Source organism: Perna viridis, chromosome 4 (genome assembly GCF_037379345.1).
Source record: "Perna viridis isolate PV_CMFRI_1.1 ecotype Kerala chromosome 4, ASM3737934v1, whole genome shotgun sequence".
Classification (NCBI taxonomy): domain Eukaryota; kingdom Metazoa; phylum Mollusca; class Bivalvia; order Mytilida; family Mytilidae; genus Perna; species Perna viridis.
The window spans coordinates 32471019-32543107 of record NC_142448.1 but is presented as its reverse complement, the minus strand read 5'-3'; the positions used below and the strand labels follow the sequence as shown (position 1 = coordinate 32543107).

At 33.6% G+C, this 72089-nt stretch overlaps 5 protein-coding genes across 10 annotated transcripts in view; 4 read left to right on the top strand and 1 right to left on the bottom strand.

Annotated features, from left to right (window-relative positions):
• The window catches only part of LOC148619791 (uncharacterized), a 5906-nt gene extending 4235 nt beyond the window's left edge, over window positions 1-1671 (top strand). The window contains exon 4 of the mRNA XM_088580063.1: window positions 1-1671. This exon is cut by the window's left edge and continues 306 nt beyond it. Coding sequence (XP_088436189.1) covers window positions 1-789 — 789 coding nt within the window. The 3' untranslated portion in view covers window positions 790-1671.
• A 1051-nt stretch (window positions 1672-2722) lies between these two features.
• LOC148619790 (UPF0489 protein C5orf22 homolog) lies at window positions 2723-16341 on the top strand. The gene is made up of 4 exons (XM_088580060.1): window positions 2723-4306; window positions 5364-5425; window positions 9121-9246; window positions 11563-16341. Exons 1-4 carry the CDS (start codon window positions 3997-3999, stop codon window positions 12706-12708), a joined length of 1644 nt encoding a protein of 547 aa, XP_088436186.1. The 5' UTR covers window positions 2723-3996; the 3' UTR covers window positions 12709-16341.
• Window positions 16342-19463: 3122 nt separating this feature from the next.
• LOC148619789 (UPF0193 protein EVG1-like) lies at window positions 19464-28019 on the bottom strand. The gene is made up of 7 exons (XM_088580062.1): window positions 27875-28019; window positions 25857-25919; window positions 24960-25056; window positions 24398-24486; window positions 23476-23616; window positions 22516-22616; window positions 19464-21213 (listed from the first exon to the last, which is right to left on the bottom strand). The coding sequence occupies exons 1-7, from the start codon at window positions 27969-27971 to the stop codon at window positions 21121-21123; spliced, it is 681 nt and encodes a 226-aa protein (XP_088436188.1). The 5' UTR covers window positions 27972-28019; the 3' UTR covers window positions 19464-21120.
• Window positions 28020-40852: 12833 nt separating this feature from the next.
• On the top strand, window positions 40853-52547 carry LOC148619788 (acyl-CoA desaturase-like). Of its 5 annotated transcripts, none has more exons than XM_088580057.1 (5): window positions 40853-40973; window positions 47197-47427; window positions 48240-48370; window positions 49626-49831; window positions 51317-52547. In XM_088580057.1, exons 2-5 carry the CDS (start codon window positions 47199-47201, stop codon window positions 51735-51737), a joined length of 987 nt encoding a protein of 328 aa, XP_088436183.1. In that variant the 5' UTR covers window positions 40853-40973; window positions 47197-47198; the 3' UTR covers window positions 51738-52547. The 5 variants fall into 5 exon arrangements, with proteins under 5 accessions (XP_088436183.1, XP_088436181.1, XP_088436182.1 ...); XM_088580055.1 differs by lacking the exon at window positions 40853-40973 and adding an exon at window positions 41075-41097; XM_088580056.1 differs by lacking the exon at window positions 40853-40973 and adding an exon at window positions 43108-43350.
• Window positions 52548-56471: 3924 nt separating this feature from the next.
• LOC148619787 (spermine oxidase-like) lies at window positions 56472-69523 on the top strand. 2 transcript variants are annotated; one of them, XM_088580054.1, is made up of 4 exons: window positions 56472-56649; window positions 58007-58132; window positions 59102-59251; window positions 62715-64721. In XM_088580054.1, the coding sequence occupies exons 2-4, from the start codon at window positions 58014-58016 to the stop codon at window positions 63832-63834; spliced, it is 1389 nt and encodes a 462-aa protein (XP_088436180.1). In that variant the 5' UTR covers window positions 56472-56649; window positions 58007-58013; the 3' UTR covers window positions 63835-64721. The 2 variants fall into 2 exon arrangements, with proteins under 2 accessions (XP_088436180.1, XP_088436179.1); XM_088580053.1 differs by lacking the exon at window positions 62715-64721 and adding an exon at window positions 68386-69523 and having other exon boundaries at window positions 56494-56649.
• Window positions 69524-72089: the final 2566 nt, after the last annotated feature.

Below are 72089 nucleotides of genomic sequence, written 5' to 3'. Positions count from 1 at the left end.
TCGTATTTCGGTTACATTTCACCGACAGCCATGTTGCAAAGATCCATTCCTGACGATAAGGGAAAAGTGCTCCTGAAAATCGACAACATCACTAAAAAAGTGTTATGTCCAAAATCCATCCCGGATGAAATATACTTGGACAGACTCTTGCTGAAAGCTATTGAATACTCGCAAACAGAAAAGCTGTGCAGACGGAATTTGACGACTAAGATCAAAACGGGGCCTTTTGCGAATTGTAAAGGCAGAATTAAATCTCCAAAATTCAAAATGGAAGATGAAATCTATAAATTTCTACGACGCAAGCTTGAAAATACCAATTATTTATGCGACAAGTATACGTCATTTCTAGATTTCTTAATAAAAGAATTATCATCGATACTGAACAAGAGAAAAGAGTCACAGTTAGCTAGCCTTAAACTGTACGGGTTTTGTCTTACCACTACGGTCAAATCCGGAGGAAAATTTGGTATTTGTCAAGGATCAAAATCTTTCGGTGAGGAACACAAGTTTGTACGGTCTCACCAAACGACACCAAAAGAAGTTCGCACAAAAATCGGGATTATAGATCAATTCATCAAACAATTATTCCTCAAAAGTGTGAAAACTATAACGTATTGTCGGAGCGTTAGACACGGCAATGCGCCGAGATTCTTAGCATCAAAAATAGAAGCAAAAATTTTAAATGCTCTGTACTCGTTCAATCCACGACTTATACTGAACTACGATCGACACATATTGGGACATAAGAATGGGTGGTACAATAGGTCATACTTGAAAGACACTTTGTGATATTGGTTCAGTATGTTCTCAATATATAGATTGTTCAGTACATTTTTATTTGATATTCAGGTATATCTGACTAAACGGGTAATTGGTGCAAACCAATTCCAATTCAAAAGTTTGGTCACTCCAGTTTCTATATTTACTCATCTACTTTTTCTAAACGAAAAGCCTGTTTACTGTTAAAACAAATAGTATTATTTCATACAGGTACAGTAGTTGTTTTGACTTAACAATTCGCATGTAATTCTCTTTTCATATAATTAAATACCATTTCCATTCTAGATAGTGTACGCGCGTGAACCATGCTACCTTCGCATTTTCGATCATAAGAGTCTCAGTTAAAATATAACAAAATTCCAGCTGTGATGAAATGCTTAAAAAAAGACTAAAAATTCGAAATACAAAAAGGCAACTTTCTTTTTAAAAAATATAGAAAAACAGAGAACTGATGAAGCCCTATTTTAGGCATGGTCCTAGTTCTAAGATTTTAAAGGGGGATAACTGTCTACGATACATGCTGTTTTCACTTACAATTCTGCATCCGTGTGTATTTCATATGTGTAGTTATTTTGGTATCTACAGTGGCAGATCCAGAGGGGTACAGGGGTTGGCACCCCCTTTTTAATAGAAATTTGTCATTTCCATGTGTAAAATTGACAAAATATGGCAAATAATATCCTAGCATCCCCTTTTCCGAGGACCCTCGGCTGGCAACTCCCCCTTTTCAAAGTGTCTGGATCCGGCCCTGAACTAGGTGATTTAAGGTCATTTTGGCCACACATAATTTATTTCTCGTTTGTCGAACAACCATAGAAAAAGTGTGATAGCGATCGAGCAACTACTCTACACTCAATGTACTTGTGTAGTTTAAAAAGAAAAAAAAAACAACTTCCATTGATTATAGCAAAATTATTCCATTCTTTTATGTTTTAGTTTAACTCTTAAATGCTTGAATTATTATGAATACAGATACTATATGCATTTCAGGGCGAAAATGATCCTTGCTTTATACTAGTCCTACACGTTCAGTGGCGGATCTTGAGTGGTTGCAGGGGGTTTGCACCCCCTTTTTATTGGAAAAATTTGTCATTTTCATGTGTAAAATTGATTAAAAAATGGCAAATTATGTTCTAGCACCCCCTTTTACTGAGGAACCTCGGCTGGCACCTTCTTTTCAAAGTTCCTGGGTCCTGCCCTGACGCTGTTCGAGAGTGGATAAGAATTGCCGCCAAAATTTGTTCACCATTTTACATTAGTCTATAACCAGGCAAAAGTTATCCTATAATTCAAGGTATTTCTATACTCGGCGTCACATAAATAACATACTGTTAAAATTTGAATAAAAATATTTTCTACGACTTTATTGACACCAACCGTCGTTTAAATTGTCTTAAATGACTTGCTCATTCGTTTAGCCATACAGCTTCTCAAAAACAAGTCGCTTATTAGCTTAAATCATGCGTAACAAATCCTTACGGGAAAATCCCATACTAATATCCGCCATGTTGGTTTTTACGGGACGATTTGTTTACAAACGAAGTTCGTAAGTTCCCGTCGAACTCCAGTGACAATCGTCTGCTTGATCAACTTCTCGGTATTGTACGTTGTTCGCGTAAAATAAATCCGAGATATCCGAAATAACGCCGAAGTGCATTCTGGGTTCTTCGGTTTTTGGACAAACCATTTAAACGTAAACAACATCTCCTAGCAACCCGATCACTGTAAACATGGCCGACTTTTTACAATGTAAATATTGGCACCTAGAATTAAAATCTGACCGGAATTTAACGATTCAATGTGTAGGGAGAAGCCGTTTGGCTAAACGAATGAGCAAGTCATTTAAGACAATTTAAACGATGGTAGGTGTCAATAAAGTCGTAGAAAATATTTTTATTCAAATTTTAACAGTATGTTATTTATGTGACGCCGAGTATAGTGTAACAAACGTCCCAGGGAATATATAAAAATATTTATTTGATTTATGCTTTAATATCATGCACTGAATATGTTCCAAATCACACGGTTTATACTAACATGTATGTATCACTAATCAATTGAAAGAACGTTTATTTTGAATCATGCAGTATATCCCCTATTTCTGTGTCTAAAAATCTGACAAAATGTGTACAAGGTGTTGCACATACTAAAAAAAAAAACAAAATAAAAATAATGTAGAGGTCTTATTGCATTATCCAAGCAAGTACTTATACACCATAACCTCCAAAAAATAACCACCAAAATGTTTGTAAAGTTTGCCTTTTTAAGATGTTGATACCTCAAAAATTTAATTGTAATGTCCAAGGTTTTTTTTTTTAATTTTTAAAGTAGATTACTATGAAAATCCATGTAATGTTTCAGTAAGAAAAAAATGGCTGTTCCCTATACATGTATATGCAATCAATAAATATCTAAGGATACATTTAAATTGCTCATTTTTGTTGTTTTCTAGATGTATTGAATATATTTTACTTTGAGGAGAGAAAAGCCAAAATGAGAATAATGAGGTGTTACTCAAGTTCTCGGCCTATTCTTAGGCACCGACCATTATCATACTGATAGAGGGTTCGGGGCTTGTATTATTTTGAAATAAAAACAAAACTAAGTTATTCCGAATTTGAGCAAAAATTTGTTTGAATTTTTTTTACTCAGCAATGGACAGAAAAAAATATGATTCAATATTTCCCCCTTACTTAGCAATGTAGATTTTCAAATTATTTTACTCCGGCTGTTACTCAAAATATTTTCACGCTCACGTAAACATAAAACTGCAGCCCCTCTCCCTCCTCGAGTAGCATGTGCCTTACACAAAATAAAACATAAATCATCAAATTGTAATGATGTTTGTAACCGTTGGCTGTGGCAAAACCAATGTTAAACACATACTTTATCGATGGGGGAACAGCTGTCGGTTTAATTGAAAACGGATTTGCAAGTAAAAAGTTTCTCCGGAGATTCATGATTCTATCTTATTTTTGTCGTTGAGACGCTTGTGAATTTCTATTCATCACCAAGCTTGCCGAGATAATTTGGTAAACTGAAGACCCTCAAATAGTATGAGGGAGATAACTCCAATTTCTCGATTACTTCCGGTATGGTTTTTGACATGTCAATTTTGACGAACACCTGAGGAATATTGGAAGGTTTTTGTCATTTTGGACTCTGGTTTGCCGAACAGCAAATCATGTTGGTGCGTAGCTGTTTCAAACTAAGTAAATGTCTATCCGCAAGATGAAAGTTGTACTTAAAAGAGCTATTCTTGGAAATATTTTTGCCGTGTCAGTTTGCGGATCTCTTATCTTGCTTTACTTCTGTTTACTGCGTTATAATACGACCAAAACTTATTTTGATATTCGTCCTCATGAAATAAGGAAGAGATATATAAGAGGGGTACCGCTGCAAATCAAAGTTCCGTGGAAAAAATTACTCCATGCCAATGTATACAGAGCGAAGGGAGGTAACTGGACCAGACGACCTGGACCTAATATACCTCTCAGTTTGTTTGTTGTTGAGGAACACCATGAAGGTTTGTTAACAATATTTTGAGTCCTGCATTGCTATTGAAAGTGCCCTCCTTTCACTATTTATGTCCTATTGTCAATGCCAGGGCTTCCAAGCATTCAATTTCAAGACACAAATGTGTGAGATTTGGCAAAAGATGGGGAGATCAAAGGAAAATTTCACCTTATCAGTTTCAAAATATGTTAGTCTCACACAGAATGCATGACAGTTAGCACTGTTGCAATGTCAGCAATTTTCATCACAGCTAAACCTCTACAAAACCCTTTTAGGATTCGGTGCTGGAGATATTTTATGTTTTGACCGAATGCCAAAAGGGATTAAACCTGTACATACTTTGAATTAAAGTGGGTCTGTTTGCCCTTTATATATTTTTAGGTCAATGATTCAAGTATAAAAACTAGTAGTGAGAGTTATATGTTATCCATTACATACCTGTTAACTGACCCTTTATAGGAGGGGGACTCTTTTTGGGTCAATCTCCCTCATTGAGAAAGTCTCCAAAGTGGGAGAGACAAATCTCCCTCTTTCTGAAATCCCCCCCCCCAAAAAAAAAATAAAATAAAAAAATAAATAAATAAAATAAAATAATCTTCTCTAACTAGTAGAAATATTGTACAAATTATGTTCTAAATGGCTGTTATCAAATTGATATAAATACAATGTTTATAAGAAATAATAATCATTGAGAAACAAATACAGTAAGTAATCCTTTTGTTGTACTAATTAATCAAGTTTTGATTAGAAACCCTTAGTAGATTAATGAGTTTATCATAGATTTTATTTAGATTTTTTGGCAAAATTTTTTTTTCTATGAACAAAGTCATCATTCTAAATCTCCCTCTTAGAAAAGCGGAAAAGAGGGAGATCTCACTCTTTAATGAGCATTCAAAAGGTCAACAGGTATGCCATAAAGTTGAATACAAGCTACAAGTACATGTAGCAGCAGAACTTGTCACTATAATTTCCATATGTTTTTTTTTTTTTTAATTGTACATTGTTGTGTGACTGGAAACCTTACATTATTCTGGTTGTTTTTTAAAATTTCTTATCATTGCTTTCAGTAATTCCATATTGGTTTGACGCAGCAAATGCGAGGGCAATATCTCGAAGTGGTAACACTCTGGTAAGTATTTTCTTCAAATTCTTTGCATTTTGATCAAATTAAAATGTCCTTTTAGTTTTTTTTTTTTTGAAACTTTACTTTCAACATGTTCCAGTTACCATTTCTGATTTGTGGAACTCTGTTGAGTGAAAGGATTTTAGGGAAAACCTGGAAAAGTAACATGAGATTTCTTTTAATGATATTTTGTCCCCTTAAAAACATATTACATGTACCTGCAGGAAGTATAGACATTCCCTGCTGTATTATTTCTACTCCTCTCACTTATAGTAAATCACCCTTTTCCTTATGTACACATGTGCACGTACATTTGTATATCATTTTGTTGACATGTTTTGAGGATATTAATTGTTTAAGAATAAACACTAAATAGTTCTAATTTTTTTTTTAGATTTAACATCAGTCTCAGAAAGACAGGATTTTTTTTTAAATGAAATTGGAGATTGTCTAGTTAACTTTGAATTTATGTGAATACTTTGGGTTAATCAATATTCAGTTCTGTTTTCCCATTGGTAGCTCAATTTGATCTAAATGGTCAGTATTGTAATTTGTCTCATCTCAGTGATTCCCATGCATCTAGCAGATTCACCTAAGGATCTCAAATTACGTTTTCTTAATTTGAAAGGACAATGTGACACTGCTAATGAACAAAGTATTTTCTAAAAACAATTAAAAAGCAGTGGTCATTGCATAAAATATGCATTTCTGTCCAGAAAACTTAATTTTTAAAAAATCACAATAAGATTTTCTTTAAAAAAAAAAACAGTAAATCAGTATTATTTCATGTATTTAATACAAGTTTAATACATTATGATGATTTGAAACCCAATAAATGTTTTGGTTCACTGAAACTTATTTTTTTCATGTTTCATGTACAATCTGTACTACACTGTATGTACAATGAAGATTGTGAAATGTGACATGTACCATAAATCGAAGGAATTTTGTGACTTTATAATACATTCACTTTGAATTAACTTTTTTTTTTCAATTGAGTTTGAAGATCAGAATTGGTAATCATATAGCAGCCACCAGAGTCTATAGATTTGTAAAGCCTGTTAGCATCTGAAACTATATCTTACAATGCAGCAGGAAAATAGTTCCATTGACATACAAATACTAACACTGAAGTCATATTAAAATATTAAATGTAATTCCATGTTACAGTACAGGTCCCAGCAATGTGTGGCATACCTCATACCTGGCATCCAATGCCTGGTATTTATTGCTTAATGTCCCCTTATTAACAGGACCCCATCCCCAGCATCACCTGTAGTTCCAATATACAGAAGGAAGTGACTAATTTACTGTACAGGTAAAACCTTTCTTGGTACAGCAGATGACTCCCCCGCGTATTAATAGGTGTCACTTATAAAATAGTTTCAGATCAGTGTTACATTTGGGTCTTACAAAATTGTGGAAAATTTTTTTTTTAAATAAATGCAGTTAATATTTAGCATATACAAGTATATGCTGATATACATTTTAGTATTATATATGAAGTTTGCATGTAAGTAGAAATTAAAGTGTCTTTTATTAGATTGATTCCATAATTATTGAAATTATTTTGAATTTTAAAATTCTGTTAAAACTATTTTTAATGTTTTAATTTCTATTTTGGCCATTATGATTACATGTTCAGATTTACAATTTATTTTCCTTTTTTTGGATAAAACCCATGGGTAGGAGGACGAAAAGAAAATCAACCTCTGTTGATTTTCTATTTCAATACCAACCTTTTAAGATAAAAAATAGTTTCACTTAGAAATCATCTAACAATGTAGCAATTGTAACATTTTTTTATCTTGACAACAATTGAATTTGTAAAAAAATTTGCAAAACTTACTTTATCAAAAATAGCATAAATTCAGATTCTTTAATGCAGTTATGCATGAATTTTTTTTCTGCGTGAGCAATACTGGGTTAGAGGAATAAAAAATGATTCAAAATTTTCATATTTTTTTCCAATTTGGTCAAATTAATGGTAGGTGGGTTAGTGAAAAAAAAACTGAGGCTGTTAATATAATATTTATCTGTAAAGCATTCAATGGATTTAAAAGAACTGTTTTAAGTGTATAGAATTTTAGATACATGTAGTATATTTCCAAAATGTGACCAAAATTTTAAGTGGCACTCAGCTAAGGATCATGCAAAATGTGATTCATGGGTAAAAAGCCTACATATTTTTATTTTTGATATTTTGTTTGAAATGTCATAGTAAACAGAGATGAACATGTGGTTTTTCATATAACCCGTGTTCTTAGGAGATTAAAATTATATAGAATGCACTGTATATTTCAAAATTAAGGGAGATAACTCTGTAAATGACACTCAAATACACTAGAATCTACTGGATTTTCAATGGTTGATTATCTCCTAAGAGCTGGCAGATTCAAATGAATAATTACACATTTCATAATATAGACCCATAAAACAACTGAATTACAAAAATAAAAATATGTAGCCTTTTTTGGGGTGTATCACATTTTTCAGATTTTGCATGATTCTTACAAAGACAGCAACTTAAGATTTTTTTAAGTTTTGCTCATTAAATTTTATGAATTGACAGTGCAATAAGAAGAAATCATGTGTAATAACTATTACCCAAAGTTATGACTGTCATATTTATTTTGATATGTTGTAACAGATTAAAGACTTTTTCTTACCAGTTTCATTGCAATAAAATAAAATATTAAAATTTTAAATATAGAATTAAAAGTTAATGATTGAGATTTTCTGAAAATTCAGATTATGTCTTTAATTGTAACACATCATACATTGTCAAAAACTGTCAAAATTTCATGAAGCGAAAAGATACACAAAACCAAGAGAACTATTGATACAAGTCTTAAAGCTGCTAGTAAAGCTTATAAAGTGGAGATGGGAAGAGATCAAGAGCATCAACATAAACACAAACAAGAGATACCCAATTCTGACCGGAGACAACTGTGGCATATTTTCGGTAATATAGATAAAAAAGTCACTACTGGTACACGTATACTGATCGATGAATGACATGATTATTTTAAAAATCTGAATGGCGACAATGAATGGTGTCAACCTAGAGTTGGCTAAATTGAATTTTGACATGAAAATTTAGAAACTGGAAACAGCCAACTAATTGTTTGCAGTTATGCAGGATATTGTGTTTATTCTTCTAGGTGTTCAATGAAACTGAATATTACGCAAACTGATGCACTGCTAGGATGCCATGTGAATTTTTGTGTGATATTTTAAAGATGAATGGAATGTCATTTGTAGTCAGAATGGTGAATTTAAACCAAAAAGTTCAATATGAACAGTTTACAACAAGCTTGAATTTGATACATTTAAGCCTTTTCTGGGTCTTGCCTTTTATCTCATCCTTATTTATGAAATTTAATTATTTTTCAGAGGTAAAAATTAAAACAATATGAATTGATTCAGTACATGAGTACTTTGATATGTTGCTGGAATCTATAATGGCAACTTTTTAGCTGTACTAGTGTATAATGTTGTTTTGGGGCCAGCTGCAGCCTGCCCTGTGATGTGAGGGTCCTTTACGTTCTTTGAAGACTCATTGATGGTCTCAAGCTAACATTTTTCATCCCAGTGGGATTATTACATGTACATGTATCTCTTTGCCATATTCACCAAATCTATTCTTATTATATGTATATGATCATAACTAGATGAAATTGTAGAACATGTATTTGTAGTTACATATTGATGGACATGGAGATATGGCTGTGCCAAACCACTTTCCTGATTATCCAACATTTAGATGGCCAAAGACAAGACAAGATTTCAAGTTACTGATGCAGAGAAATGATGTCTTTATAATTGTATGTATATATTTACCAATTTAGTAAACTAGTTTTTATATCACAGGGACCCAAGCTCTTGTAATGATGTTGTTTGAGGTACAATGAAACCTTTTTCTAAAACAAAATTCACCAAGATATGTCACATCATAAGTACATTTGATTCAGCAAAATAATACATGTAAGTAATAAGGCCAAAAATAGTCTAGTTTCCTGCTACACAAAAGGAAGGTAGGTAATCCATTGCAGGAAATCATTTTAAAAAAATGATTTGAAATTGATTTCTGCTTTGTGTGATTACTGTCCATCTCAGTAGATATGTAAAATAGTTATTTTTCAAAAACATTTTACATTGAGTTAATGGGGAAACAATCTAGACTTTAACAGTGCGTAAGCAAAAATGGCCATAAAATGTTTGGGGTAGGCACAAAAATAGGATAGGTAGGGTAGCAGGCTATAGATATAATATTTGTTTTGCCTAAGATTGCCACAAGAGTGATATGTCCCCCTGCCGTTAAATCCAATGCCATAAACTTTATGCTTTATATCCAAGAGTTCCCATCAAATTTGTCAAATCAAAATTTTGGTCTAAAATTATCCACTATGTACATGTACAAAATTGTGTGTGTTACATGCATATGTAACTTAACAAAATATCAGCAAAATATGATGGCTGATCTCAGAACAGTTGTCTTCACAAAGTATGTGTGTATGTGAGATGGATAGCTACAGTGTCATCTGTCATTGATTAAATTTGAAATTTATATGTACAGTACAAAATAATCAAATAAAGTTTTTTTTAATTGAACTATCAAGTGTACAAAATCACTATAGATTGGTTTGTTTCATTGCTCTGAAGTCCACAATATATTCTATTGTCTCTGACCACAATGATTATCTTGGAAATGCCTTTCATATCAAAATTGATTTCCTTTATTACGTGGTAACATATTGAAATAATCATGATGAATTATTCATCACAACAAGGAAGTTACTTTCTCTGATTTGTAATTATTACGCTGTGTTCTAGGATTCTACTTTTCCATCTGTAACTCAGGGGAAGTGCCACTTTTGGTGTGGGAAAATTGATAATTATCACCCTCTTTCTCTTTGGCAAGTAGAGAGTTTGAATTTTTTAAGGGATTTGTTAAGTTTGGAAAGTAAGTGTGGTAAAGTTAATCTTAATTTTGAGTAAGAAAATCTAAAATTTCTTAAAAATCTTAGAAAACTGCTGATAATGATAGTATGCATATACAGATACATTTTCACTTGTGAAAGACATGCATGGATTAAATAAATATACAAGGGAGATAACTACATAACTATTAAAAAGGCAAATATGTAAATACATATGAAAGGGAGATAACTTTTCAAATAAGTCGCTGAAATTTGATAAAAGAATTAACAAAACAAAACAAAAAAAAAACAAAAAAACAAAAGAAAACAGGCCAGTCAAGTCTCACACATTTTAAAGCTGATTTGGCAACATTTTCCTTTGATCTGTTGTTTTTAGCCTTTGAATTTGATCCCTCAAACTATTGCCAAATCTCACGCATTTGTGTCTTGAAAGCTTGGCAGCCCTGAAAAAATGTAACTTGACTTTATAACTAAAATGCTGGCATCTCAACACTTTCTTAAGGGGAATGTAAAAGTACTTTTTTCATGAAACATAGTGTCCCTACCTCCTTTTTCTCTTACCATATTAAGAAAACACTTAGGAAACTCTTAAATGTTTGTAAACAAGAAGTTTTTAGTTCATACTACAGTAACAGATATTTGGGGTGTGCACATGAAAGGTTATATTTCTGTGTACACCTTATGCTTTTTTAATATTGGAAAATGAAAAATAAAGGGTTCTTGAATGGTATAAATCTAAGATGAATCATGTTAAATATTCGAACAATCAAGTGTGGGTATTTGTAAAAACCAGGCAGCGTTGATTCATGGTAAAAAAGGTGAGGAAATCAAAAAAATTTTCGTTATATATATGCATTATGAAATGGGACTTGACTCTTGAAATCATGATAGAAAGTATTAAAATATGAAAAAAAAACTTCACACTTTTTACAGAACAATGAGAAGAATATTTTAGGACCCCAAAACATCTTAGATAATTTATTAACTGAATTACTGCTTTTATTGAACCTGTCTGGTTTTTAGAAAGAGATTTACTTTTGATGTCTAAAAATTTGGAAAGAATAAAGTGCAAATAAAAATGGTGATATTTGACAACAACAAAAAAACATCTTGTTTTTAATCTTAGCTCATGAAGCCTACAGAAATTAGGGCTTTTTTATACAAGTGTACATCTTATGCATTTGATTGTCCTTTTTATAGGAAGCAATTATATCTGGACTGATTAGAAGAGTTGTTTGGATTTGGCCTGTCTGGGACCAGAAAAGCCATGGCAATTTAACCTATGAACTTTTTATGAGCCAAATAGGGATTGCAAATGTTAAGGATAAAGATGGAGAATTTTTTCAAGTATTTTGTTTGTGTGAATTAAACCCAAAGCCATCAAAAATATGTGAATATGTAGATTATGACTCAGATGATTTAAATTTTATTGAAATACCAAGAGGTAGATGTAATGTGAAGAGGACTTACACAGTTGAGAACATTCGAGAAGATGTTGCTTTAGAATATTTGCATAATTCAAAATGGCTACCAATAAAGGATGAATTAATATTAGATATTGATGAAGATTATTATGGGTGTGTTTATGCTTCACAACCTTTACTGGATTCAGGAGTCAAAGACATAGAGTTGGAGCACATCAGTAAATATCTAAAGAAACTAATATGCCCTAAATCTCTTGCTCAAGAAAAATATGCAGACAGTATTTTAGTGACAGCTTTAGATTATTTTAAGAATATGTATTCATGCCAAAATCCTAAAGTGCCTGCAACAAAAGGGAACAAATGTCCTTCACATTCCAAAACCAGTTCAGATGTGAATGTATTTCTTCAAAAGAAACTCTGGGGAAATAAAAAGATTCATTTATGCTCAAAGCAACTCCATGCTGTGAAGTATGCAATAAGTGAGTTAGTACATTCATTTCAAAAACTCAGTTCCAAGCAGGTGAAAATAATGCAGAGAGTTGGCTTTTGCCTGTGTACATCGCCTAAGACTTTTAAGTTGACATTTCCTAGTGCCTTTGGTCTTTGCATAGGGAATAACAAGGAGTCAGAATCTGATGTTCTTGTACATAATCCTTCAAAAAAAGATATTTCAGAGCGAACCAAAATTTTGCAGAATATTTTGTACTCTATGAAATCTAAATCTGTAAAATTAGTAACAATTTGTAGGTCTTCCCGTGATGGTTATACTCCAAGAAGGTACATGAAACAAATAGAATCTGATATTATTTCATCGTTGAATAAGACTTTTGATCATAGTTGTGTTGTACATTATGACAATGGTCTTTTAGGTGGGATAAATGGATGGCTCTCCAGACCGAAACCAGTAATGAAACATTTGTAGGGGAATAAATGGTTTGAATAACATTGGGGTAATTTTATCCAGGGATTATCTACATCTTTGTTACAATTAGGAAACAGTGAATGATTATATTAAAATTCTGTTGAAAAAATGTAAGTATAAAATTGATGATGAAAAAAAATATGACTGTTCCTTTTAAAATCTGTTTTATTTATGTCTTGTGAAACTTATATGTAATTCTAAATTAGTTTCATTATTTTTAAGTAATACATTTAACAGGTGTGGTAAGTCTTTGGCTATTATGAGTATAGCATGGCCATTTATCAATTATTTTACTAGCTCTGTTTTCTGCATCAAATGGTTATACATTGTATTTATACTTTCATTTGAGTACAGTGAGAATATTTTAATGAAATCATTATTTTGTTTTAATTTCTACTGAAAACTGATTTGTATATAGTTTGCTAAAGGTACATCAGTATGATACATACTATACAATTATGGCAGCTTACTGCATTTGATACATGTATCATGTTTCATGGAACACTTAAAAGAGATATTGACCGAGGTTGATATTTCTTAAGTGTTCCATAAAACATGATATCAAATGCACAAAGCTGACATAATTGCTTATTACATTTCTCTATAGAAATTTTAAGAATTTCCCAATGAGTGAGTTCACTTCATCACAATTTTAAAAAAAATGGTATACATTTTGTTTTGAGTCATTGTTTGTATTTGTTTTTGGATGCCCCTTTTTAAAGTGAGCAGATTTAGGCAAATGCTATTAGATGTACACTGTATTTGACCAATTGATATTCGCTCTGATAATTTTGCTATATTATAAAACACCTTTATCATGAATGTAAACAGCAGATATCAGCTGTGCAATATTACTTGTAATCAAAACGCAAAGTGTGCAATATCACAAAATATGGATGTGTCAGAAATACACTGATTTAATGGAAACTAAAAAATATGAAATGTAAACAATGTAGTTATCTATTTTGTGTTATTAACAAACTTATTATACTTGTTAAAATAGTTAATCATCATTTTTAGCTCACCTGGCCAAAGGCCATGTGAGCTACTGCCATCACTTGGCGTCCGTCATCGTCCTTAACAATTATACAAAACTCTTCTCCTCTGAAACTACTCGACTAATTAGAACCAAACTTTGTATTAATGTTCCTTCGGGTATCCTGCATAGAACTGATGTGGGGATTTTTGATTTGTCGAAAAACATGGCCACCGTTACTAAAAATAGAACATAGGGGTCAGTTTTTCAAATATATCTCCTAAACTGTTAGGTTTAGCTGAATTCTGACGGGGTAAAAGTGTTCAGCATGATGAGATCTATCTCTGGTCAAATTGTGGTTTTATTCCGTTTAGCCATGTTGGAGTTATTGCCCCTTTTCAACGATTTTTGCTATTTTTAATATTATTTCTTTCAAAAATCTTCTCCTCTGACACTGCTTGACCAATTGAAACCAAACTTGGTATGAATGTTTCTTGGGGTATACTGCATAGAACTGATGTGGGGATTTTTGATTTGTCGAAAAACATGGCTGCAGTTACTAAAAATAGAACATAGGGGTCAGACAGTAGTTTTTCACATACATCTTAAAAACCGTTAGGTTTATCCAAATTCTTTCAATAGCTGAAATGATCCATATTATTAGGAGTACAAAAGTCTTCAGACTCCTTGTAAGAGTTATTGCCCTTGAAAGGGGAAAAATGACTTTTTTTTATATAGTTTTCAGTCAATATCTTGAAAACTATGATAGATTAAAAGAAACTTTCAATGGTTGAAAAGATCTTGTGACAAGTCCCACCAAAGACTTCTTGAGTCAGAATTGTTGGACAATTTCTTGTTTTAATTTATTGCCTTTGAAAGCAAAATTCAACAAGGTGAGTGATTCAGGCTCCTTGGAGCCTTTTGTTTCATCATCATATTTATGTAAAAGAGATTTTCATTGATTTTGTGGTCTTGACTCTATGAAAAACCAGCTACTATTTATAGCTTTTGAATGGGAGTTTTGGACCCATGATCATATATACACAAGCTCATACAATGACAACACTTACATTGTACAATCCAATGGGTAAATGAGATTAATCTGATATGGCTGAAAATAAATATGTTTCCTATTACTTCTATGAAAAAAATGAGGTAGCAGGGTTTGACACTAACTTTTCTAGCAAGGTAGCCCAAAGGACTTTTTGATCGATAAATTAGGTAGTCCTCAATATTTAATCTTGCGACCCACTTTAGGTATAGGAAAATTTAAAAGAATTGCAGTAATTAAGGTAGCCCAAAGGACTTCCCATTAAAATTTCTAAGTAGTCCTCTCGCAAATTAGGGTGGCACAGGAGTACCGGACTACTGTAAGTGTTGAACCTTGGGTAGTAGGGAGTATTTTATTTCAATTTCCTTTTTATTCATTGAGTCTATAGGAAAAACATTCTGACTTTAAGAGTGCTTATTGAAAAATGACAATACAAAAAACCTTAGGGTAAACTATTTTTAGCTGAAACAATATTTGGGGTGAGTAGAAAGACACACATTTTTTTTTAACTGGGCCCAAGGTTACCTCTACTATGTACTTACTAAGGAGCAGATTGGTCCAAAACTTATATTAAGAGCTTTGGTTTTGACGGGTTTCAATGTAATTTTTCATTATTTATCATTTTTATTTACACTCCATAACAATTAAACAGTGTCCTGAATTCAATTCATTTACATGTAGAATTGTATCTACAATTTGGTAGTTCATTGTAATTTTGTATCATATACTATATATGGTATCTTCTAATGACTTTGTTTTAATAACTTTGAAATGTAGACTAGGTTTGTTTCACATAAGTCAGGAGTTGAACTTACCTGTTTGTTTTTTTTTTAAGTTTTTATTTTAAGAGTGAATAAATTTGGTTCCTACTTACCATTGTAAAACACTAAATGCCTCAAATATTGATTTAGTGTCCTGAACATGTGTTCATTGTGTATATATATATTTAGTGTATTGTATCATACAAATTTTAGCAGAATTTTTTAGCATTGTCATGACAGTATAGAAATGTACTTACTGGATAAGATCTGTTTCAATCAATATTACAGTATATGTATGTCTCCAGAACAATGTATTTTTATCAGTCATCACAATATACTAATGTACATGTAATTTGAAAGTATACTTAATATATTTAACAGCACCATTCACTTACTGCATGTAGGGTCTAACAACACTCAATTCTGTTTTCTGTTCAGAAGATATTTTTGATCAACCAATCAAATTTCAGCTTTCTTAATTGTGACAGAATTATGTAAATGGGGTGAACCCAAGGATTCTGAAAAAGTAATCTGAACAGAAAGGTAATTGAAATGTTGTTTAGACCCTACATTGATTTACTTATTGAAACAATTAGTAGGTCTAATTTATGGATAAGATAATTTTAGTGGTTAATTTAAAATGTTTTTGTATGACTCCAGAACAACTCATTTTTAACAGCCATGACATTATACTTAATACTTAGTGGATAGCTGTATCAGCGAAGACTCTCCACACCAGCACCATCTTTTTAAACAAAGCAATATATATGTTCATGTACTTAATGGTCAATACCCCGAGGATTATTTTCTTTAAAATTAAAATTTATTTATATAACCTTGTCAAATCTGTTTTATCCATTACTATGTAAGCATTATAATTGTAGAAAACTGGATTTTGTGGAAGCTGAAGATATAAAATCATTGAGTTTAGTTCTTTTTAAAATATCTGTATATAGACAATCACTGTGCACTGACTTGACATTAAGTGATATATGGATGGGCTCAAGAGCGTGGGAAATGCAAGGTTGTGCTGAGCATTTTCCCTGAATGGAGCCGAATTGGTATATCAAAGTTTTTGCCAAGTCTGTGCACTGTTATTGTCTTTCTACTGCAACAAGATGTTTAAAGAAAAATGTCATTTCAAGCAAGTCATTGTTCTAGGATTTTTCAGAAATTGAGGTTTCCTCGGGGGAAAATCCATATAAAATCAACTTTCCCACAGTCAATGACTGCTTTCCTAACAAAACAAATCCTTGATAAAAATGTGACTTAGTTGTACATTATTTGGTATCATTTAAACTTGAATTGTCATGCTGATGACTAAATTAAATGTACATACTTATGGTGACTTAGTTTCAGTATTGTAAAAAAAAAGTGCTGACATTGTGTAACAGTCTGGAAGAATCAGGCACTGAGTGAAAAAAAAACATATAAAAAATGGTGTGAAAAACCCAATATTTTGAATGCTTAATTTGACAATTTGCACCATCAGAATCAAGGAAAACAGACAGATCTTTCTATATCATTTTGGTAAATTGAGTAATAATTTCATTGAAATGCACTGAAATAAATATTTTTGGGGCAGATAACTCTGTCACAAACCTCTACCATTCGATTGAAATATTTCCGTGCAAATACAGTGATACAGAAATTAAATTATGTCCTTTACAAATAATGAAAGCATCCTTGAGTGAAATCATATTGTCAAATTGGTGGGGTTTTGACATGCATGTTTCTGATTTTTCTCATTTTGCTGATTTTATTGGTCAGATCACATTTATTGACCATGCAATGAGATATCAAATCAGATACTGTTCATGTAATTCTGAATATCAGGAAAAAATCACTGATATTATCAGGACTACCGTTTATAAATAAATCAAAAGTTTTTAGACACAAATTTTAAAAAGTTACATGACATTTAATGGACGGATACAATGTACAATAATTATAAATAAACATCCAATACAAATTCAAACTAAAAACTTTAATATCTTTACAGAGTAATAAAGAATCTACACCTCCTGACATAGTTATATTTCCAATCCTATACACTCAATAGCCCTTCTCACAGTGCTAGGTGGTGGTGTGTAATGCATGATCCCCAACTTAATTTTAAACATCAAGTTTTGATTATAAAAGTGATAAAAGGGAAATGATAGAATACTTTTTCTGAAAAAAATAAAGCATCAAGAAAAATAATATTTCCTAAAAAATGAAGTCACACAATGCAAAATACCCAATTGAACACATAAACACTGACACATTGCAAGCACTCAATACTAACAAAAAAGGAATCTTCAGAGTTTAAGGAGATAGACCTAGGATAAGGGACACAACTCTTAAAAATCATTGGAATGTTTGTATTCACCATCATATGTCCTTTGCAAATAATGAAAGCATCCTTGAGTGAAATCATATTGTCAGATTAGTGGGGTTTTGACATGCATGTTTCTGATTTTTCTCATTTTGCCTGATACTTACAAAACTTACTCTTAATGATATAACTTCAGCAATAATGCATGTGATTGTTCTCTAAACATCCTGGTACAGTAATTGAAACTACAATTGAAGACCTATATGTCAGATAAGTATATTTTGATATTGTTCAGTTAGTATGACTTGACTATGAAGTGGCACATCAGTGTCAAATTAATACATGTCATTGTAACTTGGTATTATTTAAAGCATTTGAAATTTTACCTCAGACATTTTTCTAGAATTGTAAGTGTTAAATTTTTATTTAAATCAAAATATCAACAACAAAAAAAGATGATTTATGAATTTACATCACTGTATAGACATGTTTTGGTACATATAATTTTCTTGCATTCCATCGCAAGAAAAAGGAATATAGAGTATTCAGATTTGATTTGCCAATTTATTTAGAACTATTTCATGTATTTTTAAAGACTGACATGATATTTGTTATATTTTTACATGAAGCATTTCTGTATATTTTCATCTAATAAAATGTCCTTAAAACACAAGTTTATATCTTTTTCTTCCACAGGCATTATATTAAGTTAATACAATAAGGAATTTCATTAAGACCTAATACCTAGATTACTTATATATATATATATATATCCCTCTATAGTTTTGTATATGGTTTTTATATCACAACATTGGTCTTATGATGTTGTATGGTTGTCATCATTGTCAAGTTGTATATCTTTATAAGACCAGAACTGTTGTGATCATTTAAGTAGCACTCCAGCTAAGGATCATGCAAAATGTGATTCATGGGTAAAAAGCTACATATTTTTATTTTTGATATTTTGTTTAAAATGTGATAGTAAACAGAAATTAACATGTGGTTTTTCATATAGCCCATGCTCTTAGGAGATAAAAATTATACAGAATGCACTGCAGATTTCAAAATGAAGGGAGATAACTCTGTAAATGACGCTCAAATACAATAGAATCTACTGGATTTTCAATGTTGATTATCTCCTATGAGCAGGAAGATTTGAATGAATAATTACACATTTCATAGTATAAACCCATAAAACAACTTCATTACAAAAATAAAAAATATGTAGCCTTTTTTTTGGGTGTATCACATTTTTCAGATTCTGCATGATTCTTACACAGACAGCTACTTCATGGTATGGCAACGTCATCATGATCATGAACAAACATAGACACTTGGTCAAGGTTGAGAATGATGGGGTCATAAACCTCACAAATTTTGTTGTTTACAAAACTTCTCTTAAAATTTAATTTATACAAACAAAAAACAAACAAAAATGCATTTTGCAGAAAATTATGATTTCATTGGTCAGATCACATTTATTGACCATGCAATGAGATATCAAATCAGATACTGTTCATGTAAATCACTGATATTATCAGGACTACCGTTAATAAATAAATCAAAAGTTTTTAGACACAAATTAAAAAAAGTTACATGACATTTAATGGACGGATACAATGTACAATAATTATAAATAAACATCCAATACAAATTCAAACTAAAAACTTTAATATCTTTACAGAGTAATAAAGAATCTACACCTCCTGACATAGTTATATTTCCAATCCTATACACTCAATAGCCCTTCTCACAGTGCTAGGTGGTGGTGTGTAATGCATGATCCCCAACTTAATTTTAAACATCAAGTTTTGATTATAAAAGTGATAAAAGGGAAATGATAGAATACTTTTTCTGAAAAAAAATAAAGCATCAAGAAAAATAATATTTCCTAAAAAATGAAGTCACACAATGCAAAATACCCAATTGAACACATAAACACTGACACATTGCAAGCACTCAATACTAACAAAAAAGGAATCTTCAGAGTTTAAGGAGATAGACCTAGGATAAGGGACACAACACTTAAAAATCATTGGAATGTTTGTATTCACCATCATACAACAATCTTATGTAAGCATCTAATTAACTTGGATTCATTTGATTCTTACACCTTCAAATGAAAGCTTGAGAGGCTATGGTAAAATTGAGTATGATGCAAACATATCACTGATTTTATGAGTTATGTCCATTACCTTAGGTCTACCTCCTTAATGATGTTTGCTGCTATTTTTGATAATAAATAGGGTTTTGGGGTTTTTGATTTATCAAAAAATACCTTATTGTTGCTGGTTCGTGCCTGGAATTTCCCTTCTGTTTCTTAACACTACACAAAAATAAAGTCCAAATGTAATTCCTTTTATATCATTTCATACATCTTTTAAAACCTGTAAATATGTTTCTGGCATTAATTCAGCTCAATAATATTCTATTATTTCTGCAAATAAATTAAGATCTAGTCTTCAAATGAACTGAAGATTTGAGAGGCTCCATTTTGGATGTTTAGTAATAAATAAGCATTTAAATAGGGAATTAAGTTTTGGGGATAAAAGCTTTTGAAAATTTGGCAGAAAATAGTATTCTCTAGATTTTTCAATGGTATTGCCTCAGCCCTGTTTCTTTCTAAAAACATGTGAAGAAATAAATAGGATTTTATGAGAACTTCTGAAGTTGCACTTAAAGATGTATTTTATGAAAATGAGAAGAGAAAAGTGGGAATCATTAGGCAAAAAATTGTTAACGCCTTGAAATGGATAAATCCTAAGTTAGAAAATCTTTAAAAAATACCAAACGTGATCAGCAAGGCATCCTTAACATGCTTAAGGTGGTGTATATCAAACATTTATTTTCTAAGAAATGCAGGAAACTTCAAGAAAAACTTGACTGCCGCATGCATACATATGTACATGTATATAATTAATACTGTAGTGGTAGAATTTTTTATGATGTACTTATGTTCACTATACACTGACAAATTAGTGAAAATAGTACCTAGCATATTACACTATAAAACACTAATTACTTTTAAAAACTCTGAAATTAATACCCACAAATATATTTATTTGATAGAATCTGTGATTAGAAAATTAGCAATTGTAAAAAATTGATACCGTCCACAGTAGTTCCAACAGCAAAAATAATTTACTTGTTGGTAAATATGTATAAATTTGAAAGGTTGTCCAAAATTATTTCACCACTGTCCAGCAATATTATAGAAATAAATGGCCTTTGACAGTGTACACAAGGAGGTAGGTTAACAGTCCTCACTGTATATATCAATTGTCATATCAAGTTGCAGTGCAACTCCTCATGACTTTTCTCTTTTTCTGTTATCTTCCTCTATCATTCTTTCTAATTCACGAGATCGCTTCTTGTCTATAAGTTCCATTTCTCTGATAAGCTGTTAAAAGAAAAAATGTTTGATTAGATACAAAAATTTGAACAATCAACTTAATGTGGATAGTTTCAGACTTACTCCAACAATAAAAACACATGGAGTTTTATTGTTGATCTTGCATATATAAACTGTTACAGATAAATAAATCCTATAGACGTAATGATTACTTCATATTGATTTGATTTGTACTGTGAAAGTAGTGATAAACATTCACAAGCTGGTATTTATTTAAGCTCATTAACTTTAATGGCTTTGATAACTTTATTAGCAAAGATAGACCTATTTGCAATTATCTTAATGGTCACTTTTAAAGGAGAGGACCATATTATTGTGCAAGTCATAAATATCGAAACTAATCTGTTAATTATTCATGAAAATTAAATTGAAACAAAATAATTTCCTTTTCTTAATTAATTAATCGAGATTTATAGTTAGGAAATTTGAATTTTTCATGCCTATGGGCGCCATCATGATTAGTTGAACTGTGATGTCACAAAGTTGGTTTGTAAAGTGAAAGTAAGAAGGTAATTGATTATGATGTCTGAAGAAATCGCAAATTTGGGACTTTCCCACTATAATTTCAACCCAAAATAAATAGAAGAAGAAATTGAGGAACAACATGTAAGCAAGTGTCAGACGTCATTGACGAACAACAGGATTTGCAGCCAGATGACTAGTATTTGTAAGGAAAATCTTATGTCTACTTTCCAAGAATGTTCGTGTTGCTGGTAAAAAAACTTTTAGAACTTTTTCAGAACATTTCTCTATTATCATTCGTTTGACAAGTCATCTTGTTTTGGTGATTAGATAAACAGGATCGTAGAAATATTTACGGATATATTCTTTGTTTACATATTATTTGCAGTACATGTATCAGTACCAAACTGACTTAGTGATATCACGAGCCAATCGGAAGCTATTGGTAAAAATCAATAAAGTCTGACTATGATCTTCCTTCAGATAGGAGAGTTCTGCGAGATGGCTATCTACTTACATTTCAAGGATTTCGAACTTTGCATAGCCTTGAGCATTTTATAGAAGTGCATTTTGCATTAAAGGTTATTTATTTTTGTTTACGTGGGTATGATTTATCATAAGAGCCTAACTTAATGCAAAGGTGGTCTTTCCCTTTAAGAAACACCTGTGACATATCTGACCTTTAAATATAACTTTGGTCAAATTGCCACAGTGGACATCTGAAAATGACATAACAATGTTTTCTATGGCCACTTGAGGCAGAGTAAAGAAGGGCAAAACAAGTTGCCCAGTGGCATGAGCCCTGAATCCTATTTCAACCAAACATACTTGTGAGACTTCTGTTTCTATGATTGGTCTGTATTTTCCACCTTGTCCCAAGGATTCCATTTCTTTTAAGAAATTCCTTCTCTCTTCAATCTCTTCTTGAACTGTAAAAATATCCCAAAAATTATTTTAAAGTAAATTTCCCTAGAATATCGGCTACTCTGATAAAGAAAACTTCAAACCTCAACTTGTTACTATGATAAATATTGTTTTAGGCTTTCCATTCAACCTGTTGTAAATACAAATCTACAGTACTTAAAAACACCATGGAAAAGTAAGGGCTATTCCATAAAAAGTGTGTGCTGGGGGCAGAATGCCCATGATATTTAGGGGTACCACCAACACATTAAAATTAAAATGCAATGCATTTGTCTTGTATGTAAAATTCAAATTTGACACCCAACACATAAATCAACTGCTTTCAACAAATAAACATATCTTATTTTGAATGCAACATACCCAAAAGAGCTTTTCATGAATTTTTGGGATTTGGAAATTTTTTTCATATCTAGACTAGCAAAGCTACAAAATAAGGAGAGTGATGTGCAAAAAGTCAAAAAGCAATCTCTGAACTTGTAAAGATAATTGAGACACTTACAGACAGACAGCAGTAAAACTTGTTTTAACACCCTGACATTTACTGTCAGGAAAATTTAGGTGAAATCATAAAATGATTGATTAATACCTAATCCTTCATCATTAAGTACTGTGAAATCACTTTTATTCATGGGAACCAATATTCATAGTTTAGGGAAAAGACGTCAGTTTGTAGATTCTTGAATTCATGAATTTCATACCTCTATCAAACATAGGAATGGGAAATTTCTTTTTCGTTAGAAACCAAATTTCATGTTGTAACAAACCCAAGAAATTAGTACCCCACAAACAATAATATTTTCACAGCATCTAAATAATGCACACTGCCATGTGGGGAGTCAATTTAAAAACTGAACTAATCCTTACGCTCATCAAATCTATCAGGAAGTGGCTCCTCTACATATTCTATAGATGGTTGTTTCTTCCTTTGTTCATGTGGATCTATATCCTTCCCAAAAGCCATTATATTAGCTAGCCGTTGCTTGTTTTTCTCATTATCTCTACCCTCTGAAAAAAAAAAGAACTAAGTAAAAATATGAACACATTTACATAACATAATTGGCAAAACAGACCTTTAAAACAGATTTTCGGATTCCAGTGATACTATAAAAATATTGGCTATATGGTACATTTTCTTCCTATGGATTTTAAAGGATATATGAGTAGATTCTTTTGAAGTACAATTCTTGAACAACACTATCAACTCATCTATACTTGGTATGAAATTAGATATCAATTTATTGTTCTAATGACAAAAATGATTGTAAAAAATACGAAACATTTTCCTTCTACTTGCATTCCAAGAATATATCACTCATGACAAAATATTTTGCATGAACTGACTACCCACAACCTATAAAAATTCAGTATGAATGTCGCATTGTTGCATGTAGTAAGACTGCACAGACTGGAAACAAGACATCTTACCTCACAAAGAATGGAACTAACCAAAAATTGAATAGATATACATTACAACATAATTACCTGTTTCATAGTAAGCATCTGTCAATTGATTGGGTTCTTTGATTGATATTCCTTATGACATATACATTTTTATCTATTGTATTCAGTCTTTGGATTGTTCTATTTATCCTGAGATACAATGTCTGTACTGACAGAGCTCGTTTCACACAATGCAACTATCATACGGAATTTAACACATTTATTTGTTGTATTATGGCTGTAAATTCATTCTTCCAAGAACCACTTCATAATCATATCTTACACAATAATTTAAGCAATATTTTCATTTTTCATATCATTATAAATCAAGGGAGACAACTCTTACTATTTCTGTAAGCAGGACTATAGTCAGTTTTCTCATAAGCTCCACTAGCCTCTATCTGTTCCTTAGTTCTTACAGTTGGCTTATAGTTTCTACAATTAAATGCTTAAATTAACTATAAAGACTAACATGTATCAACTGTTTTAATTTTGAAAGACTGAGGTACAGGTGTAAGTATAGTATTTCACATTCGTCTTCTAATTTTTAACTAAAATGAAATCAAGTATCAGTATCATTCAAGATCCAACATCCTGATATCATACCAGTATTTTTCAAAATCTAACTGCAAATTAGTCAATATTTCATTGAAAATTTGACTGGATGCTCAGTCTCCCACCACGATAAGTTTTTGTTGTGTAACTTGACATTGGATACTGAACTACGTAAAGACAACTTTTCATTGCTTCATAAATTTATTTCCTGTTTCTAGTCTCATTTTTAAAGATGTCATTTTTGTCCTTTGTTATTTCAAATATTGTTCTAACTAGAGTGTTGTAGATTCCTATTTTCTGCATTGCCACTATGGTATTCTCACTTTTCTTTTGTACCTCAACTTTGCAATTACCTTGGGTTTAAAACTTTACTTTGCTTTGCTGAAGTTACCATTTCTTTCTTTTTGTTTGTATGTGTTGGGGGACACTGGAGAGGCAAAGCATCCCCACCTGAGAAAAAAAAATAGTATCTTAAAAAGTAGTTTGCAAGTTATACATATCAAGTTTATACAAAAAAAAAAAAAAAACAACAATGAAAAGTCAATTTTGTAAACAATATAACTGGAACACTAGCAATGACATACAAGTAACTGAGGCTGGAAAAGTGAATAAAATACATGTTTGTAGTTGTATTTCTGATTTTATTTGTTTTTTTTTTACTGGCAGTAGGCAAAACAAAAGGAAACAATATATTTTGTTGTTAATAACAACGACAATTTGGTTTCCGTCCAAGAGACATGTTACATTAATGTAAGAAGAAATTGAATTGATAAAGTCAGTTGAATGAGTAACAAGTTGATAGCAGAAAGTTTTCTAGTTTTCTTTTCGCTTTTGTTTATCACAATTACTAATATTTAGAATATATTAAAGATTAATCCGCATTTAAAACATGTAAATTGCAAAGGTAGCTTTTGTAATAATATAAACTCTTGAATTAATGAAGCATTTTAAAAATAAATGTCTATGGAAATTATTGAAATGGGTAAATACCCTGATACCAGTCACGTATATGTGTATTAAGGAGGTAGACCTAGGGTAAGGGACATAACTCTTGAAATCAGTGATATGTTTGTATCATATTCAATTTCACCAAAGCCCTTCAAGCTTTTATTTGAAACAGAATGAAATCAATCCAAGTTACTTTGATGCTTACATGAGATTGATGTAAAATGCTGAATACAAACGTTCAAGTGATTTGTAAGAGTTGTGTCCCTTACCCTAGGTCTACCTCCTTAATACTACAGACTCACTTCTAAGAGACTTTTCTAAATTCCTTTGTTGGGTGTTTGTTAATCTTGATTCCTTCATCATTTCTGAAAAAAAAAGTTCATTAATTATCCTAACTGTTCAGCCTTACAGTACTGTCATGATTCATAATATAGATGTATGTATATTCAATATTACAATGTATACAAAATGTATTGAACTATTGCCAGGTTTTAAGCATTATTCTTATTTAAGGGAAAGAGCTGCTGGTGATGAATGCTAACAAGCATTATGGTAAGTGAAACATGCATTGAAAAACAGCTCACCAATGCTGAAATTCATGTACACACATATTTTCAGATACAGTGTTTTATTCTAAGATCTGAAACAAAATACAACCTTCCTGTATAGTACATCACTGAGGCTTTGTCCCTATAGCAAAGAAGAAAAGGAAAAAAGAAAGACAATTAAATGTATAATCTAAAGCTATCATTTTTGTCTGCACTAGAATTGTGATTGATCTTACTATATTTTATGTAAGTTAGAAATAAACATGTAAAAGAATACTTCAATGATATAATCCTCCTTTCTGGAATCAGACAGTAACTATCCTTCTTCATTTATACAGAACGACATATGATGCTTAAACTTCAGATGATTATTTAAAAAAATCTAAAATGACTAAATCCACTGAAAAGAGAGGATGAGTAAGTTGATACATGTACCGGTATGATTACAAGATGCAAACAGTGTTCACCTTTAGCTACTGGGCGGAAGCCCAGGCAAAGTAAAAATTGATTCGGGCTAGTGAAATAATGTGTACTTTTCCTGTTTCGGGCTAGTTGAATCCTATACAGTCCTCTATTATTCAGGCAAGTTATTAAGAATTTTGAAAGAAAGGACCGTGTAAGTAAGAATTCTGATAACAATCAAAGGATAAAAAAAATATAACCAGAAGGGCCTAGTTATTTCAACAAAATATCAATAAGACTCTTTTTTAGCCTTTTGATTGATTGATTGATTGTTGGGGTTTAACGCCAGAGCAGCAATATTTCTGCTATATTCAGGCTTTGAACTAAAAAATGGATGATAAAATGAACATGAAATGATGATGAAATGAAAAATGGGATGGGACACAAAGATAATGGGGTCGACAAATTTTGATTGCCACTGGAATAGGGAGGGGTGGGTAGGGTCTGACAATTTGGCCTCCTGTGGCGTAGTCCTATGGTTCCTACTCTGGAAGAATAACACAGAAGGGTTCTTTAACCTGCGAGTAACGTGGCATCTTTCCCAACACGTTGCACCACTATTGTTTGTGGTCAGGTTTTCCATATTATGGTCTGATGGAACATGCCAGGGTTACCCCATTCCACCACCTGGGGCACAAAACCCAGTAGCTCTGTGGGCAGAGCGCCATAGCCCCTGACCAGGGCTCTGAGCACTTTTTAGACACCTTTTACAACAAGCTTAGTGCTGTTGTGGGCCCATTCTTTTGACATCCGGACCTGCATGGGACTAATCCATGTTGAAAATCCAAAACTATCTATTGTAATTCGGTGTTAATTACTGAGTTACATGTATCCCCCTTAATTTTGAATTCTGCAGTACATTCAATTTTGAATTCTGCAGTACATTCTATATTAGTCAGAATTTTCTCTGACCGACTATATAGTCCGAATTTCCTCTGACCCCGCAACCCTACTATTTGTTATTTGGATATTGATATGTCGGGTCGGAGTCAGAATGATGTGCCATACAAAAAGTTGGGAGATTCAGCGATAGGTGGAGCTTGTTACGTTTGGAATGGAACAGCGCAGAATCAAATTTTTAAAAACCGGAATTGAACAGAATATTTCAAAATTCCGCTGAAAAATTACATGTGTGCTACCCTTCTGTTCCAAAACTACATGTAACAAGATCTCTTGTAGAAAATGACAAAAACTTCAATAAAAAAATGTAATTTTTGTAGCAAATAATACTATAATACTAGAAGTCAAGCCATTTTATGACTTGGTGCCATCGGAACTCCAAGCTCTTATGTTGTAGGGCTATTACAGACCTTTGAGTAGATTGTGGGTCTCTTTACTGTACTGTACTTGAGGAGGATTCCAAAATCCTCCTCCTGCTACTCTTGTGACTTTCTGCTGGGCCGCCATATTTCAACAACTCTGGAATCCAAGTACGTCAGTTCCGGTTAATGGGTGGGATAAAACGTGCAGACATTTTCCGTACCGATTCACTCTTCGTTGACGTACTCCCGAACATTGAAAGTGGGGAAACGCTCTCGGACTCACTCGGGGTCTGGGAGTAGGCCAGAGCGTCAACATAGCAGCCCAGCAGCTAGCAGGACATAATCTGACTGAATTCTTCGGTCGGGTATCCCGAAGGCTGGGCTCCGCTACCTCCAGACATTTATACTAACAGAATCCCCGTAAGGGGCGGTCGTGCGAGATCCGTAAGGATAGTCAAGACCGTAAAAACCCCCAGTCATCACTGTACCGATTGCATTGAATTAGCCGCCTAATTAATACGAAGACCGACAGAACAGGTCCTCTGTGGTGATATGCCCAAGGGCAAATCGTGTGTACTAATTACAATTAAGCAATTTTATAGAGCTTGCTATCTTTATAAAAAAAATTAACACTGGATGAAAAAAAAACATCCTCCAAAAAGCCCGAGGACTATATTTTGACAGAGATTTATAATTTACAGGGGTGTAGCTAGGCCTGTTTTAGTTGTACGCAAAATTACGGCGAGGGATCTTGGGGGGGGGGGGGTGTCGCTCAAGGCCCCCAGTGAGTCCGGCAAGGCAAAGCCCTGAGGGAAACTCTTGAATTTTAACAATTTTGGAGCCAGTTTTTCAGAGCCTATACTACGTTCATGGTATGCATATGTGATAAATAACCTTTATTTCATCTTTAAAATTTTTATTTTTGTTACTTTTCCGAAAGTACGCAACTGCGTATTTGCGTATAGGCAGCTACGCCCCTGCTTTAATTACAGGTCTTTGATTTTGAATAGCTCCCCTAACCATGCTGATAAAAATGAAGTCCCTAAATAAGAGCTACATTCGGTCGCGGATCCAGGTTAAGGGTTTTTGCGGTTGGAACCCAGATATTTTGTTTGAAATAATTTCTGTTGATTTTGTTCATAATTTGGAACAAAATATGAACAAATGTTAGTCTGGAACACTCTTTTATAAATTTTGGAAATTTCTGATTCTAACCCTGATATTGGAACTTTCTTTTAAGATCTCGGAATTTCCAGTGTTTATGACCGAATACAATAGGCAAAGGATAAATAAATCTATTTCATTTTCATGACATATACCAGGACTGTGTTCTCATTCTTTTTCGAGAATTGGTTGATAGCGGGAAAGAGGCAATATTCATTACGGCTATATTAGGTTTACCTATTCCAAATTCTTTTGAAAGTTGTCAAACCAACCTGACTATCAGAACAACTATATAAACGTGAGTGGGTCATTGTTGGCATTAATGAATACTACCGCTAATAAGTCGTTAATAAGACGCAAACCTCAAAATCCTAGAAAGCAAAGCAAGAACAAGAAGTTGTATGATGAAGATCTATTTAAATAAGCCGTGACCTGCTAAATTGTAGTAAGGTTTATACCAAGTTCCAAACTGACCCATCAGTGATACTGAACAAAGCAGGCAGACATATTAAACACGAATTTAGGTTTAAAAAGTCTTATCATTGAGTACGTCCAACAATGCAAATATCAAGCTGCGTCCTGGTTATTTTCAGGTGCTGAAGGAGACTTGTATAAAAATTCTTTGAAGGAATATAATAAATTCGCAAAGACTTTTTTTCTAAATCCGAAGATATATAAAACTATGCATGTATTTGACCATACTACCAAATTAATCTTATTACATGGCACTGAAGTATGGGCTATTTTAATCCATGCAATATTTTAATACACGATAACGCAACCATCGAGCAGGCTTTTCCTAAATTACCTGCTGAGAAGCTGCATGTTAAATTTTGTAAAATATTACTTGGGATGAGTAAAATTATTTTGCTACACTCTCAGAATCAGGACGTTTTCCTTTACACTTTGACATATTGAAATCTGTGTTAAAATACTGGCATAGACTCGATTTAGATACATTATTTCGAGATCCACCCTATAGAATCAAAATTATTATATCAGTTAAATTCTCCATCTTGGGTTAATTTTATTTACTCAACAAATTTAAAAGGGTTTGAAGGGCTTGAAAAATACTAGTTCTTATAGATTTCCTTTTTTGTATAAAAACATTTTTACTGGTAGTATTATCCAGAAAACTGGCAGAGTCAAAAGAGAGAAAAAAAGTGCGGATGGAAAATTTTGCACAATATGTAACCTTCAAAATTAATTTCGGGGTTGAAAAATATTTAATGCTCTTGTTATATTAAAGTTTAAATTCTTCAATCTAAAACATTTATAAAAAAAATCAGAAGAAAGCGTGTATCTGCATATCGACTTAGAATTGAACAATGTCGTTATCTGGGTACTCTGCAGCGCTGCAGGGCTTGTCTCTGGTGCAGTTCTGATAAGGTAGATGATGAAAAATACTTTTTATTGTCTTACAAATCACTTGAGGACACCAGAAAAACTTTGTACAATTTTATCATTCTTAACTGTCCAAATTTCAAATAGCTAAATCCTAATGAAAAGCCTAGATAATTCTAGAAAAACTGTTTGTGCGCAGACAACGTCAGTAATTTAGTAAAGACTTGAAATATTAAATAAAAAATATAGACATTGACAACTACATGTACATAATCCAAATAGGGAAAATCTTATTGACCTGTATTATAAAAAATAATTGACTGGTCATTTTGAAAAACAACTGTGGTCCATTTCACAAAAAATCGTTAGAGTAAAATTTGTCGTAAGTTATGACGTCACAATACTTTTATTTACTATGACGTCATAACTTACGTCTAATTTTACACTTGCGATTTTTTGTGGAAAGCACCACAGGTCTTAAGATGCTCCATTTTTGTACCAATTTTGGTTTAGTCAATTAAATGGTGTTTGAGAAATCCTCCTTACTATTGAAGAACAGTAATAATACATGTAAGTAAGGGCCAAAAACAATAAGATGTCTTAACTAGAGGCTCAAGAGAGCCTGAATCGCTCACCTGGTTAACCATTTGCTTATTTGGAAAACTTGAGGAACGAGACAGGCTAAGTTAAAATCAACTAAAATTATTCATAGCATTTTCATGATTTGAACCAGAATTTTGCTCAAGGCAACAATTTTTTAATTTTTTTTTCAAAAAAACCTGTCTTGTGACCCCTAAGTTCTATTTTTAGTATAGGCAACCATATCTATTCCCGGATTAAAAATCACAACAGTCATTTCGAGCACAATACACTAAAGAACTATTATGCTTATTTTCATTCAATGATCTTAAATGGTTTTAGAGAAGAAGATCTTCAAAGTTGTACATGTGAAAAAAAAACAAAAAACAAAAAACTGTTTCAGGGGTCGTAACTCCTACATTAGTCAATGAATGGTTTTGAAAAATTCGGCATTGGTCCTTCTCATGATGCTTAACAATTTTATACCCTATGCCAGAAATTTGCTAAAGGCGACGGTTTTTGAGTTATTTGCAAACAACTGCCATCTGACCCATATGTTCTATTTTTAGTAATAGCGGACATGTTTCTTCACGAATCAGCAATCCCACCTGTCAATTTGTGTGGGATATCCTAAGGAACATATATGTCAACTTTCATTGAATTCTGTGCAATGGGTTTTGAGAAGATTTTCAAAGTTGCAAATGCGAAAAATGCAAAAAAAAACCAAAAAAAAAAAACCTTGTTTCAGGGGCCATGACTCTTACATCAGTTGACCAATCGTTTTGAAAATTTTGGCATAGGTCCGTCTCATGATGCTGAATAATATTACCCTGCAAGATATCTGCTAAAGACAACGGTTTTTGAGTTATTTGCAAAAAACTGCCATCTGACCCCTATGTTCTATTTTTAGTAACGGCGGCCATGTTTTTTTCATAAATCAACAATCCCGTTTATTTTGTGTGGGATACCCAACGAAACATAAATGATAACTTTCATTGAATTCTGTGCAATGGATTTTGAGAAGATTTTCAAAGTTGCACATGCGAAAAATGCAAAAAAAACTATGTTCTATTTTTAGTAAAAGCGGTCATGTTTTTTCATAGATAAAAAATTCCAACGGTCATTTTGTGCAGAAAACCCTAAGGAACAATCGTGCCAAATTTGAAAGTTGTCAGTCCAGTAGTTTCAGAGTAGGAAATTTTTTAAAGTTTGTCCACGACGACGACGACGGCGACGACGGACGCCAAGTGATGGCATAAGCTCTCTTGGCCTTCGACCAGGTGAGCTTATAAAGGGAACCAAGGTTATAGCGGTAATCAGAAGAATGAAATCCAGGGACAAAGACCAGACATGGAAAACAGACAAACACATCAAAGGACATAAAGCAACTAAAATAATAAATACAAAGTAACAAAAGTAAATGAGCAACTCGGACTACTAAAAACTCGGAGCATGGACCAGGTGCACCGGTAGAGTAAGCGTCCTCTGCTTTTCTAGAAACACACGCCGAGTTGCTCATAAAAGTGAAATCCGGGTAGACGAATGAAACTATGAAACGTTGAACAAATAAGTTTTCATGGTGCAGATGGATACATCGTAACGATCCACGATTTTATGATGACCGTAAAACTCATGTAGTGATGACTTCAATCTTGTAGCAACATAACTCTGTTCCAGAAGTCTAATTGTAAGAAGTCTAGCACGATACAAAAAGTCTGCGTAGTTACGGCAAGTTCTTGCTTAATGTACGAGTTATGATATGAAAATTCCATACGCAGGTGATGAAGGGATGTTGCCGCAGATGTAGTGAAAATTGACAATTCTAAATGAAGTCATCACGTTTGTCGTAAAGTTTGGTCGATATTTTTCCTTTACCATCGATCTAAGTGTACGTCAAGATATGTAGCTGACTTCACAGTGTCTGTAGTATCCTTTATCTCAAGTTTTTTGGGGTAGATGCGATACATCTAGGATTGTTTAACGATAATACGTCATATCTACAGCGGAATCTGAGATTAAAGGATCTAGCTAAACGATGTTCTTTCTTTCGGAGCAGATAAGCTATAAAGTCAGCCTCATATTTGAGTGAAGGAATAGGTCATAATGTAGAGGAGCACAATTTGTTCCCATTGGGTGCCGACCGTTTGTTGAAAAACACATCTACCACACTGCGGAAAATATGTTGTCGATAAAAAATTCAGCATTTAGAAAACATATTCTTTTGTATATTTGGAAGATGATTTGGATTATTTTAGATAAAGTATGCGGAATCTCTACCAAGAACTATATATTTGTTTCTAGGTATACCATCTGTTACAGAAAAAAAAAACATCGATGTATAATGTTTTTGGGTCGGAATTTTAACTGAGTATAGGAAATAGAAGTATACAGTGTTGAAAAATCATAGGGTTTAATGCTATCATATTCTGATAATAATCTTAAATTGAGGATATCCAACAGATATCTTTCAGGAGCCACAAAGAATTGTCAAGGCTAGACACTTTCCACATTTATATGTACCAATGCAGGAGCTACAGCAACGTCAAGTGGTTACAGATTGTTTCTCTGCTGTGTGAGTGCTACTATTAAGTCTATAATGATTGTTTATCACACTACGTTGACATCCAAAAATTCTTCATTTAAGGTTTACATCTATAGATTCTTTAAAATATCATGTCTTGTATAATAAACTATAGACGAACTTGAGCGCCCGTCTGCACGTCCACACTCTTGGACTAACTGCTCCAGACCATGCAAAAGCACTCCAGTGAATAATTCAATCTATGTCTGGAATGTCAACGCCCATACCAAAGGCCACTGGCCACTATATAGCAAAGACTATTCGCAGTTTACTGTCTACTTTCAGAAATTCTAATACATGTTCCTTATTCGCTTTAGCTGTAGATTTGTGGAACATAGCAATAAGTGATGTCACTCTGGTGTATGTTCATACAAATTTGCAATGTTTCTGCAATCTTTGCCTTAAACATGTTATTATCTGCTATAAATTTAACAGATCAATGTCTTGAGTTCTTCACCGTGTAGTATGCTTTATTTTGTCTATCTGGTAACTGATAAACAGTGTTGGTTTCCTCTTCAATCATGTCAAGCTTTTTTAATATTTCAGTTTTAATTGCTTTAGTCGCTGCGCCTGTTAATGCAACAGATGTTTTGTTGTTGGAAAGAAATATAACGCAATGCAGTAAGTCTTCAATACTCCTGTCTGAATTCACATCCCTGAAAAGGTATAATAATATAGGGTTACTGCATTAGTTTAAAGGAATTCTTTTCATAGAATACATGTGCGTGTCCAGTGGCCGATAGAGGCCACAGAATTATCAGAGTTAAAGTAAACATTGCATTTTAATATTAATTGTGACTTCATAATTTGGCTGAATCGGATCATTTAGCTGGTTTTTGGCGACTTTCGTGTTTTGCTTGCAAACAAAGTATAGCTTTTTTAATGAGGATTTTTCAAATATTTCCAGCAATGGCTGTAGAACTCAAACTGTCTTTTCCATTAAGATAAGCAATGAATATATATACATTCAATATGACACTTTTGATATCATGCCAATACTGGTTTGAACGCTAATTTTATACTTTAGACTAGCCAGCTTAAATTCATCCGGAAAACAAACAAGAGGCTCTTGAAGAGCCCGAATCGCTCGCATGACAAACCATGCCCTATTAACTAAGTAAGTAAAGATATCATGCTATGTTACCATGTTTGACGAAAAATTGCTGAAAAGAGTATATATTGATGAATGCTGTAAGTTCAAAAGAGTACCTAAGGCACTTTAAAATGTTGGAAATGCCTTCGAAGTATTTTCAGAACCTCTGGAAAAAAATTGGACAGAGTCCCCCTATGCCCTGTTATTCCACCAGGTCTGAGGTGGCATTAGACCAGTATACATTTGCTGAAAAAGAACACAAAATGAAGTTAAACCATGGTTATCCATTCATATGTACCCCATGTGTACTATATAAACCAACTATCGTTGAAATCAAAGCAAGTATAAAATTAGCGGGAAAGGGAAAATGACCGCCAAGAACGATCTTTCGTCATCACCATTGAACTTAAAACACCTAGTTTCCAAAAAATGGAATCTGAGCAACGGGTGAAAATGGTCGTAAAATGGCAACCATTTTTAAAATGGCCACCTAAAATAATTTCAATACTGCCAGGCAACTCAGAATATCATGTTTATCTTAAAGTTAGCGTTCATTTTTGTTATTCTTCTGTAGTTGAGGAAATAATACCAAATAAAACAAAATAATAATAAAAAACCCTATGTTCTATTTTTAGTAACGACGGCCATGTTTTTTTGACTGATGAAAAACTTTAAATGATCAGTTTGTGGAGGAAACCTTTAAAAAAGTTATGCCAACTTTTATTAAAGTTTGCTACAATTGGTTTCAGCGAGTTGTATACATTAAAACAACAAAAAAATCTGTTTCAGGGGCCATAAACCCTACCATAGAGTACAAATCATCTTGTACAATATTACTCTCCATTAGAATTTTGCTCAATTCAAGGGTTTTTAATTATTTGCAAAAGAAAGTCAATTTTTAATTACTGTGGCCATGTTTTTTTTTCATCAAACAAAACACCAAACGGTCATTTTGTACAGGATACCCTTAAAACAGTAATACCAACTTTCATTAAATTGTGTACAGCATATTCTGAGGAGAAGATTTTTGAAAGCAATAACATAAAAAAAATAATAAAATAGGCAATAACATGGGTCAACAGCTTTTCACCAAAATTATATCACAGATAGATCTCATCATGGTGAACACTTTTATCCCATGTCAGAATTTGGTTAAACCTAACGGTTTTGGAGATATATGCAAAAAACTGCTGTGTGATCCCTTTGTTCTATTTTCAGTAAAGACGGTCATGTTTTTGACTAAACTTTGGTCATTTTGTGCAGGATACCCCAAAACAGTAATACCAACTTTCATTACATTGTGTACAATAGATTCTGAGGAGAAGATTTTTAAAAGTAATAACATCAAAAACATCAAAAAAACATCCAATAGGGCAATCACTCCAACATGGATCAACGGAATTTCCCCAGAATTTGACCACGGATAGATTAGTCCGAATTTCCTCTGACCCTGCAACCCTCCTCTTTTTTATTTGGATATTGATATGTCGGGTTGGGGTCAGAACGATGTGCCATATAACAAGTTGGAGATTTAGCGGTACCGCGGAGTACCGCCTTTCAACCGCTTGTAACGACTTTCAAGTTGAAATTGTGCATGTCACACCTAACTATATTCGGCGTCACATAAATAACATACTGTTAAAATTTGAATAAAATATTTTCTACGACTTTATTGACGCCTACCGTCGTTTAAATTGTCTTAAATGACTTGCTCATTCGTTTAGCCATACATCGTGTACTAAGTTACAGCCCTAGATTAATCCTACGAGGAGAAATCACCCGGCCAGCGAAAGCTATATTTTTATATAGCCTAGCTGGCCGAGTGGTCTAGGGCGCTGGACTTAGTGCAGGCGGTGTTGCCAAAGATGTCACAGCGGTACGAGTTCGAGTCTAGCGGAGGGAACGACAAAAATTTGCTTCGCAAATTTGACAGTTCTAACATCGTTGGGAATTTTTCAGACCCTTATATATATATATATATATATGTCCTAAAGCATTTTACATATTGTCGTGGTCTGATATGTCTATTGGGCGATATGTCCAGCATTCATAAGGAATTATTGTTTGTGATGGTCCGATATGTGTTTGGTTCTTATATTTGCGAAACGTCTTCAAAGATTTCTTTTGTTGCATTTAGTTTCGGTTCAGTCTGTTCATTTTGTATAGTTAAATTATGTTTTTATAACGTTTTGATTCATTTTATCGAATAGATTCGTTTCGTTTCGCAATTTTTATGACCCGATGGGTTGTATTGATTACGTAATTTTCGTAAACATCTGGATTTTGTTTGTTTGTTGGGGTTTAACGTTCGAGCAGCAATATTTCAGCTATATCCAGACGATGAACATGAAATTGATGATAAAATGAACATGAAATGATGATGAAATGAAAAAGGGATGGGACACCAGAACAATGGGGTCGAAAAATTTTGATTGCCACTGGAAATAGGGAAAGGTGGGTAGGGTCGGGCAATTTAGCCTCCTGTAACGGAGCCCTATGGTTCCTACTCCGGAAGAATACCACAGTAGGGTTCTTTAACGTGCGAGGAACGTGGCATCGTAAAATATCTGGACGCCATCCTGCAGACTATAAGGCCACCACTATCTTGGAAAATCTATGATTCGATTTGTATTTAATTATCGAAACTAGCAAATATTTTCCGAGACTGGTTTGGCTCTCAATCGCACATATACAAGTATACACAAATAAAGCTGCCATTATGCTGTTTTTCAGCTCCTGAAAATGCAGGTACAAACCGGATATTGATGCTTTTTCTTGCCATTAGTATACAGAACCAAGTTGATAATACAACCATAAACGCTCCATTCGGGAGCGTATTAAGCTAGTAAGAATTACAAAACATAAATTTAAAAACAAGAGGCTCCCAGGAGCCTGAATCGCTCACCTAGTTAAAGTTTTGCCTTTCAAGAAGACTAACAAGGTGTTGTCAAACAATTTTAGCTCCGTGAAGATTTGGTAGGACTTATCATACGGATCATTTCATCAATTGAAAGTTTCATTCTATTTATTATAGTTTTCAAGATATTGACTGAAATCTGCTAAAAACGTATTTTTTTGTCTTTCAAGGACAACAGCGTCTGACAACTTTGATCCAAGAAGACTTTTGTAAGCCTTATAATAGGAATCATTTCAGCAATGGAAAATTCATTCTATCTTTCATAGTTTTCGAGATATTAGCTGAAAACTGTATAATAAAAAGTCATTGTTAGCCTCTCAAGGGCAAAAATTTTTACATGGAGTCGCCTGACCACTTTGATCCCTTGAAAACTTTTGAAGGCCTTATAATAAGGATCATTTCTGCAATTGAAAGATATTTGCTCAACCTAACAGTTTTGGTAATATATACAAAAAACTACTGTCTGACCCCTATATTCTATTTTTAGTAACGGAGCCCATGTTTTTTAACCGATCAAAAATCCAAAAAAATCATTTTCGTTAGGATACCATAAAAACAAAAAACAAAAAAAAAATATCAAATTTTATTGAAATCTGTGTAACAGTTTCTGAGGAGAAGATTTTTAAAAGCAATAACATCAATACTTTAATTTTACTTCATAATTGGTTAAACCTAACGGTTTTTGAGATATATGCAAAAATCTGCTGTCTGACCCTTATTTTCTATTTTTTAGTAACAGCGACCATGTTTTTTAACCAATCAAAAATCCAAACATTCATTTTTGTGCAGGATACCCTAAAAAACAAAAATACTTACTTTCATAGTACTCTGTGTAGTAGTTCCTGAGGAGACTATTTTGAAATTAAAAACAGCCAAAAAGAGTAATAACTCCAACATGGGTCGACACATTTTCACCAAAACTTGACCACAGATAGATATCATCATGTTGAATATTTTTACCTATGTCATAATTTGGTTTAACCGAACGGATTTTGAAATATATGCAAAAATCTGCTGTCTGACCCCTATGATTTTTTTTCAATAACGGCGGCCATGTTTTTAACCGATCAAAAATCCAAACGGCCATTTTTTCAGGATACTCTAAAAACAATCTCTAAAGTTTCATTTAAATCCATGCTGTAGTTTCAGAGGAAAAGATGTTTGAAGAAATAGTTAACGACGATGACGACGGACGCCAAGTGATGGTAATAGTTGAAATGGCCTATGGCTAGGTGAGCTGAAAATGATAATTATATTTTATTTTGCAAGATACATTTGTATATCCACTAGCTAATGACATAGATTGCTACAGATGAGATCAGTTTTAACCTCTCACAAAACTGTCCTAGTACTGTCAGAAAAACAATTTTATGACAGATTTAGAAAAGTTCGCGGACAGTTCCAATTAAAAGTCAGCTCTTCTGACAGTTCTATTAGAACTGTTTTCGTAAAGCCGGTTCTGCTAGAACTCTCAGAAAAACTGGCTCTTTTGGCAGAACTGTCAGAAGATGGATGGAATAGTCATGACTGTGATCGTCTTCATGAAAGCAGATTTTATGCAAGGACTTATTTCATTTTATATCTTTATTACCTTCCATTGTCTATACTCATTGGCCATGGGGACAAAATAAGTTTAAAATAATTTAAACTTACTGCCAATGTTTGCTTTGTTCATAAGTCTATGTTATAAATAGAATATTTAAACACATTGCATGCTGTCTATTTCATCAATCTTCCAGGTAGCATAATGGAGGGAGGGGCAACATCGGGAGTATTTATAAATTCAATTTTAAATAAACAACTAATTTAAAAGTTCTACACTCTACACGTTGACGTACCCACATGGGGCCTGTGAGTATGCCAGAGCGTCAACAGAGCAATCCAGCCACTAGTAGGACATACTATGACTGAGTTCTTTGGTCAGGTATCCCGAAGGCCGAGCTTCGCTACCTCCAACTACTAAAAGACGTACTAAGATAATTCCCGTAAGGAAATTTTGTGCTGTGCAGTTAATCTATTGTCCGAGCATAATGAAAATTAGTGTTTCTTGAGATGTTTTTGTCCCTTTTTCATAAACAATTCACACTTGTCAAGTTATTGTCAGGAGATAATGCAAATAATTATATTTCTGGCACTCGATAGTCATACACGGTTCAATGTCCACCCAAAATTAAATCCCAGCCTCCCTTTTGTTGTAAGGCCCTTTGTGGCACAGTTTTATAAATAAAAGTTGAATACTGTTATCATCAAGATATCGTCCGAACATGAATGGTCTAAGGACGACGATGTTATATGAACTGCTATCGTATTTAATGAAATATATGTTTTAAATATAAACAAAGGTCGAAAAAAGATTTTTTGCCCTTTTTCTGACCAAAACGTTGTATATACTCCGCAAACAGCTCACCGTGTGACTCTATCAAGTATGCATCTTTGTAAATCACATAATGTGAAAAAAATGTAATTGTCGCAAAAAAATAATTATCATATTATACTGGTTTGCAAATGTGTGTGTGTGTGTTTTTTTTACATCCAAAAGTCAGCCTGCCGACACAAATTAAAAGGTTATGTAGGAAATGCGGTGCTTGTAATATTCCCCAGTTATATAAATACATATCATTTCGCCTTTTTTGTACTATATAATGCGCAATGCATTCTATGGCTTCAAGTGACTGTTTTATATGTTCTTATTTCTATATTTTTATACCGTTTCATTTAATTTGCGTTTGCGTAATAAAAAATGCATGTGACCATTTTAAATATGTCTTATTACCTGCTGGCACGAGACCGCAATTAATTTTCAAGTGCATTTCAATATACACATTTGAGCAGATTAAAAAAATTCCACCGGCGCAAACTGAATAAAACTTCTCTGGCCTAAAGATATGTACAAACAGGATTTTATATATAAATTGTAGAAAATTTTACCATCATTTTCTGAAATTAATACATATAATTCGGAGATGGGGTAAACATGACAAATGAACTGAGTTAAAAGTCCTAAATTTTAACCTTCTTCCACTGAACCAAATCACAACTTTTAGTCAGAATTGATTAATGAAAAAAAAATCCCATGTAATTTTAACCTATTTTCTACCAATTAGAGGCAAAACTTCAGCAAATAAGTTTCCAGTAAAAATATGAAAAAATGTGGAAGGTACCTACTACCAAAGTTGGAACTATACAACGAAAACCAAGGGAAATTAATTGTGTTCTCGTACCTGCTGCAAAGTCGAGCAGCTCCATCAAAAATAATTTCAAAAGTTCCATGTGGTTATTTGTTTACATCTTGCAGGGAAATTTTGTGTCTATAAATAGAATGAAAATCATTGGCTGATCAGCGATGCAAAACCATCAGCCGATTAAAAATAAATGAACACGTGTGTCGTAAGAAAATCACCCCATCGTAAGGGCATGCTGCACACTGTCGGTCACACGTAGTCAAATTTCAACTGAAAAGAGAAAACGAGTAAGTAACTTTTCATTTTATGAGAAAATATTTTATTCAAAAATAATGAGCCCATAAATTATGAATAAGTTCTCAGCTACACTGTGGTATCGATCGCTCAGATTTATGTTATGGAAGAGGATGGGTAGGTTATCGTATTTTACATGGTTTCAGGTTTATTTAAATTGAATTGGTTTATGTTTATTTTACAAATCAGTCACGAATTGCTGAAATCATGAACGTTTCTCTGAAAATCATGCATCAAGCTATTTAATCTCGATAATCTGTATGGTCACGCTCGTCCTTCGTGCATACGTCTGAATATTCAAGATCCCAGAAATAATGTGTATTTTAGAAATATGAAAATAGAAGATGTCTTATGGTTGCCAACGAGACAGTCACCCACCAAAAGTTAAGCAAGGAATAATTACCTATTAAACTGCCTCTTAAATTTTAAACCTTTCTCAAAACTTTTATTGTCTCCTGTCCCTTGCACATCATTCTACAATGCCTCCTGCCGGGCCCTTCCCCTGTATACTAGCCTCGTATCTTTCTGCAGTCATTTCTTGCAATTGTCCCTTCCAATGGGAGCAGGGTGTTGATGAGAAGATTTGTCATTTTTATGTGTAATAATAACAAAAAATAGCTCCCTCATTTTTCTGAGGAACACCGAGGGACAAGTGTCTGGACCCGTCCCTGCCTTCCAAGTATTCTTAATTTTCTCTTTTCAGCACATTTGTAGGCGAGGTCATCCTGCATGCAGCTTATTTCTTTTTGCTAGATAGTGATTGCAGAATTAAAAACAAATGTGTTTCGAACAACAGCTATGAATACTGTTTGCAGATTAATGGACTCTCCTTACTTAAAGTTTAAAGTGTTTATAATCTTGTTAAAAAACAAAATTATGCTTTACGCCAAAAAGTCTAACCACGCTCGACCTATTTGATGTGATTCAATAATCGGTTGGCTTATAAAAAATTTACAATTTCATAGGTTTAAATGTTTTTTTAAACAAACATGTTCACAATGTTCACACGTGATTACATATAATTTCTTTAAAATGGAAAGTACAAAATTAATGTATCCATGCAATCACGTCATGAACGTAACAACTCGTACATATAGAAATATTACTGCATGTGAGGTAATTTGATATTTAAAGGGTATTTTACAAATGGTAATTAACGAGAAATGACACAAACAATGGAATATAATTTAGCATTCACCACACACATTCGAATTCCACTTCGCAGTAACCTTCAATCAAACAGGCTAGACTGAAAGACGGAGATAATTACGAAATTTCGAGAGACGCAAGAAGAAAATTCGTACTGTAGCTTCAAAAATATATGGGAATCAATGGATATTCGATATTATATTTCGTTTTGTTGCTGAATTGAAGAAGGAAAAATGTAGTTTTTCATTGTTCGAAGGCTTCCAATTTAGCCTCTATGTAATTTGGCACAATATACTGGAAAGATCATAGCAGATTTTTTTTTAGGATTTCAGGATTTTCACACAAAGGAGATGAAACCAGTATGTATTGAATTGGCAGTCATCGACACTAATTTACTTTCCGAGTGGCAGGTTCTGGACTTTTCTTAGTTTAAAAGCAATGATCCACTAAAAAAACTGAAAACCTAAGGTGATCAATAAAGTTTTAATGAAGTGGGTTGAAAGTCCAGCACCTAGATAAGTAAAATTGCAATTTTTCAAATAGCCTCTATGATATTGCCCAATATGTACCTCCTGCATCTGTTATTTTGATAATGCGAGATTGGATAAATATAACCAACAGCTAAACATGGGCAACCAGTCGCGTAACATGGGTACACGATTGGAAAAAAATGGCCAAGTTGCTGGTTTGGCTGGAATGTGGGTGCATGGGAATCCACACAACACTCTCAACATTAGATAAAGCTAAGAGACGACTAGATTTTTAGAAAAAGCTATTATTTGTTTAAATTAGGATCAACAGTTTCATATATAAAGATCAAAATGTTTGCCAATCATCTCTTCCACCACCAAATATTCAAACTTCTTGATCGTATCATTGAAATGTATCAGACAAACTTTTGTTGTCTTATTTTCTGGTACAGTGTATAGAAGAGTAGGATTCGTCCAATGTACGTTTACAAAAACCGTTACAGCTTTTGATGAATTAATTAAAAACCCCTAACTTACACCGGATGAGGTAATTGGTGGTAGTAAAATGTTCGCTTTAGATTGAAGGTTTCGTCACTGAAAGAGGGAGGCGAAGCTGAGCGACAGAGTATAAAGGCTTAGAATTTAGCAGCTAAAGGAGTCGATAAGCTTAGCCATGGCTAGGGATAATGTTTAAAATGTGTTAGAGACACAAGGAGGAGATAAGGATAAAAGACTAAAAGAAAGATGAAAGGTTAGATGAGTTAAAAAGTTAGCAGAGCATGCTAAAAAGAGAAAATTAAGAATACTTGAAGACAGCTATGACGTGGAAGGAACGATTACAAGAAATGACTGAAGAAGGATACGACGCTAGGAGACAGGGGAAGGGCCAGGTAGGGGATAATGTAAAATTAATAATACGTGACTTTTAGACATAAGATGTGCAAGGGACTGTTCAGGGACAAGACCGAAAGAGAGTTCAAATCTTGGATTTTTTTTAAATGGAAGAGACAGTTTAAATATTTTAGGACGGAGAAAAGCTGCTTAACATCTTTTATTAGAAATCTGACCAGGAGAGCAATAAACTTTTTAGAGAAGATATTTCTGTGGAAGCGAATATATTTTTTGGTTCTATTTTTATTTTGTTATGATTAGTAAGATAGAACTTAAATGGTTGCAGACACAATCTTTCCCTACACAAGAATATTTGAAAGTACATGCAAGCCGGAAATGGGTTATAGAATAAAACTAAAGTACACATGTACATGTATCAACTGTACTCAGCTGTACTGAAGTGGTCACAATGACAGGATGTTGCAACAACACATGATGTTGTTTTTATTTAAATTTAAATGACTTTTTCATTATGCAAATTAAAATTGAATTGAAGCACTTTAAATGCATATAATCAGGTGACCAATTTATATACGTGAGTCATTATAACATGTAGATAATGTTTGAAATTATACAGTAACAAATTATATACAAAGCTAAACGCTTGTGCTATTTAAATATTAAGCGAGTTTTGGATTTCATCTCCTGATGCCAGAACTTCAGAATATAATTGAATAGATTTGACATTTTACGTAGCAAAATTCATAAGAGAGGTAAATCTTTTACTTTCTATCCTGTCTATATATTCATAATTATTTATTTGTCTAGTTTTTTACGCACGAACTCTCATAATTATAGAAGTTTTACTCTGGCGATTCTTATTTAGCTATTGGTTCTTAAGGAATTACAGTGATTCCTGTCTAAACGGAACTCCTTTTGGACTAGAATTTTTGCTCGGTTAAGCCCAATTTTGTTTGGTTATCACAGTTCAAAACGTATTGAAACTGATTTGAACGGACACCATAAGATGTCGGGTTTGCACAGGTTTTCCTGTGTTTGGTATATACAGGTTTCATTGTATTTCTTTGGACTTAAACTTATTTTAAAGCGCTGTAGTGCAGGTCTGATTTTGTCAGTTTTCCACATAGAAAATGCCAAGCTCCGAAACAGCGCCTGACTTCCGAAATTCACTCTAGAAGCTGCAGTCAGCCCTCTCAGAAGTTAGAAAGAGAGGAAACGAACTACTGCCGCTCCATGGAGCTTGAGAAATTACACGAGCCTAATTATGATATATAGTTTTCTTAATATGTTTTAGTTTTAACTGCGTATGGCACCAAGAAAATGAGATGGTTATGCCATTGTTTTAACCACGATCTAGGCACAGGGACTTGCTCCTACAATCAAATATGCAGCCCGACTAATATCTTAACACGAAGTTTGAGCTGTATATATATTTGATAGTTGGAGCAAGCCTCTATGATCTAGGTAAGCTCTTGCCATCATTGTGGTTTTTTTTGTCGTAAGTTGTTACGTTTTCTTTGAAAGATTTCCCCATTGAAACTTCTAAATGGTATTCAGTATCTACTTCAAAACTCTGTCGGTTTTGCTGATAATTCGGACAAATGGATGGATGCCATAACTATTTTATTTTCAATTTATATCTCTGAGAGTATCGAGAAGTAACAATCGTCGCTATTTTCTGAAAAAATTTCTCCATTTGGCTGTATGGCCTTTGATGGATTTACTGATCTTAAATGGACCTTATTTATTTAAATGATTATTTTTTTTTCTGGTGGGGGGAGGGGGGTCTGTTTTGAAATCAGCAATTTTCGATGAATGAAATTGCAAAGTAATATTTTTCATGAGAAAGCTAAGATGTAAACAAACAATCATGTTTGAAGTTGTAGAATAAGTTATGATAAAGGCCAAAAATGTGACGTTTCTTCAACTTGAAAATATAAAGAATGATCTTAATATGTCGGAGCACAGTCTCAGTATGTGGAACTTGTTTTTAAAACTACTCCATGTACTGGATGCTCTATCGTTTGATTGTCTATGAAAAGCCAAAAGTTACGGTTATCACTTATTTTATTAGCTCACCTGGCCAAAGGCCAGGTGAGCTTATGCCATCACTTGGCGACCTTCGTCGTGGACAAATTTTCAAAAATCTTCTTCTCGGAAACTACTAGACTGACAGGTTTTAAACTTGGCATGATTGTTTCTTAAGGTGTTTTGCACAAAATAAATGTTGGGATTTATGATCCATGAAAAAAACATGACCGCCGTTAGTAAAAATAGAACATAGGGGTCAGAAGGCAGTTTTTTGTAAATAACTCAAAAACCGTTGCCTTTGGCAAATTTCTGGCATAACGGTAATATTGTTCAGCATCATGAGACGGACCTATGCCGAAATTTTCAAAACGATTCGTCAACTGATGTTGGAGTTACGTCCCCTGAAACAGTTTTTTTCCATGTACAACTTTGAAAATCTTCTTCTCTAAAACCATTTAAGATTATTGAATGGAAATAAGCATAATAGTTCTTTAGTGTATTGTGCTCAAAATAACTATTGTGATTTTTAATCGGTGAATAGATATGGCTGCCTATACTAAAAATGGAACTTAGGGGTCGGAAGACAGGTTTTCGAAAATAATTTAAAAAATGTTGCCTTTAGCAAAATTCTGGTTCAGGTCATGAAAATGCTATTAAAACATTTCCTGCTTTGACAGTTTAGTTGATTTTAACCTAGCATGTCTCATTCTTCAAGTTTTTCAAATAAGCAAATGGTTAGTCATGTTAGCGATTCAGGCTCTCTTGAGCCTCTAGTTCATTTTTGCGTCTATGTATATTGAACATCGTAAAAGAAATGACCAGTGTATACATTACGACAACTAATAACAAAGGTTATTACTTACAATCATATTCGTAGATATGGACTTTTATTACATCTAAAGAACCAAAGAACCTGAAAAGTTGAACACATTTTTTTGTTTTTTTAACAACAATGTTATGCCTGCTTACTTTTTTATAATAGAGTCTTCTATTTTAGAAAACCTGTCTTTTGACATTTAATTTTGGGAAGGCACCCAAAATTTGTCGTAATAACTGATATTATTTTTGCCTTATGTTACCATAGTTACAGATTTTTTGACAAAATATGTAAGAATTACCATCATTTTCATGGATCTCTCTAATGTAAGGACCTGGAAAAATACTATAGGAACAAGATTGTTGAATTTGCTTGTACGAGTGCCTCAATAGAGCTTGTCATACAATTATCTGCATTGACTTATCTGTAGAGTGTTACCTTATAGTGGACGTTGTGTTAGTGCTAAATAGCGCGTGACATTCCACGGGGAAATGGTTAGTAACACCCGGGTATATGGCCTAGCAACAACCGAATATAAGGGATTTGATCTGCTAGTAGCACTGTCGTAAGAGCTGGCTCTAGAATTGTACTATGACACTTCCTAGAGCAGGCTCTTCTGACAGTTCCCCTTGAAAGGTTAGAACTGATCTCATCTGTATATTATGCAATTATCAACACTTTGTATTCACGATTATTAATCTATTACACACGAGTTGGATTATAAGTAACAAGGAAGCACCAAAAATGTCTTTGGCCTAGGGATATATGTCATTATAGATGTTCAAACATAAGATATCCGTATCGACTCGTGATTTGGAGACACTCTAGTATGTTACACAAACATAAATGAACAACTTTCCCACAAAACTAAAACAGCAATGGTTGTTTTTGATATAGGCATGGCACCAAAAAATGTCATTACCGAACCATTACCTAGTACAGAAGAAAGCAGCGAATCCCTCAGTCTTGGTCAAATACCCTCGATTGTTACACAGGAAAACCTGGAACAGAAACCACCTCCTCTGAAAATAGTTTGGAAAAATGTGTTCATACAGATTTCAATTCATATTGGAGCACTGTATGGATTAACAAGGATACCATCCTCTCATCCACTTACCTGGTTATGGAGTAAGTATGAGTATACAAATTCATACCCATTTTCCACTTAACGAAAGTATTCATTAAAATGATATGAAAAGTTTGTAAATAGGACCAGTAGAAATCTAGTAACATTACACATATAAAAAGAGCCAGATGCAATTATAATTATCAAAGTATAATACGTATTATCATTAAGAAAATCCAGTGCCTTTACACTATTGCTGCTACAAATTTGATGGGGTAAGACAAGTAAGCTGTTCGTGTCAGTTTGTTTACCATATAAAAGGAATCAATAACATGTTCTTACAATGAGAAAATGAAACTTGAATAAATCTATCTTTCCTTATATATTCTATGTACATGTAATTACTTGTATGAAAATATTGTACAGGTAATTACTTGTATGATGGCATCATACAAGAAAGTAATTGACGAGGATCTGCCGAGAAAAGGATATCTCATTTGACAAAAAAAAAATGGATATGTTTGTTTCTTTAGTGAGGAATTTTTGTCATTGCTTACTGATATTACTATGTATTTCTCAATGTAGGGATATGAATATTCTTATCACATTATAATAATATTTGACAATAAATTATTTATAAATCGCCTTTATATTATATCTAGCCTTTAACCTTTAACGTATTTTTTCAAGAAACTGAAAATGTAGTGGATGGGACAGCCACGTCTCCAAACAAAAAATAAATTTGCTGCTCCTAAATTTAGAATGTGGAGAACTAGGCTTGATGTACTTTTTAATTTTGCACTGATGGGTTGTAATGTTACTTTCAAGAACAATTGTGCCAAATGTTTAATGAATGCTTAAATTATTTTTTCAGCAATATATTACTACATATTTTCTGCTCTTGGTATCACAGCTGGTGCACACAGACTATGGTCTCATCGTTCATACAAAGCTAAAACACCATTACGTATTTTATTGGCTTTTATGAATTCTGCTGCTTTACAGGTTAGTAACATCATCTATTTATTGTTGGATTACCGGTTTTAGTTGGCTTAATGAAGACTGTATGAGCTCAGCAGGTAAATAGATATATTGATATGTCTAATCGAAAAATTAGATACAAATTAATGACTATGAGAAGGAATCTTTTGTCTGCATCTGCTTCATGACTGCTAATGTTTATTATTTACATTATCATTATCACTGTATTATATAAAAATCATCATAATTACAATACCATTTATCTATGATTAAAGTACATGCTATTTTGTATGTGTGATGAAGCAAATATGCATTTATTTGTTATGCTTGGAAATATTCTAACCTCTCTTATTTAGTCTCTAACCATTATCTACTAACTTGAGTTTTGGGTGTTAAATCTGAAAGAAGCTTTTAAGAATGTCTGATGGTTCTAAAAACAAATACATGTATATACAAACCACTAGCCTAATGATGATTCTAGTAGTTCTTCATGTGACTAGATGAGAACATTTTAACATGCATATTTATAATAGTTCTTCATGTGTTAAGTTTTCCTTCTCTAGTAGTTCTTGACATGTGCCGTACTGGATCTTTACACCGAGACTGTAATTGCTTGCCGGAACAAGCACTAGAAGAGAACATATTAATCACTATACATGCTCTAGTCTAGTTCAGAAATAAATCATGGAAACTCCATTTGATCTTTGTTTTACCACGGGGTAGCCATTTATGTCGCATTGTTTTATCCCGAGCGATAGCGAAGGGTAAATAACGTCATAAATGTCCAACCCGTTGTAAATCAAAGATAAAATGGAGTTTCCGTGGTTTATTTCGATTATAATAGGACTAGTTTTTTTCATATTTTGAATAGACGCAGCCTATGTGTTGCACGAAATGTTGGTCATGTGTTTATCACTTTTTTTTTTTACCATGGCTGTGGTCTAAAGGGCTGTGAAGCATGTCATATTAGTCATGTCTGTGTTAGTCATTACTGTCACACTAATATAGAGATTACAGCTGATCTTAAAGAGGTACCCTATGTTATGGGCATAACTCTTGCAAGTCATTGGTACATATATCTCATTTAAACATCTAAGTAACTTAGATTGGTTTCATTCTGTTTCAAACGAGTGCTTGCGGTCTTAAAGAAAATAAAAAACCACCGAGTTCAAGATTTATGACCCTAACCTTAAGTCTACATTCTTATGTTGAACATTTTGGATAACTTTTATAGCTTTATAGCCTATTAATATAATTATCTGCTCTTTTCAAATTGTAGAATGATATTCTTGATTGGTCACGAGATCACAGAGTTCATCATAAGTTTTCTGAAACGCACGCAGATCCACACAATGCAAAGCGAGGGTTTTTCTTTGCCCATGTAGGCTGGTTATTAGTTAGGAAACACCCGGAGGTGCGCCGAAAGGGCAAGTTGATTGACCTTTCGGATTTGTACGCTGACAAAGTTGTCATGATACAACGAAGGTAATTCATACATGTAATTTTAATTCAATAAGTGTAGTATTAAGTACACGAACAGTCCACGATGATGCTTTTAGTGTGGGTGTCTGACATATGCTGACTTTCACTCTTCCCGAAAATATACGCAAATAAATTACATTCTTCTACGTACATTTACTTTCTGGGTAGATTTTACTACAGTGATTAGGACCATAAACTATAAGTCTTGTTAATTATGGTGTTTTCGCTTATTACATACAGTCATTATGGCCTTTTACATATTCATGATTTGGAATGTTGGGGTATATATAAATTATGATCGCCAGATAGACCTTCTATTGTTTTGAATACCTTCCGCTATCATGTACAATGCAGTACCAACAAGTGAATTCTTTATGGGATACTATAATTTCTAACGGTAAGGCCATCTCTTCTTAACGTTTGTCAACGGAGAATACAGAATCGTCTCACTTGAGTCAGCAGATTGAATAAGACGATTGTCATGGTTTACTCAGTAGGTTGAACTTTTTAAAATGAACATTTTAATGTGATACAGATATTGCAGTCTTATGACTTTCATATTCTATTTGTGTGTGCTTTCAATTGATTTATTTTGATAATTGAAAAAAATTAATCTATCAAATAATCTTGACTGACTAAACTTGTATATCATATTGACTGTCAAAATACGAGTACTGTCCAGATATTCCAGTTACGTCAATTTTTAAAAGTGGACTGCTATTTTTCAGTGTTTGGTGAATAGGAATGCATAACGCTGTAAAACTGGGAAAAATGTTTAAATAAGTGTGAAATTGTAGGAATAAAAGCTGTTTTGGAAGAGTTCATTGGAAGATATGAACTAGCCAACTCTTCAACAAACTTTACTTGAGCGTTTCGAGCTTCACTTGTTAATGAGTTGGTCTTGTTCTCGTGGGGGGGGGAGGGGGGCACTTCATATAGGGATGAGTACATATGTAGCTGCCAAATCCAGTACCACACCCAAATCGTATTTTGAGGGTCAACAAAATGTATATATTATTTATTGTCATACGAAAATTTAAAGCTTACTTATTACCATTCTTGTTGGAGGAAATTTAACTTGATCCATTGTGCACGCACACCATTTTTGACTTGATGTCTTGACAATAAGGTATGGTACCTGCTTTAGATTGGTAAGTTACAAATTAACCAGCCTTATGAACAGTCTGATTTCCCTATCTGTATAATATAACTTGCAGTATGAAAAAGTGACCTATTCCAGCTGCTCATCATTAATACCACATTGTATATTGGATGTGATCCCTCCAGAATCTCATTCATACACAGATGAAATCCAAGACAGCTTTTATTCCTATAGATTCTCGTAAGACCCCTGACTATACATGTAGGGTTTTAACATACTTGTTTATCATAGTTCGTTTTTTTAATTTTTGTCATCCTTCATTTATCGCTTTTTTCATTACTGTTTTCGTCTTTTGAACCAACTGAGATTTTTATTCTTTTTTTCAGATATTACAAGCCTAGTATAATTTTGATGTGTTTCTTGGTCCCTACACTTGTTCCGTGGTATTTTTGGGGAGAGTCCATATGGAATGCATTTTTCCTTTCTAGTATACTAAGATACGTTTTAACTCTTAATGCTACATGGTTAGTGAATAGTGCTGCACATATGTGGGGTAACCGTCCATATGATAAAGACATTAACCCTGCTGAAAATCGTGGGGTTGCGTTTGGGGCAGTTGGAGAGGGCTTTCACAATTACCATCATGTATTCCCGCAAGACTACGGAACCAGTGAATATGGATGGCATTTGAACTTAACCACGGCGTTTATTGATTTCTTTGCGTGCTTTGGTCTGGCGACAGACCGGAAGAAGATATCGACCATTGTTGTGGAGAAACGCAAACAAAGGACTGGTGACGGTTCATGAATGAAAAAAAAAAACCTGACGTCATTTTATTTAAGGGTTGTTTAACTATGTGTTGGTTTGAATCTAAGGAAATGTGCATTTTCTATAGGACTGGAAGTGATATTTCAAACACGCAAGGGTTTATAAGTGTAAAATGGTTGTTTTTAATTTTTGCAATATAAATTCTTTGTTACAGGTACAAGTTTTAAGTGTGTATAAATGACCTTGTGGATTATCGGGTACCATTTAATAAATGACAAATTACGTAAACATTTTCTTAAATATCTCATGCAAATCGTATTGGTGAATATCATGAATTATATACTAGTAAGTTAAAATATCATTAAATTCATTAGCATTGCTACTCGATTAACACTTATGTTCTGAAAGTCCTTTAAAGACTCCTATTACAATAAGTATTATACAAGTGAATCATTTTGCCATTTTACCATTTTGGACAGGTGCCGGCTAAAGTAAGTTTTTTAGGCCCCTGCTCGGTGATTAGTCTTGGTAGTTGTTGCTGTTGATTTTTGATTTCATCTTTTTTTCTAAGTTCCTATTATTTTCTATTAGTTTCTCCTCACTAAAAGGCCATAAATTAATGTACTAACATTTTCTGATCCCCATTAAATGAATAATTAATCGTTGATGTACATGTATATATATATTTAAGCGTTGATGTACATGTATATATGAGGTTTCGCTAGATGTATGCTTAATAGACTAATTTGTTCGAATTATGGAAGGTACCTTTAATTTTGTTAATACTCAAAATGCTATATATTATTGGTTCTTAATGTTTGTTGACCAAATAAAATGATCTGACTTCAATTTTTGGTTTTTGTTCTGCCGCTTCGAGCAATGGAACACGAGAATGGACTGAATCAGGCGTCGAATTCTCAAAAAGTCGTAAGAGTAAAGTTGATCGTAATAATGACGTCACAATCTAAAATAGTTTTGTGACGTCATGATTTACGATTAATTTTACTCTTACGACTTTTTGTGAATTCGACGCCAGAACTGTATAGTATTTTGGGATTTTATAACTTGGAACTTTCATAATTAAGATACGAACTTATTTTCATACCTAAGATTCATACATTACCGGTTACTGGGATTCAAAATTATAGCCATTTAGCTTACTAGTCTCATGCTTATTGCTCAGTCGGTTGCATTAAAACCCAAATTTGCAGGATGCAACTTCCGGTCAGACTGAAATCAATCTCTCAGTATGTTAAAATGATGTAGACTATCGGTTTCTCGTTGAGTAGATATACAAATAAAAGATACGGGGAAATATTTGTAGGATAACAAACCCAGTAGCTGAATTTAGACGATAAAAGCCAAGAGATTCGGAAGTTTATTGCTAAATAATCCTCACAACTGGATTGTTACCATAAGCAATTATATACATGTACATGTAAATACAATGCATATTTACAAATATTTTTTTTTAAACATTGCAAACTACAAAGTTCATGTCTGCCTCGCTCCAAACATTGTGAAACTTAATACGAAATGATATCAATATTTGTACAGATTCTTCATCTTCTATTGTATTAAGTAGCTGTCTTTGGAAGAATCGTGCAAAATCTGAAAAATGTGATACACCCCAAAAAAGGCTACATATTTTTATTTTTGTAATTAAGTTGTTTTATGGGTCTATATTATGAAATGTGTAATTATTCATTCAAATCTGCCTCTCTTAGGAGATAATCAACATTGAAAATCCAGTAGATTCTATTGTATTTAAGCGCCATTTACAGAGTTATCTCCCTTAATTTTGAATTATACAGTGCATTCTATACAATTTTTATCTCCTATGAGCACGGTGTATATGAAAAACCAAATGTTAATTTCTGTTTACTAAAGCATTTTAAACAAGATATCAAAAATAAAAATATGTAGGCTTTCCAACCATTATCACATTTTGCATGATTCTTAGCTGGAGTGCTACTTAAAACCTAATACCATTTATAATTATGTATCAAGTATCCAAAAAAATACGTTATTTACCAATGACGTACCATCCATCTATTAATTAAGACACTTGCACCAAATCGATCTCTCTCACAAAAAGTTCAGAAAATTTACTTTTATAGAACAACACTTAAATTAGATAGTAACACAACTAAAGTGTCTAACAGCCAAAAAGACCTACATGTATGGGGTACATTTATTAAGATTTTAGATGTATAAATATGTACTTTCAAAATGTCCATGACATTTTATATAACCTAACACGAGAACGAACTTTCTAAGCATGCTTCGTCTGTTTTTTTTTTGTTTTTTTGTTTTTGTTTTTGTTTTTTTTTGCTGTCTGTCACTCAAGCATTTATCATTATAAAACCAGGACGGATCGGCGACACTCAAATGTACAGGTATTTACATCAAGTTCGAGTGAAATTTGGACGAGGGTTAACGAGAAAGCATCTTCTATGAAGATTCAGCTCTGGGTGTCAAAAGAATAGGCCTGCAGCACCTCTAAGCTTGTCGTAAAAGGCGACTAAATAGTGCTCAGAAACCTAGCCGGGGGCTAGGCGCTCTGCCCACAGAGCAATTGGGATGTGTGCCCCAGGTGGTGGAATGGGGTACCCCTGGCGTGTTACACGCTGGGGTTGTCAAGCTATAATACGGAAAACCTGACCGCAAACCATAGTGGTGCACCGTGCTGGGAAAGATGCCACGTTCCTCGCACGTTAAAAGAACCCTGCTGTGGTATTCGACAGGAGTAGGAACCTTTGCGCTCCGCCACAGGAGGCTAAATTACCCGACCTTACCCACCCCTCCTTTTTTTCTAGTGGCAATCAAAATTTAACGACCCTATTATCCTTATGTCCCATCCCTTTTTTCATTACATCATCATCATTTCATGTTAATTTTATCATCCCTTTCATGTTCATCGCCTGAATATAGCTGAAATACTGCTGGTCGGGCGTTAAATCCCAACAATCAATCAATTAATCTGGTTTGATATACAGTCAGGTCAGTTTGACGAATTTAGTTAGACTACATGTACCAATTCCTATGCATCATTCAAGAACAGTTGTCTTCATAAGGAGAATGGATATGGTGAGTACATGTATGTCATAAAGACAACTACCCCACCGGGATGAAAAATGTCGTCTTGAGGCCATCCATGGATTGCATTCATAGCACATTTTCCATACACTTAAGAGCTGTGTTTGCCTTCATATCACATCTGATAACCATATATTATAGACGGCATGATGCTTACTTGTACTTCAACTCTTACTTTTTCTAGCTGGTTTGAACTACAAGGTATATAATAAATAAAGGCATATTATGGTTTCTACATCGATAGAGTTAAAATAATGACTACGACACTATTTCATCTTTGACATACTATTTAACCCCACCATATTTTTTGCACCTGTCCCAAGTCAGGAATTACTGGCCTCTACATGTCTTGTTTCATTTGCACTTTCAGTTTACTTTCACGTGTTTGGGGTCTATAGAAGCAATTAGTTTGCTGTACTTGTGATAATGTTTTTGGGACAGCTGCAGCCTTTCCGGGGTATGAGGGTTTACTTACCTCGTTCATTTAAGGCCAATGGATAACCATAAATTGACAATTTTCATCCCGGTGGGATTGTTGTCTTTTTAGCATACTCACCATACCTATATTCTTTATATACATGTTAGGTCCCATGTAATATGTTATCAATAGACCATTAAATTGAACGATGGAATTTAGTAAATCTACGAATGAACTTCTTTTCCTTCTTTTCTTGTTTACTTGCTTGCTTCATCTTTGTGCCATGAAATTAACCAAATTGTTCCTGAATCCTGTAATGAATTTGCTATTGTTCGTTTCATTCTATTGTTTTGGTTTGATGTTAAAATATGCAAATTACTTAATAAAATATGTTTAAATTAACCAAATTGTTCAATCATTGATGAGATTTTATTAATAACAAGAAGCATTATGTGAGTATTGCATGCCCATACAAAATTCTCTACTCGAAAATAATAATCAGTTGAAGGAAACATAATGTAAACTTCATGCATAATTTATTAACGGGAAAAGTTCGGGAAACCGTATCTGTATTAGTATTCTAAACTAATAACCATAACACTTAAAATACAGTGGCGAAACCAGAGGGGTGCAGGGTCGGCACCCCATTTTTATTGCAAAAAATTGTGATTTTCAAGTGTAAAATTGACCAAAATTGGCAAATAATGTTCTAGCACCCCTTTTTTTCTGAGGAACCTCGGCTTGCATCCTCGCTTGTCAAAGTGTCTGGCTCCTGTCGTGAAAGGTATCAATAGACCAGAACAAAATTCGAACTTGATCTGTAACTTTGGTTAAGCGATGTAATAAATATAAATCCTGACAAAAAAGTCCAAGGGTAATAACTCGGCAAAAAAATCAAAGGTCGGGAACAGAATACGAACTTGATCTGTAACATGTCATGGTAAAGCAGTGTACAAAATATGAAATGAATACCTGCCAGCATGACTAAAGAAGTGCGGAAAAAAAACTTATTTGGCAGGCTGCCTGACGGATGAACGAAAGTCGCTGGAAAGGGACTAATAATGAATTTTTTTTCCTTGTATTGTCGTATATGGTGTCGTATTCACGTGGTCGTATTTAGTATGAAGCTTAATTGATATGAAAATTTTTGTGTGTAATAGCGTGTAATACACTCCCTAATGCCACAAAGTCGTGAAAATTGATAAATTGGGGAAGTTTAACTTTTACAATAAAGTAAGATCCGTTTAAAAAGTATGGGACATCACCGTGCAAGAAAATATATATTTAGTAATTATAACTTCTTATCTATGGTGTTAAATCTACGTTGCTGGTTTCCCGCACTACGTTCCATTATGTATTATTAGTGTCACGTGAAAAGTTCATATCCATACAGGACCAGTCGAATACATTGTGTAAAACATTGTTATACAAAAGGTAAGGGAAGTTTTCCCACCTCTCTTCATTCAGTTAACATTCACAATTTAGCCAACAATTCCGAAAAGTGACCTTTTGTCAATATAAACAACCAAATCTTTAGAGCATAATGGGGAGGGGGGGGGGTGGGGGGTGGCGGGCCCACCACCCATTTTGGATTCACCTTTCAGTTATCACTCCCTTTACATCCCTTTAATTTCAAATTAACTGGGAATCTGCTACATGTATCAGAGTGGTGCATGTAACTGTCTGAAACACGTGTCAAGCGCTGTGTACTTCAAGGAATCTATTAAGGGTTATCTCCCTTCGGACACCAATTAGTATTTTAAGTCTAGCTTCATAACAACAACAAAAAATAGATATTTAGCTTGATAGTCGAGTATAATTGATTTTCAAAAGTTGTATGCTCACTTCGTTTTTGAACAGTCGAAATTATCTTGCGCATAAACGCTAGGATTTGTATAAATAACCCTTAATACTATTTTGCCATGTATTGTACAGTCATATTACAACGGAATACTACATAAATACAACATAAAATATAGGTTTTCTGTACATGCATGATATACTGAATATTACATATCAAAATCTGTATCACATGTGGGATAAACCCGAGACTCCACAGGGGCGTAGCTGCCTGTACGCAAATACGCAGTTTCGTACTTTCGGAAAAAGTAACAAAAATAAAAACACACATTTTAAAGATGAAATAAAGGTTATTTATCACATATGCATACCATGAACGTAGTATAGGCTCTGAAAAACTGGCTCCAAAATCGTTAAAATTCAGGAGTTTCCTTCAGGGCGTTGCCTTACCGGACTCACTGGGGGGCCTTGAGCGACCCCCCCAAGACCCCTCGCCGTAATTTTGCGAACAACTAAAACAGGCCTAGCTACGCCCCTGCTCCACCGGACTGCTGGGTGATACATGTATAATTTGAGGGTTGATACCACATGTGATACAGATTATTACACGTCATGATCATTATATCATATACTTCTTGTATGGTCTGTAAAGGGATGCGATATAGGTCAAGGTGTGATATAGAATATGCGTGCAACGATGTAGCATAAATGATATAGGGTTTAAACAAACTTATAATGCTGATGCAAAAAGGTATATTTTAATCTAAATGTATGATAGAAGTAATTATTTCCCTTTATCGTTTACCCAATATAGCATACCCTATATCACACTCCTAGGTCTATAGTGCGTAACCTTTACTATTTCCTATTCGGAACACACTTTAAGTATATATTCAATTTATATTACCCGAGACGCAGTCCAAGACTATAACATATACAGTCTACTGAAGCGATGTTTTTGGTATAGAAATTTTCTTTCATGTATTTGTAGTCAGATAATGTCGGGTCGTGATGCGAAAATTGTAATCGTAGGAGCTGGTATAGCCGGGATTTCCGCTGCTCATCATTTGGTGAAAAATGGTTTCACTAATGTGATTGTTTTAGAGGCGTCTGACAGGTAACTATGGTAAACACTATTTCATTAGCATAACATGTATCTACATGTATTTGTTTGCAGTTTTGTTTTAAACGTTTCATTATACCAAAGCATTGTACATGCACTTGAGACATGTAATTACAAAATCAGGAAATTTGACATAATTTCGTTTTTCAATATTCTGTCCATGATTTTTTTAAAGCACTCCTTAAGTTAGTTCAATTCACAGAAATATATTTCCACGCGTGTTGTATGCGAAACTACGGACTACATGAAAATAGAAGTAGATGCCTTGGATTATGTCATTAATGTCAAAGGCCTCCTAGTAGAATCTGATTAGTGTTTGTAAGAATCAGGCAAAATGGGAAAATTCAGAAACTTGCATGTAAGAATCCCACCGATCCGAAAATGTAATGTCACTCAAGGATACTTTCAATATTTGAAAAGACCATATTCGATCTCTGCATCACTGGCTTTGCTCAGAAATTTTCAATTGACTGTTGAGGTTTTTGACAGAGTTATCTGCCCTTGAAATATTCATTTTCAGTGCATTTCAATGAAATTATAACTCAATTTGCCAAAATGGTATGAAAAATATTGTCTTTTTGCCTTGATTCTGACGGTGCAAATAGTCAAATTACACTACCAAAATGATAGTTTTTTTTTTTAAAATACAATGTTTCACCCACTGCCTGGTTCTTACAGAGACTGACACTTATTCGTATTATTTTATATTGTTGTTATCGTTGTTGTCGACATTGTTAACTTTAATTGTAATGAACCAAATATCACGGCACGAAATTTTGATATATTGCTGCTTGCTTTTGAGGAAGGTTGCTATTAAAATGGGTCTCTGGCCCCACCGTTTTTAAAAGCGACCAAACGTGGTAAAATATGTGTTTATTTAAAATTAATGTAGAAAGTTTATGGTAGAAAATCCCTATCTAAACGACCCATGTATCATATACATGTGTTTATCCTTGTTTTCAGAATCGGAGGAAGAATTCATACAGTAGAATTTGGTGATGGGATTATAGAGCTGGGTGCGAACTGGATACATGGAACAGGGGCAGAGAACTCAGTTTTTACCTTAGCTAAAGAAAAAGGACTCATCACGGAACCTTATGTTTTCCTTGATAGGTATAGTTTTCTTTATATATTTAACTGTCTTCTTTCATTTCCCCTTTCCAGTAGTATAGTCGAGGAGTTTACTATAAAACGGCTTTATTCACATTGATAACGGCTTGTCATTAATAATAACATTTTTATTTGATTGTCGAAGGTGGGGGGGGGGCGATAACAGTTTCTTAATGTCAAGAATTTGATGATCGTATATACTGACAAAAAGGACTAGGTAAAACGTTTTTATTTTATATTATTTCTTCAATAATTGCTGTAAATATCCGGTACGACATGAAGATCTGATGTAACAGGTGTTAAGTGATTGTACAAGCATTGCGAAATGTATCCTTCTTATCCTATTTGTAAATAGCTATAACCTTTATCATGCGTGTATAAACCATACATGTACTTCAGGTTTAAATAACTGTGCACTTTTCCATGTCAGTATGCATATCTTCTTTTGAAGAATACCGTGTGTCTGTACTTACATGCTGTAAACACGTATATCTGTAGAGTGAATGCCTTTTACAATAAATGTAGGTAATTGTGAGCACTGTACATTTACAATAAAACAAATGTACATGTATGCATATGTTTGTATCCATTCTAATTTCGATAGGGGAAAATAGACCTAACCAGGTTGTCACAGATGTACTAACACGTTAATTTAATGCCTTGGAATATTGTTGACTCATCCTTAGAGTTCTTAAAATTTCCCTGAAGACACAACATAAGTGATTGGTCAAAATAGTAATTAAGGGGCTGAGGAGGGTAATAAACTTGGAGCCTGTAAATGGACAGTAGAAAATGAACATAACTTGGCAATTTTTTTAATTTAATTAAGAAAATCTACAACTTCGACAAAAATTTTGTTTGTTTGTGTAAACAGAGTAAGATATGATTTCCAACTACGCACGGAAATGTTCGGTTGTTCTGAATTGTTTATTCTGGCTATTCCAAATTTTTAGAATTTAAGAAATCTATGTTGGAGTAACCAGAATTCTTGGATAAACTAACGATTCTTTGTTCATACTGTAACAACATTTTTAATTGGCATTAGGAAAATACAGGCTTTAAAGAAATAATCACAACTGTTTTAAATATATAATTTATCAATATATGTATTAATTGACAGTAGTAATTTGTTGAAAAGCAGAAACCGCCATATTAATATTCAGCATAAGATAATGTGAGAATTTTAAGTCAAATTTAAATCACCTTAGTCAATATGTATCAGATGTGAAGCTGCATCTGCATACTCAACTACACTGATCTTATGGTTCTCTCTCTTGATGGTAGTTAGTCTAGTATTCTAATTCCTAAACAGAGGGGACCCATATCTTATCCGTAACTCCTCCTACACCCCTGAATGAAATTGAATGAAACTTTCACAGAATCATTATTACATGTTCCCATTGGACACCTCTTTTTTTAGATTTTACCTGAATCAGTTTGGGGATTTCCACAAAGCAAAACATGGACTTTGTCATTTGTGAATATGGAAACACGGGGACATATCTGTTATCTGTTAGTCCTCCTATACCCTGAATGGTATTTAATTCAACTATCTCATGTTCCTTTTGAAAACCCCTTCTAAATCAATAAGGACGTCGAAAGGTGCATGTCATCAGTTAAGGGAACTGATATTATTATACTGATTGGGAAATCAATGGTTATCTGTTTTAAATGAATTTCAAATTTCATTTTTTTAAGTAATTATAATAACACAAATTTAAAGTAAATAACCAAAAAAAATTCATAAATGATTTTAACGTTAGTTCATTAATATTTTTTTTTCGAAATCTTTCACAAAAAAAATTACATCATCTAGAAATAGTGTAAAATTATCATCATTATTTTTAACATCTTAGTCAACATAGTGAGCATTCTACTTTTAATTCCAACATAAAATTAAAATATTTTTTTACTTTTACCTGTAAATCTAATTAGGGATTATAATCATTATAACAACACTTCATATTAACCATCTATTGTTTTGTCCTAGTTGGAATAGCTAGGAGACACTGTTTCGAATTTGTTTTTAACTCTTAATTTCCTACATGACAACATGGACAGGTGTCTCTGAATATACTTTCATTCTTCTGTTGCATGCTTTCCTTGCCTATACCGCTTGAGTATTTTTCTCACTGAGTATGCTTTACCGCCTGTATAGAAGTGTTGGAATATATATTCGTTCCTAGACTTAAAAAGTTCCAGGAATTAATTATTAAACGATTGCTACATAGAAATTACTATCACATACTAGTAATAAAGAAATAATAAAAGAAACAGCTGAAGAGTTAAGTAGTGTTTTGAATGATTTTAAACAGATGCAGGCTGGTCCGCGACACCAAGTGACTACACCCTGTATGCGTCCTATGCTTACAAAATGTATGCATGGACCAATACATTTATTAGCAGTTTGTTACTGGTATGCAATAGTAGTTTTATGTATAATCTGTGGGTAAGATAGCTGCCATGTTTTTGCTTAGCGTTATCACCTTGATCCAGAGGACTCTTACCCACAAATTGTACCAGTTTAAATTTGCATATCAAACCAGGCTCGATGTATTTATTGCATGTGCTTGCTTGTTGTTTCGCAATAACCACTGTCCTAAATAATCTCTGGCTTGCTTTTCAATTTATGTGATCTTTACAAGTCACATTGGGATGTTCCTTTTTCACAACCACTGTTAGTAACTACAACTTTCGTCAGCTGACATTGTCTATTGAATTTGAAAACATCTGCAGTGAAATCTGTTTAAACACCATCCCCATCCGCAAGCTCCACGCAGCGGCAGACGTTCGTTTCCTTTCTTACTAACGGCGAGTTTCGAACGTCAGACGCTGTTCGGAGCTTGCCCCATTCGAAGTAAAGAACGTGTTCGGCCTCTGTCTGCACTAGATTTGTTTTGTGGTGAAGATAGTCTGTTATAGTTACCTTAACGATTTACATTCAATTTGTCATCGTCCTTGGTCAGATATGACAAAAAAAGGAAGAAGTTTTTGATAGGAGCGGAAAAAAAAATTGCGGTCTCACAATGGTATGGTGCTTTCATCGTCGTCGGTGTCGTGTGAAGAAAATTTTGTTTTCAGACAATAACTCGAATATAACCGTATTGGTCTCCATGAATTGTACCACATGGCGTCATGCCACGTAAAAAGAACCATTTATGAAGGGATAAGAAGCAAACATTTTTTGTGTGAATTCCATACGATTAATTGAATAAAAGAATATAGATATCGTTGAAATTATGCAACAATGTGCCCTGCCACATAAGGAAGGCTTGAAAAGATTTTGGAGGTTGTGCCTTTCCTTGTCACTGTAAGCCAGGAAAAGTTAATACAAATTTAATATCAAGTAGGATTTCAGACGGTGTTTGGTTAAGATAGTTGGCCATTTATTATAATAGGTTTGGTAAAGATTGCTATTGTCAATTCAGTTTTAAGTGTTGGTATGTGACTTACATGTATCTTCCAGAATTGAGGGAAATTGGTGTACCGAGGACGGAAGAGTAATTCCCAAAAAACTGGTAAAAAGGGCTTGGAATTTATTCTGCAAAATTGAATCGAGTCTAGATCTGATATGGCAAAACAGACCAACAGAGAAAATAAACTGCAAGAAATTTGTGATGAAACGATTGCACGAAGCATTGCTTGAATTTCAATTAGAAGAACGTGAAATGGTTAGCGCAACATTTGTGACAATGGTGAATTATTTATGTTTCCATGTTGGTGATGATTTAGAACAGATCTCACTCAATCTTCTTGGTAAATTTGAAGAGATCCCTGGTGGTAATGTCAAATTACCTACAGGTTTCTTGGATGTCGTTCGCTCACTTTTCAAGCAATTTGACTCTTCACTAGTTCAATTTATTTCAAAAGTTACTAACATTAACTGGAATTTCCAACAGGATTTAGTGAAAGTTTCTTGCCAAGGAAATGAGCACCACATTTGCGATCACGTTATTGTGACATTTCCACTTGGATTTCTCGAGAAACACCAGAAGGAACTGTTTTGTCCACCACTCCCTCCTACAAAAGTGAAAGCAATTTCAAGCATGGGATTTGGAAAAGTCAACAAAATTTTCCTTTATTTTGAAAAACCATTTTGGGTCAAAGGTCAAGGTGGAATAAAATTTGTATGGAATGCAAAGTCAGACGAGTTTGACCCAAATGAATGGTACAAATCTATTTTTGCGTTTGACGAAGTGCTAGAGAATAGATCGGTGTTGGTTGCTTGGATTCACGGTAAAGCTGCTGAGTATATGGAAACTTTGTCTGACTCTGTCATATTGAATACATGTTCGAGGCTCATTCAGACATTTTTGAACAACTCCGAAGTTCCTTTGCCTTCAAAGATTGTGCGGTCATCTTGGTGCTCTAACCCACTGACACTCGGATCGTACAGCTATTATAAGGTGACTTCATGTCCAACAGATGTACAAGTTCTTTCGGAACCCCTTTGTTGTAAAGGAAAACCAACCGTGTGCTTTGCAGGAGAAGCTACACACAGTCAATACTTTTCTACGACACATGGTGCAAGATCGTCAGGGATTCGCGAGGCAGACAGAATTGTAACTTATTACCAAAACGCTTGAAGGCTTTAGTTGTAACAAAGCGATTGGCGTATTCAGTACAATCATCATATTGCTTTTTATATGACCGCAAAGTAATTTATGGTCTTACAATGGTATAATGCTGTCGTCATATCACCCGTAAACATTTAGGGTCCGTTCAATTAACTGAGTATTAATGGACCACAAGGTATCATACCACAAATATAAGGCTGGGATTGATTTTTGAGTTGTGACCTGAACCGTTTATAAATAATGGGGTCACAAAGGAGCATAAAAGAGCATTTCCCTGATGTTCGGACTATGATATGAATCTTTTTGAAATTTGAGCAACAAAACTGTGATTGATTTTGGGTTGTGGTTTGAACCATGTAGATAAAAGGGACTGGAAACTTTTTTTCCTGATGTCTTGACAATTACTTGGTAGAAGTACACGGATATTTTGGTCCAATACTACTACTACCACAGAAAAGTTTGAATTTTGACTTCTTAGAAACATTTAGGAATATGGGGCCTTAAACATACGATTTCCTGGGTTTAGGCAAAATTTTGATAAAAGTTTGGATCGCTTTGTCCTATGCCTTTTGACCATCACATTTTAAAATTTAGGAGAGGAAAAGGGTCACCAATAACTAGTTCTTTAACATTGAATAAGTATCAATTTTCTTTGTTCAATTGGAAACAGAAGGTTCTTTGACACTTTGTTGCAGTTCTTTCTACAAATTAAATTATGTGTCAAACGTTTGATTACTGTCCAAATTCAGATCGAGCCGTATCAAGTTATAATTTCGTAATACTACTTGTCATAACTCTCCGGGGATCGACATATGTGGTCGTGTTTAGCTTTTCATTTTTTTTTCAATTTTGTGTCGTCACTTAAAATGTAAATAATTAAATTTGAGCTAGCTTAATGTATCTTGAGATTGTATTAACCGTTTATATGCATATTTCCTAGCGTATACATGTAAGACTGTAGAAGGTATTTACATGTATTACTGTTACCCTTTGACTGATTTATTTACAGAATTTATTCGAAGTAATTATTATTATTCAGTGACATACATGTACAAAACATTCTTTATATTTAACACCCAGCACCAGTACTATAATTTCATTAGTACATGTAAGGAATGCATTTTAGGCCATAAAAATATGCAGTGTTGAGTATATGCAGTTACAGTAAAATAGTTTCCCTAATTCTGATAAGCTGAAAAAAAAATCGAGGCAACTACATATATAGTGTTGTCAAAAGACAGTTTGGCAATGAGACAGACACAAAAGATGCTAAGACAAGTTAAAAATAATTGAGCAATTCAGAATCTAATAAAACCCTTTAGGGTGTAAGGAAGCATAAGCCCAGTGGGTTCTCATGCCATGTGAGATTATAACGATTCTCTTTTGAATACCATCCTACAAATGTAAGGATGGATTTTGTTCACATTTTCGTAAAGCCTTGCTCAATGCAAATAAAAAACAAAAACAAACAAACAAACAAAAAAAAAAAAGCAAACAAACAAAACAAAATAAGTGAACAAACTATCTAATAACAAATGTAGAAAATGTGTCATTTTTACAAGGTTTGACATCGACTTAGAAAAATATTTGTCAAAACATATTCTTAATTAAGTGTAAGTGTTTGTAAGAATCAGACAAAATGGGAAAAATCTGAAACATGCATGTCAAAACCCCCAATAAAATTTCACTCAAGGATGCTTTCTCTATTTGAAAAGATCATTACCGGTATTTCATCTCTATGACATTGGATTTGCTCAGAAAATTTTAATAGAGTCTTAGAAAAAAGAAGTTTTTGACAGCGTTATCTGCCCTTCAAATGTTTATTTTCAGTGTATTTCAATGAAATTGTAACTCTATGGTCCAGCATGATGCAGAAAATCTTGTCTGTTTTCCTTGATTCTGGTGCAAAAAGTCAAATAACACTATCAAAATGACGTTTTTTTTTTTCATACCATGTTTCACCTACTGCCTGATTCTTACAAGGAATGACACTTTAATTTCAATGATACGTTTTGATACGCTAACCAGAATTGAAAATTCAATCGTGTTGATCGTGGTAAATTTTTAGTCAACAAGTTTTCCACGATCCCTTCGACTGCCAATAGTGACGCCATTCGTGATACTGGGAACGCAGCTTTACTAATTAACATTTTTAGGGGTGGGTAAAATGAAAAAAAAAAAACTATTGTATTTATATATGAATCGGCAACTACGTTCCTTTTTTTGTATTCTCATTTTACATAGTTGTGTTCATAAATCTGATTGTCTGAAAACTTGAAATTAGATACAATTATATTTCTTTTGTTTTCTAAACTTCTAAAATAACTAACATACCAAGGAAACTTGTCTCTCTCACGATCAAATTTGTTGTTTGACTGATTGAAGATCGTATATACTGCACAAGAAATCAATGAAAAAGAAAGATAAGTGGTCGTCTTCAGGATTGTATACAAATGCGCCAGTTTGCTTACACAAAGAATTTGGATCCGAGTTTAATTAAGAGGAACCAAATAAAACCAAGTGTATACTAGAAACTTAATGATTGAACTACTAATACCCATAGGGTGAAAGGTGGCGTTATGTTTTACTGTATAGTTTTATCGTATTTAACAAAGTAAGTACAAGATTTGCACGTCACGTGGTTCTAAGGTTACAAATGTAGCTACAATCAACCATTAATGTCAAATTGAAGCATCCCGTAAAAATAACTAAATCGTACTGTAAACAGGTAGTAGATATCCGATGAACCTGAAAAGAGGAGGCACGGTGCAAGTCATCATGTAAAAGCAATATATATAAAATATCTAAGCACTCCGTCTATTAGAAGTTGAGAAATTTACCCTGAAAATAATTTCCATTATCTTACGGTATACACGAAGTAGATGACCAAGGCAGCTGAATATGGAAGATACGGTACAAGTCAGCATGTAAAAGCAATACATCAAATATCTTGCATTCCTTCTGATAATAGCTGAACAGTCTGTTACATAAAATCGTAACGGTCGAATGGACAAGGTGATTGCGATATAGCCCCACTCTTATGAGTTATTCAGAGAGCAATATGCACAAATAACTGACTAAAACACACTCCCAAGTTACCGCCTCTTCAATTTTCTGAAAGTATTCTTATCCTTGTGATGATTGTCATAAACTGTTGCTATACTTTCATTGGAAGAATACCATAATTCAGTTTGTATAAGAAAGTATCATGTTTGTAAAAGAAAAAGTCTTAACATATTCATGTTATCTTAATATTTATGTGGTCGATGAGTAAAATGAAGCTACAGCATCATGTACGTGTACAAATTAATGAGCCCGCAAATACAAATGTGTATGAAGTGAGAGTTTATGCGTACTTATTGTGTAAAGTTTAGTGTTAGAAATTCTCCTTCGCGTGTACTTATTTTTCGGATAGTGCATGACCGCGAAATTCGTGCGAAATAAGTACAAATACAGTATTTCACAATTCAAATAAACGCAAATCTCAAAGGTCATCTTTTAATGTCCACTCGAAGAAATTAAGCACCAATAAACAATGCTTATACCACCTTTTAATAACATACATGAATATTTTTACGAATCTCCAAAATTTACAAGATTCGTTAAACTAACACGAGCCTTTTACGAGTGATTTGCGAGTGCTTTTCGATTGGTTACGACTATGAATTTACACAGAATGATTGCGATATGTTAACGATAACAGTTCACGATTCATTGCGGTTAAATACGTCAGTTTACTAATGCATACCATATTGTTAAGAGTTATTGCGAGTGCAATGCGTATTGTTACGATTTGGTCCAAGCTTTACGGGTAATTAACGGATTACCATAACCTTGTGAGTTTTTACGAATACTTGGGGTTAAGTAACGAGTGTTATGCGAATAGTAATGAATTTATAATGAGGTTGCATATTGTCAAATAAATCCAAATAAATACAGCCTCATGCATTCTTCAATTGAACATTTGACTTGTTTAACGAGAGATAGAAGTCAGTATTATATCAAAACTTCTTCGACTTCTTCGCCCACTGGCACAACAACCTAACCCTCTTCATATTTACTGAGTATTCGTATTTATTAGCAAAATGCTAGCTTAAACGGTTTGCGAGCTTTTTACGAATAAAAATTCAATATTCGGGTAATTTTTTTATATGTCAAAAGAAATGCATCTCCTTTCATTGACTCGTATCATTAAAACACATTTACCTACTAAGCTACCCAAAAGGTGAAACCACATGAAAAGGCGTCGTAGAAGAACATTAACGATGACACAAATGATGGTCAATTTAAACGCTTTTTTGGATTTTCTTGGGTCTTTTTTCTAATAAGAATCAGTATGAATTTGTGATTGCAATAATGCCGTATGTTTGATCAGTTAAACATGTTTCCACATGTTGATTGCTGACGTTATCTTTAACTGGATGTTGCCTGCTTTCTATGCTACGAGTATACATTGTTGCTGGACGTTGAAACTGATATTGTCAAGAATACAAATCGCTAAAGGCTGCGATATGAAGCTTGTTCTTTTTAATTTCATTCTCGTCTTGACTACTTTTTCAGAGGAAGCATACCGTGGAGGACGGAGAATGGAAGAGTACTGAATAAAGATGTAATCCAGAAAGCCAATGATATTTATGAGACGATAGATGAAGAAATGGAAGCTGGCATAAAATCCACAGAAAATATATCATGTGAACATTATTTCAGAAAACGGAAAATTGAGGAGCTTAAATGTATCACTCCGAAGTACCAGCATGACGTCCAGTTGATTCTGAATTCCTATTTAAAGGAATTAGGATTGTATGAGGGTGATGATGCGAGCAAAGTCTCGGCAAATCTTTTCCCAATGATCGAAGAAATAGAAGGCGAAGATATAACTGTTACTGGAGGGTATTGTAAAGTCTTACAGACTCTCGTCGACGACATTCCCTCAGACGTTGTCCGATTAAAACAAAGAGTTACGAGAATTCATTGGAAAGATGAAACCGACACTTTTCAGGACGTCAGAGTTTACTGCCACGATGGAGATAAAGAATGCACATTCTGTGCACGACACGTTATAATCACTTGTTCGTTGGGACATCTAAAGCGGTATCACAAAAATCTGTTTCATCCATCATTACCTACTTGGAAAACTGATGCAATAGAGAAGTTTGCTTTTGGCCAAGTAGAAGCCGTATTTTTGGCATATGAGACGCCATTTTGGGAACATGGTGGTGGATGCTTTATGATTGCTTCGGACGATGGTGCCGATGAAAGTATTCCTAAATGGTTCAGGTCAGCATACTGGGTTCGAGAAATTCCAACGACAACAAACGTGATTTTAATATGGTTGCATGGAGAGAACTCAAAAGAAGTCTCTTTAGTTCCAAGAAATGAAGTTGCTAAAACTTGCACTTATGTTATTCGCAAGTTCTTGAATGACCTGTCTATTCCTGAACCAAGCGATGTTATGGTTTCGTCATGGTGCACAGACCCACTGTTCCTTGGGGCGTACAGCTATTATTCCACAGAATCCGACACTAATTGTGTATCCAATTTGGCAAAGCCATTGTTAGTGAACAATAAACCCGTCTTGTGTTTTGCAGGGGAAGCAACCCATATTAAGTGGTCGTCATTTGCGCATGGCGCTAGTTCCTCGGGAATTAGAGAGGCAGAAAGATTAATAAGCTTGTACCCTAAATAAAAATAAATGCTATTGTTTACGTCTAATAATATATTATCCAACACATACCTGTCTGGCTGTCTACATTCAAACACTATGTAAATTCCATACTTTTTCCAAAACATTTAATACCAAGTAAATAGTATCGTCATACTAGGCGACTCACATTATGGTAATAATTTTGGGCAACTCTAATGATAGTTCATCCACTGACACAAATATTATGTCTAAAGGAAACAAAGTTAAAAAAAAAACTAGATAAGGCCAAGCTCATGGATGTAATTGATGTATCATACCAATATAGGCCCATTGGTGACATACTGTACCAATTTGCCATGCTCTAAGGCCCACGCTTAAAGAAAGAAATCGCTAATCGTCAAATATATTATGCTACTGATTTTGGCGTGCTTTCAACATCTAAGCGAATTCAATACTCTACTAAACCGAATTCCCAATCAATCCGTGATTTTCTCATTTTCACCGTAAACCTTTGCGTAGATATATGTATGGACTTTGTTCAGAATTAAAGAAAATCACAAAATTTAGCGAGCTGAAACTTGAAGCCTTTATGTCGATTTAAGGAAGACTAAGCAAGGATGATAATTGATAATATACATTCATGTTCTTTTCCGTTTCACATCTTTTGACATTGTACATTTGTACATTACTGGCAAAATAATAGTATTCCTATTTCGGAAATTTACTGGACATTTTAGAACTGTGTTCGTCAGTCTGCTAAGGTCAGCAATCTTTGAGTGAGTCCGAATTGGTAGGAAATCAAACGAAATTGCGATATATTCTAAAATTGGATGACTTCGTAACCGGGATTACCCGAATGTTTCTCAATCAGAACAACTTGTAGAGTGGACGTTTCTCAGCTATTACAGAAAGTTCATTGCTGACCGATTATTTCATACAAGTAAAAATTAAGAGTACTACATTTTGATCTCGTATTAAGCTAGAAATGACGGTTGTCTCCTATCTGCAACATAAGATGGTGTAGTAATACATAATTATACAAATCATATACGAATGTACTATATTGATATTATGAGTTCAAGAAGTCGCTAACAATATTATCAACTTTTAAAAAGACACATGTAACAACATGGACAGTTGTTCACCAAGAAATTAATATAATTTAACATATAGGTTATCATGCTTCACCACACGGCACATACATGTATATTAAAGTAACCTTTCAATTAAAGGTCAAAATCTAATATACAGGGTCATCATAATGTTAAAAGGGATGAAATCACATTCTGTAATTAGAATATAAAAGGCTTCGTCGTGGAGAGTAGACAGATTTTTTTTTAAGTTAAATACATTTTTGATCAGATGGTACAGTGGTTGGAATGACTAATCAGTACCGAGTCGACTCTTATCTTTAGCAAATCTAACCAAACTATGCCCATAATTACCCTGTTTTTATACAACCGCGAAAAAGTGCGGTTGCATTGTAGTACGGTACTGTCGTCGTCTGTTGACACTTGATTTTCGTACGGTAATATGAGTTTCAGTTTGTTGATCTTTATAAAATTTTATATCCAGAATTCCAAACCACAAAATAATAATAAACTTTATTTCAAGAGGGTAACACAGTTATTTTTTTTTATTTTGTTCGATTTGTTTTATTTACACTCAAAAAGCGCATGCTGCACAATAGGAAGACAATAACATATACAAATCATTGGCGTATTGGGTTAGGTGAACGAGACAATACATACAAGTAATTACATATAAACGGCAAATGAGTGCTTTAACAGTCACGTGTTCGTCGTGAATCAATCGAACAATATATGGTAGAAGGATGAAGGAATATAGTTCATATCTGGTAGATATACTTTAACAAAAATAGTTCTAAAGTAATTCAGATATCTTTTGAAGAAAAATTGCAAGAAGTTGGCTCGACATTACTATGCCATTTTTATACAAATTGGTCACATAGTTAATTGTTTGACATATGATTTTATATCATTTTTATCTATAACACATAGTTTGTCTTCATTTTTAACATAATTTATGTTCACCCAGAAATTCAAAATTGTCATTTTAACTTTTTTTTCAGAGGAAATCGACCACTCTCTCCGTAAACCATTACTGATGGAGTAGTGGTTCATTGAAGACTGTGTATTTTGTTCGCTGAAAGATAATGTTCTCGATCAGAGAGAAAGATAGCGAATAAGAGAGTTGATACATTCTACCCTTGTCGAACCCCAATATCACATGAGAAAAACCCTGAAACATTTTTTCCAAATTTGACTCAAGATTTTACATTATCATACATATTGTAGATACCATTTTGTATCTTCCATGTGATGTTTATTTTTATTATTTTTTGCCACATACCTTATCGCAAAACAGTATATCAAACGCTTTTTAAAATCCGTAAATGTACAATATAATTTTTTGTCAAGAGTAAGATATATATCAATAAGAACACGGAGACAAATGTATTATCTATTGTCGAGTACCCTTTACGGAACCCTGCTTGTACACTTATTATAAGTTCTGTATAATCCGCGAAGCGTGAGAGTCTAGCGTTAAAAATTGCTACAAATAGTTTTCCAACCGAAGAAACAAGTGTCATACCGCG

Coding starts and splice junctions, on each gene's coding strand:
- LOC148619790 (XM_088580060.1), top strand. CDS start 3,997: ATGTCTATCCGCAAGATGAAAGTTGTACTTAAAAGAGCTATTCTTGGA. Junction 5,426..9,120: donor CTCGAAGTGGTAACACTCTG/GTAAGTATTTTC, acceptor ATGTATTTGTAG/TTACATATTGATGGACATGG. Junction 9,247..11,562: donor GAAATGATGTCTTTATAATT/GTATGTATATAT, acceptor TCCTTTTTATAG/GAAGCAATTATATCTGGACT.
- LOC148619789 (XM_088580062.1), bottom strand. CDS start 27,971: ATGGCGGCCCAGCAGAAAGTCACAAGAGTAGCAGGAGGAGGATTTTGG. Junction 24,487..24,959: donor AGTAAAGTTTTAAACCCAAG/GTAATTGCAAAG, acceptor ATTTAATTGTAG/AAACTATAAGCCAACTGTAA. Junction 21,214..22,515: donor TAGAAACAGAAGTCTCACAA/GTATGTTTGGTT, acceptor TTCTTTTAACAG/CTTATCAGAGAAATGGAACT.
- LOC148619788 (XM_088580055.1), top strand. Junction 48,371..49,625: donor TGAATTCTGCTGCTTTACAG/GTTAGTAACATC, acceptor TTCAAATTGTAG/AATGATATTCTTGATTGGTC. Junction 49,832..51,316: donor GTTGTCATGATACAACGAAG/GTAATTCATACA, acceptor TCTTTTTTTCAG/ATATTACAAGCCTAGTATAA.
- LOC148619787 (XM_088580053.1), top strand. CDS start 58,014: ATGTCGGGTCGTGATGCGAAAATTGTAATCGTAGGAGCTGGTATAGCC. Junction 58,133..59,101: donor GTTTTAGAGGCGTCTGACAG/GTAACTATGGTA, acceptor CCTTGTTTTCAG/AATCGGAGGAAGAATTCATA. Junction 59,252..68,385: donor CCTTATGTTTTCCTTGATAG/GTATAGTTTTCT, acceptor CTACTTTTTCAG/AGGAAGCATACCGTGGAGGA.